Source organism: Ictidomys tridecemlineatus, chromosome 8 (assembly GCF_052094955.1).
Source record: "Ictidomys tridecemlineatus isolate mIctTri1 chromosome 8, mIctTri1.hap1, whole genome shotgun sequence".
NCBI lineage: Eukaryota > Metazoa > Chordata > Mammalia > Rodentia > Sciuridae > Ictidomys > Ictidomys tridecemlineatus.
This window is the reverse complement of record NC_135484.1, coordinates 57,208,180-57,280,268: the sequence shown is the minus strand read 5'-3', so window position 1 is coordinate 57,280,268 and position 72,089 is coordinate 57,208,180.

Genomic DNA, 72,089 nt, shown 5'->3' with positions numbered 1-72,089 from the left:
TTTGTGTTTTTTTTGGCATAAAACATATCACATTATTTTTCCTGTTAAAAAATCTTTTCTTTCTGATTATTAATTAATGCTCACTGAAAAAAAAATGCTTTAATGTTATAGGAATCAGTCACGGAACATGGAAGACCTTTCCCTTCATCTTACCTTTAGTGGTAACCTTCAAAAGCAATTTGTTTTATGTTCTCAATTTTCCCCCACAGGTTATCTATCGATCTATCTATCATCTATCTATCTATCATCTATCTATCTATCTATTATCTATCCTTTTACAAGAATAACATTTTATGTGACACATTTGCAAATTGTTTTTTCAGTACATTCAACAATACTTTTCCATGTTTATTTATAAATATACCTGTTTAGTTTTTAAGACTAAACTTCTTCAAAATTTAAGTTATGCACAGAATAAAAGCAAGTGTATAACACACATATATATATATAGTATATGGCATATATACATACATTATATACATATATGCATATGCATATAATGTGTGTGTGTATGTGTGTGTGTGTGTATATATATATATATAAAAGTACTTGCCTTCTCTCCTCCTCCTCTGGCTTTGGAAATTTTTTTAAAGCATATACAAATATATGTATATATACTTGTCTGCTTATATTTTTTAAAACCACATATACAGGAAGTGTAACTGATGTGATTCAGCAATCTGTATACGGGGTAAAAATGGGAGTTCATAACCCACTTGAATCAAACTGTGAAATATGATATATCAAGAACTATGTAATGTTTTGAACGACCAACAATAAAAAAAGAAGAAAAAAACACATATACAAATGAAATTGCCCTATATAATTTTGCACCTTAGTTTTATTATTTATTTTTATTTTTATTTTTATTGGTACTGAGGATTGAACCCAGGGGCTTTTTAACTACTGAGCTACATCCCCAGTCCTTAATTTTTTATTTTGAGGCAGAGTCTCACTAAGTTGATCAGAGTCTTGCTAAAACTTTAGCTGAGGCTTGTTTCAAGCTTGTGATCCTCCTGCTTCAACTTCCTGAGTCACTGGGATTAAGGCATATGCCACCACACCCAGCTCTACCTCAGTTTTAAAATTTAGTACTAGAACGTTCTTTCAATTAGGACCAAGAGACATTTAACCTGAAGGTACAAGAGTCCATGCCAGAAGGCATGGACTTCCCTCGGCAGACCCTGTGTGTTTTACTCACTGATATGTAAACTTTGCCAAGCACGTTGTGAATGTTCAATACATGGAAGCCTTGAGGATATTCTGCTGCAGTCAGAAAATGTCTGGGAGAAAAGTTTTATCTGTAGACATCCAGTGCTGAATAAGTCTATAGGAAACTTTCTTCAGTGGATTCAGTGTCCCTGTGAACTTCCTATTACAGGTACCAGGTTATAGAGAGGCTCATTCTTGCCTGTGAGAACCATTTGGGAGCATGCACCCAGCTGGAGAGAGACAATAATTAAAGAGATCAATAGACCTTACAAATTCTCTTTAATGTTCAGTAATGAATGAAATAGATCCAATCCTCTTTGGAACAGAAATACAACTTCAGTGTTGGGGAATAGCTCAGTGTAGAGTGCTTGCCTAGCATGCACAAGGCCCTGTGTTGGATTTCCAACATGACAACAAATAAAATAAGAAAATCCAACTTTGAGAGCAGAATGTATACTCTTCGTAATTAGTAATGGATCTTAGTATGATTCTTTGTGTAATCTTTTAAATTAAAAATTGAAATTATTTGTGTGTGTGTATAAGCTAATATAAACAAGTAACAATAAACAATGAATTTGGACTCTTATGCATTACAGTACAATTTGTCTAAAATATCTACTTTGTAATATCCCTGCCAAGCACTGTCTAACGTGATATTTAGTTCTTAATTCTTCGGTGCTGGAAAAATAAAATGACTCTGAATTTGAGCATCATTTCTGGTCACTAAAAAAAAGGAAATAACACTTCAGAAGACTTTTAACCCTAATCTTAAGGTTAATAAAAATTAAAACCAATATATGATAGCTTTGAGCATGAAAGAAAGCCTACCTATTGGAGAGACTTCAAAAGCCCACCCATCCCCAGATAGCTTCCAACTTATAACAGGAGACATTTATTATGTACTGACTTTGAGACATTAAACTGTCACCCTCAGGATTTATCCTTTTTGCAAAATGTGTACAATTTCTGTAGGGAATTTTCCTCATCCCAAAAGACAGGGATAATAGAAAGGAAGCCTTTTATTAGGGCTTACTTTTAACATGTCTTGAATGCACTGAGAAGTCAGAATGCCTGTTGTCCAGCTGGCTACAGACAGTTGGTACATAAATCAGAAAGAATGGGCCATAGTGAGCCTCTGTGGGGAAAAGCTCATACAAATTGGCAACTGATCATTCCCTCTCTTTTATATAAACTGTTTACAGAAAACTATGTGGCAGAGTGTCTGAGAAGAGTGACATTCTAATCTCTAATAATTCTTAGGAAATGTAATTGTAGGAACAGATTTCATAAAGTGCCTTCGATCTTATATAAATCTGTATAAATCACAGATCTCTTTAAATGCCATTTGGACAGCAGAGCTCTAGCTGGGACAGCAGCCTGACTTCCCTCTGCAGCTTCCTGAAGGCAACTTCTGGCTCCCTCATGGAGCCCTTGACTTCCGGAGCTGGAGAACCTTGCCAACGGCCTGCAGTTGTTTCCAGAGAACTGGGGAGAAGTCTCACCCCACGATGCCAAAACTCATCTCCCCATCTCAGTTTTAAAGGCCTCTGCCTCTTACATGAAATCTCAGTTCTCCGCTTCACAGGCACAGGGGGTTGCAGATACTTAGATGAAATAACTGCTTGCTGCCCTTGGCTGTGAGCAGGCTCTCTCTGTTCAAAAATGAAAACCTATGTGGCAGATGGCATGAGTCCTGACAAATGGTGAAAGCTTCCTCTCCACAGAAGTGCTTTCTGGATGGATGGGGGATGACAAAGGGAGCCCTGAGTTTACTTTCAACTTCCAAAGCTAATGAGGATAAGCAAAGGATCCTCTCGGAATCTGCCACCTTCTTTCAACTTGCACATCATAATAAGAGAATCATAGTTTGTATTTGTACAAAATTTGTATGATCATGAAGAAGAGTCTTAATGATACAAACCTAACACAAAGCAGGTAAAGTTTTGCTCCTGCTTTTGCCCTGCGCTGGAAGAATCAGAAGCCAGTGTAGGGATGGATGTTCTCAACTGGGTTTTTGCTGCTTAAATGGATCCATGTCATGCTCCAAAATATTTTTCCCATCTTGCACCTCTTCTCCATGTGGGCTATCACTGTATCACCCTGGGCCTCCAGGACCTCTCACTTGGATGATATCTGTAGCCCTCTAACTTGTTCCTCTGATTCTGTTCTGGCCTCCATTAATTTATCCCTCCAGAATATTTTCAAATTATGATCTAGCTGCATCTCTGATGCCATTCCCCTGTTTATAACTTTTTGAAGTTTTTTTTAATCACCCATAGAATAAAGCTATAGGGAGCTACAAACATCATCCAAGTGAGAGGTCCTGGTGCACAAGCCCTCTTCAGGTCCAACGCTCATTGCATTTACCATGTTGTAGCACTGAAAATGCTGTGGTCTGAAGGCTTTTTTTTGTGTGTGGGGGGCGGTCCTAGGGATCAAAGCCAGGGCATTGTCCATGTTAAGCAAGCATTCTGCCATTGAGCTACATCCTCTGGTCTGAATATTTATGACCCACCCAAATTTATGTGTTGAAATCTAACCCTCACCGTGATGGGATTAAGTGATAGACATTCGAGAAGTGATTAGGTCATGAGTGCCCTGACTTCATGAATGAGATTAGTGCTCATATAAAAAGGCCCAAGGTTACAATCAAAAATCAATAAATGGGATGGACTCAAACTAAAAAGTTTCTTCACAAAAGAAACAATCTGTGAGGTGAATAGAGAGCCTACATCTTGGGAGCAAGTCTTTACCCCTCACACATCAGATTGAGCATTAATTTCTAGGGTATATAAAGAACTCAAAAAGCTAATCACCAAAAATCAAATAACCCAATCAATAAATGGGCCAAGGACCTGAACAGACAATTATCAGAAGATGATGTACAATCAATCAACAAATACATGAAAAAATGTTCATCATCACTAGCATTTAGAGAAATGCAAATCAAAACCACTCTAAGATTTCATCTCACTCCAGTCAGAATGGCAACTATTATTCACACAAACAACAATAAATGTTGGTGAGGATGTAGGGGGAAAGGCACACTCATACACTGCTGGTGGGACTGCAAATTGGTGCAGCCAATATGGAAAGCAGTATGGAGATTTCTTGGGAAATTGGGAATGGAACCACCATTTGACCCAGCTATTCCTCTTCTTGGTCTATACCCAAAGGACTTAAACGTAGTATACTACAGGGACACAGCCACATCAATGTTTATACCATTCACGATAGCTAAACTGTGGAACCAACCTAGATGCTCTTCAATAGGTGAATGGATTAAAAACTATGGCATATATACACACTGGAATTTTACTTAGCATTAAAAGGAAATAAAATCATGGTATTCGCAGGTAAACGGATGGAGTTAGAGAAGATAATGCTAAGTGAAGTTAGCCAATCCCAAAAAACCAAAAGCCGAATGTTTCTTTGTTATAAGGAGGCTGATTCATAGTGGGATAGGGAGCTAGAGCATGGGAGGAATAGAAGAACTCTAGATGGGGCAGAGAAATTGGAGGGGCAGGGTGGGGGCATGGGGTTATTAATGATGGTAAAATGTAATGATCATTATTATCCAAAGTATATGTGTGAAGACATGAACTGGTGTGAATATACTATGTATACAACCAGAGATATAAAAAATTGTGCTCTATATGTGTAATAAGAATTGTAAAGCATTCTGCTATTGTATGTAAATAAATTTTTTAAAAAAGAGGCCCAAGGAAATTTATTTGTCTCTTCTTTTATGTGAGGATGTAGCAAGAAGGTGCCATTGTGAAGCTGAGAGCTGACTCTCCTTAGCCACTGAATCTGCTGGCACCTTGATTTTGGACTTTCCAACCTCCAGAACTGTGAGCAATAAATTTCTGTTGTTTACAAGTTACCCAGCCTAAGGCATTTTGTTAAAGCCACCCAATGAACTAAGAAAATAACCTCATTATATGTCTTCTAATCTGTGACATGCTTGAACACATAAACTGACTTATTCATGGTTGTGTTGTTACCCAAAATATAGCACCCTGTCTGACATATATTTGGCATCTAATAAATGTCTGATGAGTTAACAAGTGAAGATAGGCGGACAAAATGAGGCAGAAGAAAGGTTTACATTTTTATACTAGGTTTATAAGGTTTATAGTAGACTTTATATAAAGTTTATAGTAGATTTTATGTAAGTTACATAAGTCTTATAAGAAGCAGATAGTTTGTAAGCAGAATAATTAAAAAATAATTTCTAAAACTTTATTTTTATTTTTAAGTCAATTTTTATTGGTGCATTATAATTCTACATAATAGTGGGATTCACTGTGACATATTTGTACATGCACATAACATTATTTGCTAAGTTTCAGTCCTAGCACTTTCTCTTTCCCTCCACTCCTCCCTTCTCTTGTTCCACTTCCTCTATTCTGTTGGCCTCCTTCTTAATTCCATGAGATCCCTTGCCTTCCTCCCGCTTTGGTTCTTTTTGACTTCTAAATATGAGAGAAAATGTGACACTTGACTTTATGGGTGAAAGACATTTCTGAGAGCATCTAATTCAGCAATTTTCTTTCATAGGGAAGAAGAAGAATCCCAGCCAGTTACTGCCTCTCCCAGTCCATATGGTAAAGAAACAGTTTAACCTCTGAACAGATCCACAAATCTACAGTACAAATTGAGGTCTGTAAAAAAAATATGCTGTGATATTTATGTTCAAGTAAAAAGTTAATGTCATGATTCCCTAAGAGGACAATTAGCTATATGTATGTGCAAATTTAAGAGGAATAGAAAGTACCTAATATTGCAAGGTATTCCTTAGCCACCATGTGAAACTAAAGAAAATAGTAACTCCTAACTATTTCTGGAATCACCAGTTGGAACTTGAAGAGAAGCAAGGAAAAGGATGGTCAGCCCCTCAGGGAGATAATACTTGATTTTGCAATATGAAAGGGCTGGACAAGTCAATTAATTTGTCTTTTTCTGTACCGGGAGCACTCCTGTTACCTAACACTCCTCACATTTCAAAGCAGTGCTTACCTCTGATTTCAGCAGTGACACAGTCCCCAAAGCTTTGTGGCATTTGGTCACAGTTCTTTTTTTTTTTCCTGAGGACATATAGCAAGAGTAATACAACAGTGTTTTCCTGGGACCTGAACAATGTTCATTGTACGGGCAGATGTTTAGGGGTATGGGCTGTGTTGTGCCAGCACTAGGCACTCATGTGTTGGCTAACAAATGTGCATGTTTGTAATATGTGGTACCCTGTAAAGCCAAGGGCCCTGGGCAAGAACCTCTCTTGCCTCACTCTATGAGCAGTACTAAATTAAAAAGAAATTTGGGGAGTAATTTATAATATATCTAACACTTTATAATGAGGTGATGGTCAACCAGGGTCCCACTATTGGTTTCTTACATTCTTATGGTATTGCATTTGGGATCATCTAGGGTATAAAGGTCTGAGGGGAAAGGCCAAGAAACTGGGAATTTGCAGTCCTGGGTAGTTTTCTTAAATCTACTAATTACTTACTGGATAACTTTAAGAAAACACAGCCTGTTAATGGTTAGCCATTTCAGTTTCTCTACCCATAAAATAAGCCATAAATTATCTACACCCTTGCAAAAGCACTGGAAGAGTAAATGCTCAAATGAAAGGTATCATAAAAGCATAACATAGTTTTACAAAGTTGGAAAGCCATTCTGACCTCCACAAAAAAAGTTAGCATGATGTCAGTTTCAGAGAGCTCTCTGATAAAACTGGTCTTAAATGCATTAGTGTGTATTTGTGTGTGTGTGTGTGTGTGTGTGTGAGGTAATCAGAACAAAGGTGTTTTATAGATCTGATCTATTTTCTTGAGAAAATGAGTTGTTGGTGTGTAACATGAACCTATCATGTTAAAAGACTGTTGGCCAAGAGCCCCTTGTATTCCGTTTATTTCTCATCTGTCATTAGCAGGGTGCCTGTCCTCTTATGTGCTGTCAGAGGTTCCCCGCTCCTCCTTGACTTGGTTATAAACCTGACAGGTCGAGTCTTTTGCCTTCTGGTTCCACATTTCAGCTGTTTGAGAGTCTGTAGGAGCCACTGTGATTTGCATTAAGAATGCATCAAGAATCTCAAAGACCGTGAGATAAACGTGGTTAAAAGTAGACATTTTTTTAAAATTTAGAATTGGGGACCAATTTCAAAGTTTATTAAGAAGGCATTTTGAGAGAGAGCTGGCCACACCAAAAGGGTCTAATCCCTTCTTAAAGGACTCTGGTATCTTTAATCCATGGCCAGAGTCATTCTTGCTTCACAAGGAATTTTGGGCTTCATAAGGAGAGAGAATTTCTCTCTTTATTCCAATTCAGGCATGGAAACAAACAGGGCTGAGCTAGTCTCAGGGGGCTCAAAGACTCTAGAACCACAAGTTAGAGTGTGATAGAAGCATAGGCTTTGCTGACCTCTAACTTCTGAAAATTCTAGGATGAAAATGAATCACAAAAGATGGGAGTCTAGTAATGCTGCTTGGGAGGTGGATGTTCATATGTGTTTTCTATTCACACGATGGGTATTTTCCCTTCTTAAGAGCCTCCTGAGCCAAACCTTTCTTGTTCACCATTATCTCCTCAGAAACTGACTTGATCTTCAGCATAGCAGATACTCAAAAAGATTGCTGAACCAACAAATGCACAAAAACACTTCTTTATTACTCTCCCTTTGGTAATCTATTCCAACACTGATACCCTTCTTATAAGAATTTCCAGAAACTTTTCCCATCCTAAAGTTCCCCACACTCCAAATGAACAAACTATTTCCATTTTAATTTTTAAATATTAGAAGAATGCAGTGACCACAGTTTATATTTTCCCTATTCTCCTCAGGGCCTGTATTGCTCATTTAAACACAATTTGCTGCATGTTTGGGTCAGTGGCTTAAGTCTGGAGATTCTTACAGTAACTTGGCGCTGTCGAAATCCCAGAACCTTGACCAGGGTCTGGAGAAGAAGCCCAGGATTGGTGGTGGCAAGGCCCACACTAGTTAAGGACCAGCCAGTGGTCTGCCTACTTTGGGCAGCAGACCCTCAGCCTGGCCAGTTTGGTTTAGCATGGAAACAGTCAGCAATGCCTGAGAAAGCTGAGAGGCCAGGCCAGATGACGAGAAAGATTATAAACCAGAAAACTTCCGCCTTGGTATTTGAAAACCACACGGTATTTTACAACATTCCTGCCTATTAACTGCTGGGAAGGGCACTATCTTATTGCCTTTTGCATAATGGAACCAATCTTTCCCCTCAGAGGCCCCGTGTTGCTTTGATCGAGTTCAAAAGGGGGAATGATGACTAAGGACCTTGGGAACCAGACTGAAGAATCTCAGACACACTCATGGGTTGGTGGGAGGGGGGTGGGGGCTGCTGTTTGTTTTTATTTTATTTTTATTTTTTTACTGACGCATCATTTCGGTAAACAAGTCCTATAGTCTGCGCACTTATCACATTCCTCGCCCAAATATTTGCTATTTATAAAATAATCAAGGAAACAGACTTGTGTTTATTATTACTAAATCAGCAGCGGTTTGATGAATTAAAAACAGTCTTACTTTTTCCTCTGTCCTCTCCCTTCACCAGCCTCTTGTAAAAGTGCCAACGTGATACACCCAACTCTCCCTTGAAACAGTAAAAACAAAAAAATAAAAAATAAAAGTGACCTCCCTGACCTGTTGGTTGCCTCTTGCACAGGTTAGAGTTTGGGCCAACAGCCAAGCCCCCCTGGGCACCAGAGGTAGATGTTTGGAACCAACTGAGTCGGAAAGGGATACAGTAAATGTCTGTTTCCGGTTCACAGGGGCCTCAGCGTCACCACATAGTTGGGACGTCTGACCAGTTTCCTGACTTTAAGAGTCTCCTACTTTAAACATGAGGGATTGTCCCTGGAGAGGAAAGGAAAGACACACGCAGGAGTCTGCCGCTGGCTCCAACAGCAGTCACTCTCAGGATGGTTCCTCTAGATGGGATTTAAACTGTTTGCTTTCTGTGGCTGTCCTGAGGGAGGGTGATGGTGAGAGGCCCAGGGTGTGCTCAAGTGTCTGAGCTGCAGAAGACCAGTTCTGGACAATGCAGCTTCCAGGAAGCCCCATCTTCACTAGAAGTGACGTAGCTCTCCATCTCAAACCCCCCTGAAGGTTGGTTCGCCTCCTGGTTGTATTTAAGTGGTTCCATTTGTTTTACGCATGTGAAACACAAAGGCTTTGTTAGGTGGACACATTTAAACTTCCGTTTCTAAAAGAGACTTGCTAAATCACTCTGAGGAAGGAATCAAAGAATTCCAATGAATCATTTCATTTTGAAATAAGTAGCCTGAATCTGACTAAAATTCTAGGTTTGCGGTCACTTCAATTTGACACAGCGTTGCCACAAAGCTTAACATATATTTACATAGTCACGTCCTATGGAATGTCCTTAACCATGTCCTTACTTTCATGGGTATGTTACTAAATGCAGTGGTAGGTTTCACCCTCCTATTAGAGGTCTTGCACTAATTGCTATTATTCCTTTATAATATGCCCCTTAAAAGTGGATTCCTGCTCTGCCAAGGTGACTGGTAGCTGTTATCTTCTCAGGGGAACCAACAATTTTTGGCAGGACTTGTCTTAGAGGAGTCAATGCATGCACTATTCCAGTGAATAAACCAGCCGGGAATGGGGGCAGGTAGTCATAGAATATGGTGCATTTACATGTTCATGAGTAAAAAACCTCGTATTTATGAACAAAAATTTCATTTACCATTATAAAAGCAAAAATTTTATATTCATAAGAAAAATTTTCTATTAAGTCATTTTATGATACCTGGAGGAGTCCTTTGGCCGGAACCCTCTGAGCCTACACAATAAGAGCAGCCAGGGGTAGGGCAGAGGCCTTGAGCTTCAGGCATAGGCAGCCCAACAACCAGAGTCAGGGGAGAAATTGGAGAGAGAACATTTTTTTTTTCTCTTCAGGCATTATGAGACATCTAGGGAGGCTAGCCCCTTATTATTCTGAGGTCAGCCCAGCCCTTTTGCCTTGAACTGCTTTCAGGCATCAACTTAGTTTCTTCTTGCTGGAAAAACATTATTTTATTGTCTGAAAGAGGGCATGCTTCCTTCTAGGATGCTGTTGGGAAACCCTGTTCATGCCCTACCCCTCTAGACTACTAGAATCTCTCTTCCAAGGAAATGCAAAGAGACGGATATGCAACCATTGCTAACTGGCAGCCTAATAATTTTTTAGACTCAAAAAGTTACATCATTTGTCTTAAAATTTCTTCTACTATAAACTTGCCAAGAGCACAAGACCATACCTTACATCTTCACATTTCTACAATACCCAGTATTACTTATACACATAATTAGAGATGAATAATTTGTTTTTTAAATTTGCCCCTAGCACACTAAGAGACTTTTTCATAGAGAACTTTGGCCAGACAAAGGCTCAGAATATCTGTAAATGTGATAGAGAAGCGATGAGGAGAGTTCTTATCTTATTCCACAGTCTAGAATGCAAATCCAGAATGATGATTGATTGCCTTTCCTGTTTACTGTCTGTTCTGAGTGAGGAAAGAAGGAATGTAAATAATTGAAAAACAATGTACAATTCAAACAAAATTAATCTGACTTTGATTCTGATTTTGATGAAGTCTACACCTCAATAGTGCCCACAATCTTTTCTATCCATCCTTGACTCAAACTTCTTTTGGTTAGGTAGGACCCAGCTGGGAAGCAGTCCCAGGAAAAGGATCCAGACCAAATGTCAGTGTTTAGGCTGAAATGGAAAATTCAAGAGTTAAAAAATTGAAGTTCATCTCTTTCACTATATTACTTCTAATCCTGGGGGAATGCTATTTCTGTTTTCATGTGTGAAGTTTCTGACCAATCTAGATGTGTATGAATTTCCTACTGATTCTGTGATTAAAACTCATATAAATAAAAATGAATTAAACTTTACATTGTTATGGTATTATGCCAAATGTAGACAGAGCTTAATAATAATAATAATAATAAATAGCTAAAAGTGAATAAATGAAGTCAAACTTAGAGAATTAAAATCTCAAAGCAATCAAAGAGGGTAAAAAAACATGTAAACATTTACATACTTTTAATTCAAGATTTTATTATTTATTTCTTCCTATAGGTTATTTAAATGCACACTTCAAAGTTATAATAATTTTGAATAAAGCTCCCAGGTGACTTGAATCTATGAAAATTTGATCCTGGACATTTGAACTTGACACAATTCAGCAATTTTTAAAATTTGTATTCCAGTTATTCAAGTAAATGAATAGTGTCATTTGGTTATTTGATGTGATTCTTTTTTTTAAAAAAAATGGCTCTTTTAAGAAACTGCTTCTGGGTATCAATACTTAAATAAAAACACTGGCTAAAGTTATAAAAGCAGGAAAATTAATTTCAGGGCATTTTAAGCCTCTCCTGCTTCCTGGGCTCACAGGGCTTCAGAAGCTGAGAATTTCTCTCTGATGTCACTGTTCTCTGAAAGCTGATCCATTCAAATCCATATGGTGGCCATCTTTGAATCACATACTGCTTACATTTTTCAGTGCCTCAGAAAATGGAATTTCCCCCTTTTAATCCTCAAAACCAAACTCAAATGAATTGTTTTATCCACCTGCAGCTTCCTCAGAGCAACATAACTTTTTGATTCATTCAATACATAATTTCCTCATATTCCATAACCTCCAAATTATCCTATTTTATTAAATTATCCTACTTTAATTTTAAATCGAAATCATTTTTATTGTCATTGATTCTTAGTTGGGAAAATGGAGGACATTTTCTTAGGATACATCATGAAGATGTTACACAAATGCAAGGCAGGAAATTTCTTATTTCTTTAATTCTCTACTGCAGTCTACCACTTTGTTAATTCAATAAGTGTCAACATGGTGCCATAGATTTTGCAAATCTAGAAATTTTGGGGCTTCTAAAAGCCTCCATCAAGAAGAAAACTTCTGTCTGCTGAATAATAAAAACCATGCAGAGGAAACAGGGTGGACCCTACTGGTCTGTGCCTCAAATAGAGGTCCCTAGTGCTGGGGGCTAAAAGGAGAGATTGTGTGATAGAAGGCTATGGTTCAAGAAACACTGACAGCCTCCAAGAGTGGGTAATCAACCAAGGGCTGAAGGGCAGGCCTCTCCTGGCCTTTGATTCTTCCCTGACCAGCTTACAATTTGCATTTCCCTGGTTGCATCCCTCCAATTACCTTCAAGCTAAGCCTTCATCCTGTACCAACACCCTGTTGTGTTTCTCTGGAAATCTCTCTTACCTGCACACACCCGTATTTTGTATCTTTGTTTTGAGAGGACATAAACCATTGCAGTATTTTTACACTGGTAATACAGTGTGGTTCTAAAAGTACATAATGTTGCCATGTACTCATGAGCTCTTGATTCAGACCCTATTCCGTCTTTGGGGAGCCTGCTGTTTGCTTCCAGGCTAATTAATTGTTACCTATCTCTTGAGACCTGGTTGTGCCTCAGATGTTTTGTGAAGCCTCTCTATGGCCTTCATACCACCCACCACCTCTGTGCTTCCTAAGAACTCTGTTCAACCTCTATTATGCCTCCCTTTTTTAATATTTATTTTTTAGTCATAGTTAACACAATACATTTATTTTATTTATTTATTTTTATGTGGAACACAGGGCCTCACATGTGCTAGGCAAGGGCTCTACTACGGAGCCACAATCCCAGCCCTCTATCATACCTTTTAATAGACTCTTTGGATTAAATTATGTTGACCTCCATCAAATTCATATGTTGAAGTACCCATCCCAATACCTCAGAAAGTAATCATATTTGAAGGTAGGCCTTTAAAGGGGTAAGTTAAAATGAGGCCATGAAAGAGGGCCCAAATTCAGTATGCCTGGCCTCCTTATGAGGGAGATGCAAGAGAGATGCCCCCCTCAGAGAAAATGCCATGTGAGGATACAATGAGAAGTTGTCATCTACAGGCCAGAGAGAAAGGCCTCAGGAGAAAGCAAATCCCAAATTCACTTCTAGCCTCCATTACTGTGAGGAAATGAACTTCTGTTGTTTAATCCATCCACTTTGTGGTTCTTTGTTATAGCAGCCCTCTCAAACTAATACACTCTTCTACAAATCGTCACCTCAGCCATCTCTTCTTCCACATTTCAAACATTCTGAGAAGGGACTGCTTTTCATCTCTCTATTCACAAAACCTAGCAGAGTATCTGGCAAAAGTCAAATAAATGTCTGATAAATAAAAAACCAAAAGGAGAATCTTTCTAATTCTAAGGATCATCAAATCACTTGCCCCTTGTTTTCCTCCATATTTGTATCTATCCTCTACTGTCTGGCATGAATGGCTTGAACACTTGTTTTCCTCTTGCACCTAAGTCTTTGAAGTCTGCAAAGTTTATTCCTAACTTTCAGCGATACCAGTTCAGTGATTTCTGGAATCTTCCCCCACCACACACACACACAGAAGTTGGGCTCTGTGGTTTCCCATCATGGCAGCATGCCCAGCCAACTGACACCAATTTATATGAGCACACACAGCAAAACATGATACACATGCCTTTTTGCTAGAACCAGGCTGGTAACTCAACCTCAAGGAAGCTCAAAGGTTCTGAAGAAGAGTCTCTTTCAATTGCCAGTTGTCAAGTAGGTGATCAAAACAAGAGAGGAAGTGGCTCTTTTATCGATGAAGTAAATGTCAAAAGGGGTGGGAAGTCTGCTCTGCAGAGTGTTGGAAGCTGCCTCACATCCTGAAGTAATTACTCCCTAAACCCCTCTTGCATACAGATTATTACTTAAAAAAAATCATGGAATACCTACATATAACAACTCAGACAGAGACATTTATGGCAATGAGACATGATTCTACCTCAAAATATTTCCTTCTATCATCGCTCATTGCTCACATCTTCTGGATCCCAGTGAATGCTGAGCATAGTTCTGGATGGAGTATTCACACATCCATAAAAGCTATACGAGTTTTTGCACATACTTACTGTCTATCTGCCTGACTTTGCTTTTCTTGCTTAAGAAACATTATGTTGAAATGTGATGATATTTTATGGGGTGTGTCCTCCTGTATAAGGGGAGCCTTGTCCTGATGCAAGTAGACTCAGGATATCCTGGGCTCTGGACACTGTACCCAATGTTGGGAAGAATATTTTCTCCTACAACATGATTTAGAGAGAGAGAGAGAGAGAGAGAGAGAGAGAGAGAGAGAGAGAGAGAGAGAGAGAAAGTGGTTTTATTTCCAGGGCATCGAAAATAATAAGTCTAACAAATATTGATCCGTTTTCATCAATAAAGTGTTTAAGGGTATAAAATAGAGACATTTAAGGGTATAAAGTTCTTTAATATTTCAACTACACTGAAATTCTTTGCTCCCAGAGAAGTGCTATAAGGCAGAATAGACATTTAAAAAGAAAAAGTGCTCCAAGTTTTAGGCCCAGATGCCCTCAGGTGAGAATTCAAGAAGGAGGATCTTTTCTATGATTTGAGATAATGATGGGGATCCTTAGGTCAGTTCCAAGGCTCATCTCTTCCAGAGACTCCACGGAGTAAGGTCTACTTAAATGTGAACTGTGTGCAAGGCCAGATGCGAATGCTTGGAGAACTATAAAGGATGATACTCTTTAACTGTACCCTCCAGGAGCTGACAGCAGTCGAGGACAAAAACAGAATCATGATTGTTCTAGTTTGGATGTTTGTCCCTCAAAGGTTCACATCCTGGAATCTTAGATCCTACTGCAGTGATATGAGAGGTGGCAAAACCTTTAAGAAATGGATCCTGTGGAAGGTGATGTGGTCCTCAGGGATGCTGCCCTTTGAAGGCATTAGTATAATTATCATGGGACTCTAGTTAGTTCCCACAAGAGTGGGTTGTTATGAAAAGAGCAAGACTGGCCCCTCCTCAATCTCTGGCTTCCTGTCTAGCCATGAGATCTCCTCCATGTGTTCCTAGGCCATTGTAATGACATCTGCAGTGACACTTTCACCAGAGCCAAGCAGATGTCAGTGCCACGCTTGTGGAGCTCCAGAACTCTAAGATAAATCAATCTTTTTTCTTTACAGATTACCAAGCCTCAGGTATTTTGTTATAACAATGGAAAATGAATCAATACAATGAACAAATTTTCAATCAAGCTAAATAAAAACAAAACATTTAATAACAGATCTAAATGAAAAGAGATGGCAATTTTCACAGACTGTCAATGGTGAATTGTCAAATGAGTTCTACAAGCAGGAAGTGCTTAGACTTTGGAGAGGGCATGCTTGAGAGGGCATCTTTGGACAAACAGAATGTAAGCAGGTGGGGAGGAGGCAACATAATTTACCTGGTTCCTCACAAACGGTGGGTCAGGCAGGCCTGAGCTCAGTTCTACCTCAGATCAGACACTTTCCTTTTACTCTGAATTGTTTATCAGAAGAAAACAGAAATCATGAACTCAGCCCTTTGAGTTAATGTGGGGAGTAGATAGATGTCAGCTAAGATAATTTGGGGTATTGCTTATCTAAACACACATTAACATTTATGATTCCAGACATGACTTTTAGGTATTGATTTATCTTTTACTTTATTGCCTATTTCCCTAGTCAAAAGCAAATTCCTTGAGGGTATGGATTTAGCATGGCTCCACCTTTGGATTCACAGTGTCTATATTACTACCTGGCACACAGTAAGTGCCTCGTGCTTATATTTTGAATGCAAGAAAATCAATGAATAATTAATACTCAAAAAGTACAGCATCGCATATTATTGTTCAACCATGCATTTTTCTTTTTATCTCTCTCCATCATCTTCAACCTTGGGATCAACAACAAAAAAAAATGTTGCAAGCAACAGGATAAGTGCCAAATAAGTGAGATCATTTGGGGTTTTAAAGTCGTTCCTGTGAGTTATAACTATTGGAACTAGGTTTATTTGCCTTGAGAAAAGTAGGAAAGAGGGGTGGGTAGCTTGTCTTTCCCTAGCTTCCTCTTCTATCTACCCCTCCCTGTCAGCTCCTGGTCATGCCTGTGCCCTCTTGCCCACCAATATCTAAAAATAAAAAGCACAGATAAATCGTAGAGGGGGGGAAACAAATGTTTTTCCATGTAGCCTTTCTAACTGCCATAGAGAGAGTGTTGGAATGTGACTTCTCCTTTCTCTCACCCACCTCAATGCCTCAATTTTAAGCCCAGGCATGGTGAATTAGCCAAGGCATGCCCAACGAAGCATGACGGTTTAGCACTGTTGTTTTCTATGACACCAGGTCAAGGGGCCATGGATTTTTACTGTGAAATCACTTGTCTTTATGTAAAAATACCTATCACTGCCACCAGAGACAGGCTTATTTTGATCTAATTTTCTGTCTCATGACAATATTTGCAAGCTAAACTAAATTTGGTTTGTTTTAAGTAACACAGACCAGGGTTTACACCATCCCTTGGGGGTGGGGGGGGTTGGGGGGGTGTCAGTAATCAGCGTTTTATCATCTCATCTTGGTGCGTGACCAGCTAAAGAATCTCACTAAAATTGTATTGGCAGGAAATGCACTCATTTATAGCTCCCCACTGGGTGGTGTGTTTGTTACTGGTGCGTAGGGGAGGTAAAGTGAGTCACAAATGTCAGCTCTGGTTCAAGTGAGCATCCTTCCAGACTTCAGATTGCTGATACCTCATTGCACTCTCCCTGTGTGGCACAGAGCTCTGATCCATGCACACTTGAACTTCCCAGAGCAAATCCTGTCCTCAGACCAGCACAATCTCCTTCATTGCTTAAGAAAAGCCAGAATTACTGGATGTTTTCCTTTCTTCTGACTTATAATGTACGTCATCAACCACGTCAAGGAAAAGAGCAGTGTGCAAAATATTGTCTGGGGTTTCTCACCCTTTCTAAGATATTTTCATAGTGAGTGCTCAGCATCAAAAATGGTTTCATGGGAAGATTTTTGATATCCTTGTGTGAGATCATCCAGAACTCCAAGTAAATAAAATTTTTAACATCTCAGGAACATCTTATGGGGAGGTGAGTTAAAAAATTTAAGGTGTTTTGTTGGTCATGAGAAAAACACTATAGACTATGTAAGAATCTTTTTGGACTTTCTAGAAATATTTTATAATGTGTATAAATTAGTCAGGATCATGGGAAGAATAGAATCTATTCCAGAATTCCAAGACAAGTGGGCAGAGGAGTGGGCAGGTTGCAGGAATAAAAAAAGGAATATTGAGGTGCCCTGCAGCAGTGGGAAGAACTACCACACTTGCACTAAAGGACAAGTGGAGCACATAGTGCCACTTGAATCCAGCAAAACTTAAGGGAGGCTATAGTCTCTGCCAAAGACCCACCCAAAAGACAGGGACCCACAAAGAAATACCCATGAGGTATGCTCATGGACCAAACTCAATTGGAAGCCAATGACAAGGGTGTCTCAGTGGTCTACAACAGAGGGGTCAACTTCCCCTTGAGAGAGCAGGGGAGAAAAGGGCAGTGTATTAATCTGCAAGCAGTGTTGTTTTTTTTTAAATATATGTACCTTTATTTTATTTGTTTTTTTTTTTACATGGTGGTGAAGATCAAACCCAGTGCCTCATACATGTGAGACAAACGCTCTACCACTGAGCCACAACCCCAGCCTTCATTTTTCTTTCTATGCAATGATTTTACACATTTAATTTAATTTTTTTTGTATTTATGATATATTGACAGACATTTACCCAGTCTCTCTCTTTATCCTGACCTCTTTTGTGAGTCTATACTCTGTACAGGTATTCTGGGTCCTGAACAGAATTTATCTCAGTGAAATGCTAAAATCTCTTCTCTATGGGAATTAATCCTGATCTCCATATCTGCTGAGAGCCATAGCTAAGTAAGAATGACTCATGGCAGTTTCCTTGTCAGCCTACCCCATGTTGCTTAGAGGGAGGACTCTCCATTGTGGAAATGGGCTTGCCTTGGACCCAGGCCATTTGCAGTGACATTGCATGAAAGGTGACCTTGCTCAAGGACCAGGGCAAATCCGGGTTTAGGGTGGTTCCAGGTTTAAGGTGGACCCTGCTGGGAATAGGGCGTATCCTGCTGCCTGAGGCACCCGCCCGCTCCTTGAGCTCCCGTTGAGTTCTCGCAGGATTCAGAGAGTATTTTAGGATGCAGAGCCCAGTGGAAGTGTGGATTTTCCCCAGAACGTGCATGTAGAGTGCCGGTGACAGTTCGGAAATAAAGAATTGCTGTTTGAATCTACAAGGCTGTGAGTGGCTCGTGATTTTGTGCCCAGCCAGACTGTGGCACATATCAAGCAAATAAAATTAAAAATTTTGAAAACTGTGAAGGTACTCCTCACCCTTTATGAATTCACATAATCCCTTGACTTGGCACAGTTTCATTCTTACAAGGACATTAAAATATTTTACTTTCGTTATCTCATAGATCTTTACCATATCTCTGTTGGGTTGGCATCCTGGGATAGTACCTAGTACAGTGATACACGAAAATAGACGCTTAATAAATGCTTGTTGATGGAATGATCACCATCAGATGCCTCTTGTGCAGATAGGGGAGCTCATGCTGAAAAGTTAAGCAACCTAGCCAATGTCTCATGGTGTGCCAATAGAAATAAAAGCCAAGTCAGAAGGCTTACCCTGAATATGCTGCCTCCAAAGAGAGATTTTGCTAAGCAGAGCAAGAATTTGAATATGAGTTTCTTTTTTTCTTGTACTTTGACCCAATCTTGAGAAGAGTTGCGATATTCAGGTCATGGTTTTTTTCAACTGACCTGTTTCCTAGATTGTCAGAAAAATGTATGCCCCGTTATTACTTCTTAATCAGTATACATAAAATGTTATGAGCAGGATTTAAAAAGGTGAGTTGAATACTCAGAGCAACTGAACTGAACTATAATGGTTTCTCATTTCTGGGAAGGAGAAAAAGAAAAATGAAGAAGAGATTAAACCTAACACACCTGTTATAGCAACTCTTCCACAGCAATGAAAATAGAGGACAAGCTTCCATTTGTTCTCTAGTTTGTATTTCTACAAATGTTAGGAGCTGGTGTTATCTAACATACCACCACATACCACATACCACCTCCTGTGAGGGACAGTTCTGAACCTGGAGAGGGAAAACTTAGTCATGTAGGTGATGCTTGATGCATGGTTAAGGATAGGCTTAAGGAAAAAGGAGGGGAGTCACTGAGAAAGGACTCTGTTGTATTAGAATAATAGAAAAGAATAGAAGAAATTAATTAAAATTAAATCACCTAGTAGCTAATGTTCTTTCTAATAATCCATATATTCAAAGAACCAAAGTTAAACATTTTTGTAAAGAAGGTGTTATTTACTAAATGATAGATTTCTTTAAAGGCTTATTAGAATATTTCCAGAACACAACACTACTCCAAAAAGCACCTCATGGATGAGTTGAGAACAAAGTCAAATAAAATATGAGTCAGAAAGAAACACAATTGTGGAAACATAATGAATAAAAACTAACAACAAAATTTCTTGGAACCATCATGTGAGGTCTCTGCCATTTCAAATGACCCCCTTCTCAGTCAGATAAGATCATTACTATGAGGAAGAGGAATATGTGTCTTCCAGATGGAATTAAGGTCCTGCTTGCCATAAATAAGATTCCAACGAGCATGGGTGCTTAAATTTTTCTCAGGTGTTAAGAATCAATGGCTCAGCATGTTGGATAAACAAGAATCCTTATCTCTTATCTCTTTTCCAAAGATAATACTTTTATTGTCACATAAATTTGCGTTGCAAATAAATGCAAAAAGTACTTCAGGTTAAAATATGTGTAAGCACATGCTTATACAATATATATGCGTATGGAAATATAGACACAAAGAAACATATCAAAAGAGATAAAGGCAGACAGGTAGATAACTATTTATCTGAGATATCAACTGAAAATCATCTTTTAAGTGACTTGTATGTACCCAGTGTTTGCCATATTATACTAAGCATTGGGGACAAAATGACAAGACGTGGGCACACTGTGTTGACATGGGTGATGAGGTGTGGGGGATGGCTCAGAATTCTAACTGCTGTCATGAACCGACAGGATGATTGGCTGTTACATGAGGGTTTTCATCTATTTCTCACAAGAGCAGTCCATGTCGGTATTAATTCCATTTTCTAGATAAGGAAACAGAGGTTTGTAAGAACAGTCCAGCGAAAGGGCTATCCTGCTGAGGAGCTGCCAGAGGAACCATTGAAAAGGGACTTAAAACATTTTGAAATTAATCAGGAATATGATGTCTATGGACTCAGAATCATTTTATTGCATGGTTTCTTCCAGAACTGGTGCAGTGTAAATTGATAACCACTTCTGCTTAGCACATGGGTTAATCCTTCATTAGAATCTACTCATACAACAGGAAAATTTATATATATATATATATATTTTTTTAACAATTTCCTTACTGCCTCCTAAGGAAGATGGACTCTGTGTAGGACCTGGGTTCTTGTTCAACAAAATTATTATCCTCAGGGAAATGATCTTTGATAAAATTGAAGACTTTTATCATTCTTTGAGACAGAAGTTAAGACAATGTTAAGTTGCCATGCCAAGAAAAGATGAGAGACTTCAGGAGCCATGAAAGACCTGACATAGGGTTTTTGAGTCAGGAGCCTGAGCCCTGAAAGGAAAGGAAAAAAAGAGAGAGAGAGAGCGGAACTGTGGGCAAGGGATAGGTCTGAATGGGGCGTTCTCCAGAACCATGCTGTGCTGTCCATAGCACGGCTTCCTCCTCATGCTCCTCCACGCAGTCTCTGATAGAGTCTATGTGGGTCACTAATGCTTTAGCCTTGAAGGATGGAGTCATAGGACACAGGGATGGACATACCCATTTAAAACAAAGAAATGTTGAATTTTTATTATTAGAAAAATCAGCTTCTTTATACCTTCACTATGTAAAGATGAATATTTAAAGGCTGTGAAGTCTTGCTTGGGTCTTCTCTTGGGTGAGATAACTAAGTTAGGCAGGTGGCCATCAGCAGGGGAGGTCACACATAGACCCAGGTTTCTCTTACCACATACCACCTTCTGTGAGGACAGTTCTGAACCTGGAGAGGGAAAACTTAGTTTTGCATCTTGGTTCTGCCTCTCACTCAGGCTTATATTAATATACCTGAGCCTAAATTAGCCTTTCTGGATCTGCTTTCCCCAACTGTGAATTGTGAATAATCAATGACCTATGTCTGCCACAGTCTGGCTGGGCACAAAATCACGAGCCACTCACAGCCTTGTAGATTCAAACAGCATTCTTTATTCCCGAACTGTCACCGGCACTCTACATGCACGTTCTGGGGAAAATTCACACCTCCACCAGGCTCTGCATCCCAAAATACTCTCTGAATCCCATGAAAACGCAACAGGAACTCAAAGAGCGGGAGGGTGCCTAAGGCAGCAGGATACGCCCTATTCCCAGCAGGAAACACCCTAAACCTGGACCCACCCTAATCCAGCAGGATCCTCCCTAAACCCGGATCCACCCTGGTCCTTGAGCAGGGTCACCTTTCTCAAACATTCATGCAATGTCACTGCAAATGACCTGGGTCCAAGGCAAGCCCATTTCCACAATGGAGAGTCCTCCCTCTAAGCAACATTGGGTAGGCTGACAAGGAAACTGCCATGCGTCATTCCTGCTTGGCAATGGCTCTCAGCATATGTCTACCTCATAGGTCAATTTGGAGGACAATATAAAAGAATATTTTGTAGATTACACAGAATGTGAAGTGATGGGACCAGATAATCCCACAGCAATATTCAAATAATCATGAATATTTTTGCCCTGAATGAGAAGTCCCAGATTCAGCACAAACTGATGTTACCGAAGAGTATTATTTTATTAATCAAGTAATTCCATTTGATAATGCCAAAATGATCCAAATGCAAAGCAAAACAACAAACCGAACCAACCAACCAACAAACAAACAAAACAACAAATGAAACTTTCTAAGAGATAAACTGTTTTGATAGTCAGCACTGAAGTTTAGTCATGTGATTTGTTAAATCATTTAGTCTCTTTTGTGATTCAATTTGATTCCTGGGACTTGAGTGGGAAGAGTAAAAAGGGATTCAATGAAGTGTGTAGCTGGAGTGGTCCCTTTCTCCCAATAAAGCTCAGTGTTCCGGAAGTCATTTTGAACAACTTGAATGGCAAGCATTGTAGTGAATGGTTTCTTACTTGCGTTAGGCAAGAAGATTGAGTTTGGTGTCCTGACCTGGTGACAAAAGCTTCTGAGTCTTATTACTCCCATTCTGGCACCTGCAGACCCAATCTCTCTCAACCTTGATTCCCAAGGCATAATCTTTTCATTTGCATTTTAAGTTTGTCCAGGTATACAAAATATAATCCTAGCTTTTATTCCTCAAGATAGAGGGGAGCAGTTATTTCCCACTCAGGTCACTTTTTTAGACTTTTTTAAGTCCAACTACTAACCAGGCTAAAATCTCTTTTCCATGACCTATTAATAAAATAAAGGCAGTGAAGCAGTAGGAATTATGGAGAAATTTCAGGAAACATTGTAGGTTTTTAAAGTTATTTTCTTAGGGATCCTTGTCCTTAAATCCTAGGACACATTAGTGCTAGGAAAATCTACATATGATAACTTCCCTTGGCATGTATTTCTAAAATCAACAGTTTCAAATTTTGGAAAAATCGTGCTTGCCTGAATGTAGGAAAGATGAATGAATCAGCTGTGGTCCGGCTCCTGGGGATTGTGTTTGTCCTAAGAAATGATTTGCATTGCCCCATCTTCAGTTTCAACTCAGTTTATATTGGAAATTTCGACTTCCATGCCCAACATATTTTGTGACTTTTTCATTCACCTCCTAATTGAGACAAGGCTGAGCAACTGTCTATTTGGAGGGCTTTAGGGACTAGAGGATAATTGTCATCAACCTGCTTCCAAAGCAGTGCAGTGAAGACATCAGGGCAATGCCAACACAGGGCTGGGAGAGCATGCTCCAGGATAGCAAGGACAGCATCCTCCACCTCCCGCCTCTCCCACAGGGCTGATACAGTGCTGGAGAATGTGAGATGTCAATAAGGGCTGAATTGGATTGAATCAAGATTGCCAAGGGAGGTGAGATACAAGAGAAAAGTCAAGGCAACAAACAAGAAGCAGGGCTTTGCAGAAATTAGGAAGACAGAAACCAAACCACTCCAGATGCACAGAGGGAATCAGTTGGAAGTCAATCTTATCGACTTCATGTAGGCAAGTGCCTTGTCCTACTCCTGTCTCTATTTGGTTCTGTTAACTTTAAGCAACTAGTAAACTCTAACCCATCCTTTAAGCCCTACTTCAAAATCATCTCCCCTGGGAAGGTTTTCTTAATCTCTGCAGTCACAGTGCTTCCTTCCCCTTGGAGTTTGTCCCCACCTAGCACTTTGTCCTTAACTTTGATTCAAGACTTATCTCATTATCTGTTTATGGTTTGTTTACATATATGTCTCTTCCCTCCTCCTCCTCTCCAGACCCAGACTATAATTTCCTGAAATGTCTAACATTGTCTTTCTTGTTATCTTACCCACTATCTGTCTAACCAGTCCCTAACCCAGTGCCTGGCCCACAAGAAGTGCTTGATAAAATTTTATTGAGCCATGCCCAGAGTAGCTTCTGCTTGTAGGTTCCATTAGATAATATCAAAAAAAAAATTTCTTGAATGCCCATTTGAACCCCAGGAAAGCTACAGCTATTTCTCAATGGCAAGGAGAGCAGGTTTGAAGCCCTCTATCTGAGCATCATTTTTACTTATGTGTGTAAGCCACAACCCAATGCACTTAGTGGTTCAGATCCCTCTGGAACAAACAGAATCAACAGGCGTTCGTGCTAGGCAGTGACTTTCAAAAGACTCAGTGCCCTTGCTTCACATCAGGATGTGTGGGGTGATTCCTCTCTGTACTGCTTTCTCAAAGGCCTGGTTTGATCTGGCTTTAAAATATCCACCACTGAGAGTGTCCCATCAACCCCCAGGCTGTCTCCTGACTTAGACTTCTAGGGATCTCTTATATAAATAAATAGATTGTGATACTGAACTAGGGCTAGGCTTCTTTGGTATTTCTTTGTGCGTAGCTTAACTGAAACATAGCTGGACTGGGAACATGTTTATACAAACTAACTAATCCTACTAGATCATTATGACCTGCAATTACCCTGTTATTCCCAGCCTGTGTGCGCCTTGTGCCAAATGAAGCTGTAGTTTCATAATGAGAAACACTTTCCATTAAAGAGACAGGTGAGACCCCTGCTTTGTTTTTCTGTCACTCAAGTATTCCATGCCTGCCCATGTCTAGCATTCCCACTATCCACAGTAAAAGACAAATGGAAGAATACCAATGTCTAAAAGACTATTGTATTGAACATGAAAGAAAGTTTCTCTTTGTCACCAGACTTAGAAACTGAGTTGGAGGTCCACTTCACATTTTGGTGGTTGTTATAGTTTGAATATCAAATGTTCTCTAAAGGCCCATGTGTTGAAGGCTTGGTCCCTAACTGATGGCACCATTGGGAAGTAGTTGAACCTTTAACAGGTGGTGCCCAATGGAAGGAAGTTAGGTCCTTAGAGCATGCCTTTTCCCAAGGCCCCACCTCTCTTATTTTGATTCTAGGCCATGATGAGGTGAGCAGTTACCTCCACCAGGTATTTCCCACCATGATACACTGCCTCACTATAGGACCATAGACAACAAGGTCCAACAGTTATGGACTGAAATCTCTGAAACCATGAGCCAAAATAAACCTTTTCTTCTTATAAGTTGGTTTTCTCAGGTGTTTTGTCACAGTAACAAAAATTGACTAACATAAGCAGCAACCAGTTTGCTTATATAGGACCTGGTAGTCTAAGGTATTCCACTCCACTCATGATAACTCTTGTTACTAAATAATTCACTAGGTACTAATGAAGTGATAGTCCAAGAGCTTTTCAAGGTCACACTTTGAGCTCACAGAATATCCTAAAATACTCTGCATTTGGAATCTGACAGAACACCAACTATGCTTTCCTATAATTTTTAAACATCCTGAGAATTCTAGGGTGATATTAATCCATGTGTTTTTGATTCATTTACACTCAAACCATTAAAATCTTATATTATAAGAACTAGCTGATGTTCAAGAAACCAGTTAAACTTTAAAACAATCTTTCTGAAGTCTTTCTTCTTAACAACAAGAAGATATGTTTGCCAAAAGAAAATGAACTCAAACACTCAAAAATCTGGGATTGATTCAAATCTAACTTGGGAGATTTAAAAAGCTATAAATTTGGTGAGTGAAATAAGTTTCCATATACTACATACCCTATGCCATGTTGATACTTGGTGTGCACATACGTATTTCACACCTGCTGATGTGTAGTGTTAACATTTGGAAGGTCAGAGCTTGTTGGCAGGTGGGGTTGGAACAGGGTTCTGATGAGGTCAAGATTCCAGGCTGGATTTTCCTGGGTATGGTGAGCCACTTCTCTTAAATCAGCCACTTGCCATTAATGAGCTCAGTGGCCTTGGGCTGCAATCATTCGGCCAACCTAACAAGCTTATTGAGGCCTGCAAAGCACTGGAACTGGACTCACCTTCAGGCCACTATGAGCTACAACATGGTCCCTGCACTGAAGGGACTTGCAGTAGACTAAGAAGAAAGAAACAAGTAAGTTTTCAAGGATAGCAGTGTACTACTGAAAAGGGGTAGGACTGCAATCCTTGGGGGGGGAGGTCAAGGAAAAATACATTTTCCTTCATTTTTGAAATCTTAGCACAAGCATTTTTTTCTTTTGTGACTATTTCCCAAACAAATCTAGTTCTTTTTTTTTTTTTCTCTGTAAGAATAGACCTCTATTGTGGGCAATCAAGAAAATTTGTCAAATAAATGGTAGAGGTTATGTAGGATTATAGACAGGGTTTGAAGAGGAGAGAGCATACCAGAGAAAGGAATGGGGAAAAGAGAAAAGATAAAGAAGGGCCAATGGATGGAAGAAGAGCAGGGCATGAGACTTGAGAGGTAGAACAATAAGTCGTACCTCTTGAAGATTTTAAACCCCCTGAAGAAAAGACTGGATTCTATTTGGTAGTCTATGTGAGGTTATTGAGGGTTTTAAGAAGAACTAAGCTTTGGCTTTAGCAGGACCAAAAAATTGGTAGGCTGCTTGCATGGGAAACAAACGAAATCAGGAACAGTGGGACCAATTGGAAACTTCCTGCAACTCTTTAGGCAGGAGCTGAAAATGACTCGAACTCAAACAATTGTGGGCAGAATGGGGAGGACTGGGAGCATCCAAAGTATGGCGAGAAGACAGTCAGTGAGACCTGAAGAATGACTGGCTACAGGGTAGGAAGGAGTACTCTTTCTTCTTTGGAGACTAGGGATCTAAGTAGATGGTGGTGAAAGGAGACTAGGTGGATGATGGTGTCACCAGTCAGCATAGCAATAAAGGAGAAAGTCCAGTTTTGAGCAGGGGGAAATGTAAGAAGTTCAACTTCAGTTTTATATGGCTATTTGTGGGGAAAATGAGATATTGATATTAGATGAGCTAGTGCTACAGCTAGGGATGGGAAGGGAGAGGAAGATAGGGATAGGGATAGAGATGGGGACAGGGGTGGGGTGTATCCAGGTAAAGCAGAAAGAGTGAGAAGAGAATAGGAGCAAAGAAGAAAACACTCTGGGATCCCACCATTGAAGAAATGGACAGAGAAAGCTGATCGAAGAAGAGATCTGAGAAAGGCTATTTGAAGAGGCAGAAGGTAAGCCTACCAGCCAGGTTGCTTAAATAGGACCTTGTAGTCTAAGGTATTTTACCCGACTCATGGTAACTGTTGTTACTAAATGATTCACTAGATGCGAATGAAGTGACAGTCCAAGAGACTTCGAGGTCACACTTTGAGCTAATACCCCTAAAATTCTCTGCATTTGGAATCTGGCAGAACCCCAACTTATGTTTTTCCCAAACGTCTCTTGTAATTTTTTTAGATGGCCTAAGGATTCTAGGGTGATATTCTTAATCCATGGGAAGACAAAGGAAGCGGAGGGAGTGGCCAGCCATGTCAGTTACCCTGGAAAGATGAAGAAAGGAAGGGACTCAGAAGAGCCCATTGAATTTGGTGGGTCATCATTTGAGTTTGCCTTTTTTTTTTTGTCGCCGTGACCAAAATATCCCACGTGAACAATTTTGAGGCAGGAAAGTTTATTTGGGGCTCGCGGTTTCCGAGGTCTCCGTCCATAGAATACTGACTCTGTTGCTGTGGTCCTGAGGTGAGGCCACACACTCTGGAAGAAGGGCCCAGCAGAAGAAAACTGCTTGCCTCATGGCAGGGTCAGGAAGGAGAGAGAGAGAGAGAGAGAGAGAGAGAGAGAGAGAGAGAGAGAGAGAGAGAGAGAGAAGCGTGCTCAGGGAAGGGTCCACAGAGAAGATGGACTCTTCCAGGACATGCCCCCAGTGACTGGCCTCCTCCAGCCACACTCCACTAGCCCACAGTTACCACTAAGTCACTCAAGCTAGGAGGGACTGATTAGGTCACTGCTCTCATGATTTACTCCTGCCTTAACATAGGAACTTTGCGGGGAGACACCCCACATCTAAGCCATAACATGACTTTGCTGAGAGAGAGAGAGAGCAGGCATCAAAAACAAAGACCTGTGTTTAGGGCTTTGGAGAGAATAGCTGTGAGGGGGAAAGCTGGGCTGGTCATTAAGAAGCTGGAGGACAACAAAGAGGCAGTGTGAGGTGAACCCTGGCAAAGTGCAGAGGGTTTCCCCTCGTGTAGAGTGGGCAAGACTCAGAGAGGCTTACTGCTGAGGGCAAGAAGGCCCTCGAGGAGAAAAGAGTAAATACAGTGTCCCCAGAGGGAAAGAAATAGCAGCCTCAGAGAGGAGCCAGCCTAAATAGGACACCCCAGAGACATTCTCTCAGCGTTTAGAATAAGCATTTTCATGCTCTAACATTTTATGATATCATTCTTCTTAAATGTCCCCTTTTCCCACTTGAAAACCTCCCCAAGCTTTGTTTTCAGACATGAAGACCACACCTGTGGAATGATGGATAATCAGGGAGATGACTGTGATGTAGTGAAGAGTCTGGGGATTCGGGGTGGAGTCTCTCCATTCTTTGGCCTCTCTGGGTCTCATTTCTTTATTCAACCTACCCGATAGGTAGGGTTCCTGGAGGGTCAAATGAGATTAGGTGTGAGACCTGAAACAAGTGCATGACAGTGTTAACAGTTGTATCTGGGTTCCTGGCACGAAGTGGGTCCTCTGCTTTACTGCCAGGGCCCTTTGTTTTAAATGAGTTAACACATTGACATGAGGCCTTGAACGATGCTTGGCACAGTTAAGTGCAGGATGAAAGTCAACACTTGCCAAGCCTCTTCTCCACATATCCCTTTCTCCACTGTTCCTCAAAATCCACCCAGACTCTCATCATCTTGTCCATTTTATACCCTTTCTCAGTCTGCTTGGGATGAAGCACATTGGTGTGGTGTCCCATTTCCTCAGACCTGCACCTTCTTAGAAGCCATTGCAGTGAAACTCCTGTGCTCAGCTAATTCTCAATAGAGAGTTGATGAATGATAATTCAAATGATTACTTCTCCCTCAAATATTTGCAGTTTAGCAGGGCAGAATCTTTAGTCAAGGAATGAGCCCTCTAAAGTTAAGAGTACCAGGTCATATGTTAAACATCACACTGCAAACTAAATAAAATTTGAGGTTGGTATAGTTGGGATGACCCACATTTTCCATCGTAGATGGGAAATAAATTCTGAGTGTTTCTTAGGAGACTCCAATGTTAGAGTTTGCATTATTCATATTCACACTTACTGTTTGTTTATACCACAGTCCTTCTTGAAAAAGACTGAGTCAGTTTACAGTAAGATACATGTGTATAAAGAGTTTAATAAAACCAAAACATAAAACCAAGAGTATGGAAAGGAAATATAGGAAAATGTCTCAAATACAGAAACGTAAAAAGCCATCATAACATTCATATGGTATCACCAACGAATGCAAATAGCCACAGCAATCTTGAGAAAGAACAAAACAAATCGGACTTCCTGATTTCAAACTATACTTCAAAGCCATAGTATTTAAAGCAGAAAAGTAGTGTCACAAAAATAGTCACATGAGCTGATGGAATAAAATAGAAGGCCTGGAATAAATATATGATCAAACCAACTGACCTTTATCAAAGTTGCTGAGAACACACATGTGGAGAGGATAGTCTCTTCAAACAATAGTATTGGAAAAACTGTGCACCCACATGCAAGAGAAATGAAGATGGATCCATATCTTATACACAAGCATCAACTCAAAATGGACTGAAGATTTAGATATAAAACCTAAAACTATAAAACCCCTTTAAGAAAACGTAGGGAAAAAACTTTGTGATGTTTGTCTTGGCAATGATTTCTTAGATGTGACCCCAGAAGCACAAGCAACCTATGAATGACCAGATTTCCATTCAATTTGGAGGTAGGCTTCAGGCAAGACAGCCTCCAAGAGCAGAAATCTTTTTGTAAGTTTAATAGCTACTACCTCTGTGAAACTTTTCAAAGATTGGCAATTACCAGTCATCTATCATTGGTGGTGGTTTTACCAAATGTTTACCATGACATGATAAGCATTGGTTCCTTTCCAGATTTCAAAATCATTGTCTTCATTAAATTTTGCCTGACCATTAAGCCTCTGTCATCTATTTTAGAGTTTCTATTTTTATTACGGGATTCTACTTCTAGCTACTAGTTTCTGAACTGGTACAATCTAAGTTGATAGAACAAAAAAGATTCAAAACCCAAGAAGCTTCAGAATAGTAAGATCCCAAAGGTCAGCATCCAGGACTAGTAGAGAGATCCTGCCATCTATAAGGTACAGCCTTTCTAAGTGTCTACCCCAGCTCCTGCCATCACATCTGCATCTCAGCACATGTGCATTATACCTCAGGACATAACCTGTGAGTGGTACCTCTGATTTCACTCATATCTCATTAATCAGAAGTTAATCACAAGTCTAGCCTTAACTAAGAAAATATGAAACATTATCATGTTTAGAAAGAAATAAATATGGTTAAGCACCTACAAATCCCAATATAGAATTGAATTATTTCCTTCTTTTGTTTCCTGGGAAATCAGAAAGCTCAAAGGCAAATCTGTGACATTTATATTTATAGTAAAATCAATCAATAAATATATAAATAAATTATATATATATATATATATGCTATTTGGAATATATGTAGTATTGGAAATTATGCTACAGAGAACATTGGAATACAGATATATCTTTGATATTATTACTTCAATTCTTTTGGATATATACCCAGAAGTGGGACTGCTGTTCATATAGTATTCTATTTTTAGTTTTTTAGAGGAATCTCCAATACTGTTTTCCATAGTGGTCATATCAATTTTCATTCCCACTAACAGTGCATAAGATTTCCAATTTCCTCACATCCGTATATGCACCTGATGTTCCACCCGTTCATAATTTTTTTTTTTTGGTTTCAGTTCTCTGTTATGTAAATTAAATGAAAATCTGATCATTCATAGTTTGTTTGTGCTTTTGGTGTCACACTCAAGAAATCCTTGTTAAAGCCAATGTCATGAAGCTTGCCCTCTGTTTTCTTTTAGGACTTCTATAGTTTAAAGTTTTAGGTTTAAATCATCTTGAAAAATAAAGCTGATTTTTCTACCACTAAATACACTGGGAAATTAGACTGCAACCTCAAGCCTCTTCAGAACCAACTACTAAGTGTTCCCTACTTGACAAGGAGACTGCTCCCAAGGTCGATTCAGGAGCACGCCTTCTCACTGCAGCCTACCGTTTCACTGACCTCTCAGGAGTCTATAACAATATGAGAGAAAGACGGATTCTGAGCCTGATGACTAGGGAATGTAAGAACAGAATCTTCTGGCTTAAGATTTATAGGTAGATGAGATCTTTGGCAATGGTTACTGGCATCTGGACCTCACAGAAAGAAAGTAGATCAGAAGTCTATTAGGTTTGAAGGGAATTGTATTGCCAAAGAAACCACAACTCTGACCTGTAAAAACTTGTGGCTATCTGAACTCTAGAGTAATCCCCAGACTCCTAAAATTTCACCAGTAGACAAGGGTTGTGTGTACTTCTCATGTAGGCATGAAAGATAAAAGACAAGTAAAATTCCTCCAAAGGGACATGGAGGACAATACACAGAGTTTCTGCCAGCACTCAGATCTAATCAAGGGGGTCGCTGCACAACCAGGGCACAGAGTCTGCAGTTCATGCCCAGTGGGGACTGCTCTGGACGAGTGGCTGCTGTATGTTCATTTACTTTTCTGAATGGGAGTTTTTATTGTGGTTATCCACAATAAAATGGTCATAAAGCTTTGTTTATTGTGGTATTTTGGGTGTAAGGTGGGGCTGAAGATAATTTGCCTTTTAGTTTCTAGGTCACCAGATCATAGGAGTTAGGTATATAGACTTGATGGAAGGGATTGTACAATTACACAGGTTCTGAACTTTAAGCCTGATAGAGAATGTCCTATGTGTGGGAAGAAGGGGTGCACGTGGATAATTTCAGCAGAGACTCTGGTTGCTCACCAATACCTATTCCTTTAATAATCACGCTCTGGTCACAGATGTACATTCGTAGATGTGCATAGATGTCCAGGAAAGGCAAATGGAAATAACTCTTCTGGGTTCCCTTTACCTTTTGATTTAGGGCAGTTATATTAAGTCCAAAGACAGAAGCTGAGTGGACCATCTATCTATGGAATTCTACATAATATTATAATAAACTTCCATCCTGTTTAAGCCACTGTATTTTGGGAAATATTTGTTATAGCAACTTATGCTAACATACTCTTCTTATTAGAAAGGAGAAAATTAGCTTCTTAAGGAACAGTTTCTTTTATCCTGCCTCTCAACCTGCCCCACCCCAAAAAAATGTTCAAGTAGAGCCTAACATCCTGTAGACAATAGTCTTTTTTTTTTTTAAAGAGAGAGAGAGAAAATTTTTTTGATACTTATTTTTTAGTTTTCAGCGGATACAACATCTTTGTATGTGGTGCTGAGGATTGAACCTGGGCCGCACGCATGTCAGGCGAGCATGCTACCGCTTGAGCCACCTCCCCAGCCCCTGTGGACAATAGTCTTAACAGTGCTTTATAACAAATCTGAAGCAGTTTCTATATAGCCATCCTCTGTTTTCTCTCCCCCCTTTTCAGTGTTAAAATTAAACACATGACTTAGAAGAGCAGCTCAGTGAAAGCAGTTCTTTAAGAGCCGCTGTTAGAGTACTTCACACATGGAGTTCCAGGGGAAAAACAAAGTTGGATTTAAGGACCAATCTTAAAATTTCTGGAGTAATGGAATGCACAGTCTAAGCAACTAAAACCTCTCTATCAACTCCAGCCACGACATCCAGGGTCTGGAGGGTGTGTTCAAAGTCACTTTGGATGTCTGCAGAGTGGATAAGGGTGTTGATATTCTGTCAGGAAACCAGAAAAGCATGGCCAGTGCTCTTCTGTGCATTAAATCCAATCACCCTTCATTTGAAGGGGACTGAAGAGCTCACTGTTAGGGATGTCTTCGTGATGGGTTCAGGTACCAAAGCTCTTCTGCTGCAGCCTCTTTCCACCAGAGGCATCGCACCTCACCATGGCCTGCAAGCAACACAAAAAGTGGGCCCCTACTTTGTCCATCTTTTCAAAATAAATCTTAGTATCCTGAAGCAGTGATGCAGAAAACAACAACAAAAAAAAACCAGTTCACCTTTGGAGCACTGGTGCTTAGCATTTGCTACCTACATAAATTTCCAAAACTAAATTATTTTTTAAATTCTAGAATTTAGAGTGCATTTTTTTAGTTTAAAAAAGGAGATCCAGAGCTGGGGTTGTGGCTCAGAGACAGAGCACTTGCCTAGCATGAGTGAGGCACTGAGTTCGATTCTCAGCACCACATAAAAATAAAATAAAGGTATGTGTCCAACTATAATTAAAAAATAAATATTTTTTTTAAAAAAATAGATACATAAAATCAGTTTAATTTGTTCTTCTTATTGGTTCATAGAATTGTAAATCTATAAAGTGAATTATTTTAACATCAATTAAGAAAAGCTATGCCCGAGACCCTGGGTTGACCTCTGCTATGCGCACGTGTTAGCCACTAGTTCTATAGCATAGCAAGATATAACTGGCTCAGGCTGTGAATAGCGCAAAACAGATGTTACTAGAACACCTGCTTTGCTTATACAAATCTGCAATGTTTTTGTGAATGCACAGTTCCATAGCCAAGCAGTGATCTGGGTATCTGAAAATGTTGGCTTGCTGAATGGGGTTATTTGGTTTTATGCAATTTAAATGTACACGTTAACTTCCAATGACACTGATTTTCGTTTCAGCCTAGCATTGGACTAGCTTTGTTGGTTGCATATTTGATATCTTACAATTAGCTCCTTTGGCCACCCTTGCCTCATGATCTCAACCCCACTGCCAGGACAACACTCTTTACTTCCTATTTGTTGTACAGCACAAGTTCATCTAAACTCTGTCATCAGTCCATGGTAACTAGAAAAAGCTGGATGCCTAACTGCAAACATAGCATTTGTGTGTGTAAAATTTGGAGAATGGGAGTATGGATGATTTTTATTTCTTCATAATACGTACTTTTACTTTTTAAAAGAAACATACATTGTTTACATATTCAGAAAAAAAAGACTTTTAAAAATCCCTCTCTAACCTATCAGAAGTTATTTAACAGAAGAATCGGGGTGACCTTACTGAAAGCTACTGGTCTGGATAGTTTTAACAAATTTAAAACAACAACAACTGTATATTGCACATTCCTAATATGAAGCAATGCAGCACACATGTTCTTGTTTCCCTCTTGCTTAAAAACACTCCCTAAATCTGGATCCACAAAGTCTCATGATCTATTCCCCAGGTTACAGGAAATGCATGGGTTTAGGAGAGTAAGTTAAAATACAGGACACCATCCATAATGTTGGGGAATTCTATAGTATGAAGTACCTGGTTTCTTCAATAGGAGAAGAGAGAAAGGGAGAAAACAACAAAGCATGATTAAAAAAAAGGGAGGATAATGTTATAATTTGAAACAAATTATGAGTTAACAATGAAATGCAATGTGTGGATCCTATTTGGAACCTAATTCAAATGAAGCAACTTGAAAGATGTTTTTGAGGCAAGGAGAGATATCTGACTACTGAATTAGTCCAATTTAAGAAATTGATGTGAAATGTTGATGGAGACAGAAAAGGAAGTCTCAATGAAAGTAGTTGCCAATCCAGACTTGTATACTTAAACTCCAGAGGAAGGGTAAGAGAGATCTTTTCAGTCAACTGACTTACTATTTCCCCAAATCATCATGCAATTGGGGTGAGAATTAATAGCATGACAAGATTAAATAGTTTCCTTTTACATTAAATGAGTCTGTAATCTGGCAGTTTCTGTCCTGCTGTAATTCTTGCAGAGGAATTGAAATCCAAGTTTTATAGCAGCTAACACCAACTACTGATGTTAAATATATACAACGATGATGGCGAATGTCCAAAACATCAAAGGGAAATAGAATAAAGAAATACAATAAAGTGATAAATAAAAGTTGAAAACAGACTCATGTTATCTTGGACATATTTTCCTTAAGACTGAAGAAAGATGGGTTGGGGATGTAGCTCAGTGGTAGAGTGCTTACCTAGCACACATGAGCCCCTGGGTTTGATCCCCAATACAGCAAATGAAAGAAAATGTAATTTTAGTTAATATATCTGAATTCCAAGTGTTCCTCAATTAAGATTTCAGACAACAAGCTAAAGCCTGCCTTTGTGAGAACACTGACTTGGGGCTTAACTTTACCCAACCTACTGGGGCAGAGACCACTGGGAATCAGCTAGCAAGCTAGCCCTTTGATGATGAGGATCTTTGCGCTGTTTGAAGATATGTCCTAAATATATAGAGCTGAGTCTGGCACATATTAGGTACTGAACACATTCTGCTTGAATTTTAAAATATGCATGATAACTAGGATGTAGAAAAGAGAGACCATGAAAAGTTGACCTTAGGTCCGAAGCCCTCACTTAGAAGAGATCAGAGGAGGAATCACTGAGGATCCCACAGCTCAGCAGTCAGGGTTACTCTAGAGAGCCCTTCAGATGAAAAATGGGTATGAGGGATATAAAAACAAGGACTTTGTATGTCAGTTGGTTTGCCGGGTAGAGACTCTAGGCTGCCATTACATTATCACATTATTCCTTCTGGAAATGAGGTTGAATACTACAAGAGAAGGTCCTCAACTCACTCCAGTTTTACAATTTCTTTGTACAAAGGCAAGGTTCATGGTGAGCAGGTGGAGTGGTAAAATTTCTGTTTTGGTAGAAATATGGAATTTCAGAACAGCCCAAGTTGGGTAGTGAGTACTTGTGATTTTAAGTGAGTAACTCAAATAGAAGCATTTATTTCTGTTTTCTGATTTTCTAACCAAAAACCTATATCCTAGCTAGCATTGCACCTTGTTGATAAAGGAAGAATTAGCCTTGTACCTCTGGTGATAAAGGTGAGCATGTGTCTTGGTTAACATCATATATATAAAAGCCACTTATGTACTATTGAGATCTCTAGGTTTCATGAGGGAATCTGCAGATAGGGAGATATTTTTTAAAGGGTAACACAATACCCAATAAATTCATCTTGGAAAGATTGACAAAGAAACTTCTGGGGCTTAGGAGAAGATCAGATTCTGGACATGACTCCACACTCCAACAATCCCACTGTTGACTTATGTCTCCCAATTTGTAAAGTATTTAAAAAAAGATGTTGGAAAACCATCAGCACAGACTTGTTAACATAAACCCTCCCTTCTCTATTAATGAAAAGGCTTTTGTACAAACACCACCATGGCCATAACAATGGCTCTAAATGACATTAATTTTCATATGTATTTAATAGTTCAATTTATATTAATTCAAAGGGCAAAAGCGTCTTTCTAGTCTGGTACAGCCCAGCTAATCATTCTACCTCGATTCTCCCTGGCTTGTGCCAAAAAGAGATCTCATTTTAATGGGTGTGGAATGAAAAGATGAGGGAAGTGCCCTTGTGCAGTTCTTGGAATGTTTTTGTCATTAAGTTTCCATGAATGTCTTGATTATACCATCATGTTAATAGTCTGTTCTGAATTAGGAGGAAATTTTATTTCATAACACTTGTCACCAAAAGGCAAGCACATCTCATCACCCATCCATAACATGTACAAACATATGAAAAATCAAATACAGGTGCACAGTTAAACCTGAGACCTAAGACAGAACAGGTTACACTGGTAGCAGGAAAGTCTACAGGGGCTTTAATATTTCTACTTTGTAAAGTGTAAATAAGAGCCCATCACTTGAAATTCCAGTAAAGAACAGATTACATACAAGTTTGCAAATGAAGGTCAAGCAATTTTTAACAAATAAGAATAAAGTTGGGTGAGGGGAAAACACATTCTATGAGATTTCATGACATGTTATAAAGTCACAATGATTAAATGTGTAGGTGCTCAGGAACAATAATACGAATCAATTAAGTATCGAGCCCAGAAGCATACAGAAGAAACACATAGTTTGAGAGATACAGAGAAAACAAATGAGTTCCATATGTAAATTTTGGTCCCCAAAGAAGTGAATTCTCCAAAATCTAAAATCATTCAATGATGTTGTCCCCAATGATTCTTTACTGCACACTCAAGTGTTAACCAAGAATAAACTTTCTGAAAGTGTGTGCTTATTAGAAATGATCTCAGAAGCATCAATAGCCAAGAGCAGAGTTCTTGAGCCAATACAGATTCTTTTGATTAGTGACTCTGGGAGACTTAGGGCCTTCAAAGCACCTGTGGCAATGAAAATCTTAGGACTTATCATTCAAAATGTACCACTGTGGGGAAAAAAATAAAGCAGTATTAACAATCACACTGAGACAATACATATAATTCTGGACCATCTTGGGAAAATACGGACATTCCTTACACATGACCATATAATGCCAGGGACTTCATGTTAATTCTGAAGCCACTGGGAAAACTATAATTTCCAACATTGTCCTCAAGGATCCAGGCTTAGCTTAGGACAAATGTTTACTTTATATTTTGACACAGAAAGTGTGGTTATATTATTCAAGAGTCAGAAGATGAGAGAGAGGGGACAAGGAGCAAAATGAGCTTTGATAACAAATCTACTCTCACAATAATGGCATTAATTCTTTCCTGAGAGCAGATCCCTCTTGACTTCAGTCCCTCTTAAAGGGGCCCACTGTCAATGCTGTTGCATTGAAGATTATGTTTCCAGTCCCTCAATTTTGGGGAAAACATGCAAACCATAGCAAGGGTGATATGTACTCATTTTATTTTATTTTATCTTTTGGTGTACTGTGAATGAACATAGGGCTTCACACATGCTAGGCAAGTGCTCTACTACTAAGCTATACCCCAGCTCTTATATACCCCTTTTAAAGATGGAAGGTACTAAGTTTCAAAGATAATAGGTAATTTGTCTAGCATCACATGGCAAGTAAGAGCCAGTTCAAGGAATGTTTGTCCTACGCTCTTCCAATTCTTCTCTTCACTATTGGCTTTACCCTACTCAATGTTCCAAGTGATAACAACATAAAATTTTTAATGATACAACCACTGAAGGCACATCCAATGGAGAGGAAGGTACTAAACCTCTCTCCGGAAGAGAGGAGGCAGAAAACACTATCAAGTCACAAAGAAAAGAAATAAATGACTCAGAAAGCCTCATAACAATTCGTTTTATTTCCCGGACTTCATTTATATCTAGGCATTTTCTATACTGATAACAAACTTCTCCCTACCAGGGCTACAGCATATGTTCTGAGTTCTTAGAAACCATCATTTTTCCTCTTCAGTCCCTGGGTTCTCTGTCACCCTGGTAGTGTGTCCCACGCTTAAAAAGCTGATGTTCCCCCAAGTGTCAGATGTGCTACTTACATGTGAGCACACTGGCTTCTTTGATTCTCTGTTTCCTGTACATCTGGCTGAAGACTGGCCTGCTCGGAGTTGCTGGAGTGCAGTTGTGAACTCCAGCATACGGAGCTGTAGCAAGCTGGCTGACACACCAAGCTTTTCAATTGCATCCTAAGGATCACTTTGTATAAGCTCACCTGTTGGCTGTGAGGTGCCCCCAAGTCAGACAAATTAGTTCCTATGCATTTTTTCTAATAGTGCATCATCTGTGCTGGTGATAGTCCATCTCTGATTTCAGTCTATCTCACCTCTTCTCTCTCAATTAGGCTATATCTCTTATGAGGATTACTCAACTTCAAACCAATGCTTATGGTTAAAAAATCTAGAAAATGGTACTCTTAGTTCATCCAGGTTTTTGGCACAACCCCATCCCCAACAAATACTGGAAAATTAGGAAGCAAGTTGAGAAAAACTGCTTTGAAGTGTATATAGGTTTGACTTTTTGGTGTGGCCATACACAAATTTAAAAATAGGGTTAAGCATTGTGCTCAGAAATTACAATAAACAGGATACTTGACAAACAAGGATAATGGAATCATAGAATTGCATCACTGTTCATTAGAGCAAACAATGACCCTTATGATGCTGGGACCATACAGAACCACATTATCTACTCCAAGCACAAACACAAATATGGAACAGAAGGACTAATGAGTTGAGATGTCATCCGAATTTCCATGGGTGATATTTACAGCTTAGAATTGTAGCTTTATTGAATGGTGCCAAAGATTCTTACTTTATAATAGCATTAGTGACATTTCACTTGGATAATCCTATTTGTTTTCATTTATTTTAATGAGGTAGCTTAGGATGGTAACCTGCAACGGAAAACTTGGGAACAGGTGACAGCATGATTTGAAATGCCTCTTGGATTGAAAGGTAGTTAAAAGTTAAACTAAATGCTTAGATGTACTGTAGTTTTCCAGCAAAACTATATATTTTGCTCTAAAAACAGAGACTAAAGTGCCAATTTTAAGAACCTAGGACTTTATTACCTTTTAAAACTTTCCTGCATGGGTGAGTGGATAACAAGGACTAATTTGCTGCATTTTTGTGGCCTGTTCCCACATGTCTGCATTTCCCAATGGTGCTTTCTTTATGGAAAGGCTGCGCTGGGCACAACGCATTTTTTTTTCCCATGAGGTGATCAGATGTGTATGATTCATTAAATCCTTCAGTATACACACATTCAGTAGTGATGCAGATGGCTAACGGGCATGGATATTTGCCAAGCCTTTAGGTATCCCAGCTTACAAAAGGGGTTTCTAATGTTGAGAACTTCAATTATGTCACTTAAACCGATCAACCTTTCCCCTTACCTAATGCTATTAAATCGTCTGGATTTATTATTTCCATAACATCTGATGTGTGGAGTGAAAAGACTCCCTTTGACATTTAACTTTTCCTTAGAGACTTGGAATGAGAAAATAGAAGCTCTTTAAATCTTCCTTATCAATTAAAAATGAAAAGACTGCCTGTTCCATCTTACACAAAAGTTGATCTTATAAGTATCTTTCCAATATCTTGCTAAGGTCCGAGATAGTAAATCAGAACAACTCGAGTCTTTTAGGGCCAGCACATTCCTTTGGATGGGATTACCCAGGTTGGCCCCAGATCTAATCAATATCCAATTGAGTCTGCTGTGAGATCAAGGAAAATACTCCTCTTCTATCAGTTTAGGTCCAGTCAAGAGACAAGTTAGACCAACAGAGTTTAATAAAAGGAATTATTTACTAAGTACTGAAATACTGAACATGCCAAGGAAACAATAAGATACCATGGAATCAGAGTACAGTTGCTACCTATAATGCTGGGAACAAAGGAAAGATATGTGTTAGAGTCTGTAAACAGGTCAGGATGGTGCCTGGCATTTTTCCAGAGAAATGTTAGGGTCTGTAAACAAGTCTGGATGGCGCCTGGAAAAATGCCAGAGGGAGTGGTTTATGAAGTAACGCCAGCGAGCCATTAAGTATGGAGATTCCTTATTGGTTGACTGCTGTATCGAGTTTATGTTAATTAGATAAGCTGTGTGGAATGTATATATACCCCTCCTGTCCTACAATAAATGGCTCCCACTCCTGCTGTATCAATCTACACAAGTTCCTCATCACCCCCCGGTTATTTTGCCCAGCCAGCCGGGCTTCGGCAGATATGGAAATTATTAAAACCAGAAAATTGGAGAAGAGGTCCCTGTGGATCTGATATTCAGTTTTGAGGAGGGTGCACAGCTCTGATGGTGCTGGACCCTCAGACATTGAAACCTGGGTCCAGTGGAGAGTAGTCTCAGACCTCCCAAGGGAGGTGGCAGCTGCCTGATACTGAGAGGTCTAAGGCCAGTGGAGGGTTAGCCCAGACTTCTAAGAAAGGGATGCTGCCAGCCAAGACAGTGTCTCTGAGGGGTGTCATGAGAAAAATTGCTAATTGCTAGCTACTCCTATTACTGGAATGCTATCAATCTAATTTTTCACGCCAAGTTATCTTTTTCATGGAAATAAATTTTTGCCCAATGTCCTATTTCAGCAGGTTTCCTTAATGAAGCATCATTTATAACACTATTTTCCTTATATATTTCATTAAAAATGAAACTTGAGGTGTGGAATGAGACCCAATGTGCTGGAGGATGATGCTATGATTCATCATGGCAAGAGTGTAGAAAGATGGGGTTGATGCTGAGAGGCAATAGCTTAATAATGGTTCAAACCATTTATATAGTTTTAAGAAACTGGCCAGGAGAGAGAGAAAACCAAAAATTGGAAGTGGCATTCATAGGACTGATCTTATACTTGACTATTTACTCCTCTCTTCACCCCCATGTCAGCTCCTCTGCGTAAGAATATATTTGGGTAAAAATTTGGCCAATATTTTTTTTTCTAATTGTGATTGCATTATTATGTCACAACCAGTGTGGAATCAGGTAGACAAGTTCTTTTAGAGAAGGCATCTAGGTGGCTTTTACTTCAGAGTGCTGTGCACCACTCTTTAAGAAATGATTTTTAAAATTTCCTTTTTATTTAAGGAAAAAATGCAAAGTGGAAGTGATTTATCATAGAGGTCTTACTTATGAGGACAGGCCGCAGTAAAGTTGTACTGATCATGCAACTCGTGAAATAGCTGGTCAAGGGAACTTCCTGCCATACTACCTGAGTGTGGGACACAACCTGCCATGTACGTGGTCACCCTTTTATAGATTTCTAGGCTTCCCTATTGGAGTTCTTGCCACTTATGAGTTGATGATGAGAAATTTAAATAAAAAGAAAACCTTTTTTTTTCTTTTTTAAATTATGGAACCCAGCTCAGTTCTTATATAGATTTTTCTTAAGCATATGGAGATCTGCAGTTGTCTTCAAATAGGAAAGCAGAACCCAAGTTTTTGCTGTTGATATGGACTTCAGGTACTGAAATGAATATCTGTTTTATATAAAGAATGGTCAGTTGGCTGCCACTTGATTTGCTGAGTGATCAGCAAATCCCTGGAGGCTGGCTTATGTAACAGCTTCTCAGAGAAGCAACCATGAAGACATACACAGTGTTATTGTTCTCCAGTGTTTTGCTTTGAGAAATAGCTGCCTGGCAAGAGGATAGATGAGCAAGTATTCCTAGAAATGACAATCTACCTATGTACTTGTGGCCCATTCACACTGCCCTTTGTAAAGGGCAAGTAATAAGTTCTGGGTTGCAAGAGTGAGATGTTCCTCAAAGGAACATGGAAAGAATTATTCAGGTCTCATTCTACACCCTAAATATTATTTTTAAATATCTAAGAAGAAAATGAGAACAGGTGTTATAAATGATGCTTCATTCAATAAACTAACAGAATACTGAGCAAAGTTGGGGTTTTTTTTTGCGTGAGAAAGATTAACTAAAGATAGAAAATTAGACAACATCAAAAGTGTTCAAGTGACAAAAAAAAAACAAGGCAAGGCTTGTTTTAACTTGAAAGAGTTAATATAAGAGTAATTTTACTTACTTTGGGATGGAGAGATGTTAGGGATTGTTGATTTCAGTTCCCATAAAACTTGATTTCTTCCCCAAAATATTTATTCTTGCATAGGCATTGGGTGGCTCCCCAAATTTGAAGATCTCACATTATTAGTCATACCCTGACAAATAAACTGGGGACAATGCTTCATGTCACACAGTTGAAACAGGTCCTCTGCATTCTTACCCCAATCAAGAAATGCCTCAAGTCTTAGGTCACTCTTGAGAATGCCTCAAGGTCACCAAGGTTTCAAGTTCAAAGAGTCACCAAAGGATGCCTAACAGAGCCACAGGCCAGACAGAGGGGCTTTGTGAGACTCTCATGGGTGCAAGAGGTGGTTTGAGTTCTGTTAGCCTGGACCTCACCAGCCAGACCAACAGAGTCACAAGAGAAACCCCTGAAGGTCTACCTAAGACCAAGTGCATTAATAAACGAAGAGACCTGTAAGTAACCTTCCCACCAACATTAACCACACCAAAAGCGACTCAAACCCAGGCTTCTCATAACTGGTTCTTGTTCCGACACAAGAGTGAGAAGAGCTTCTTGCTGTGGCCAACCGTTACCATAGCTCTCCTCTGTAGGAAGCCACGGTCTTCGAAGAGCTTACTAAGGGTCTCCACTAAAGAACAAAAAAACACGGGTAAGACTGGTTTCCTCTCAAGTTATGACTCAACGATGGTCACCACACTTCCACTTGGGCCTATTAACATTTGGTGGCCAGAATGTCACTCTTTTGAATTGGCTGCTGCAGCAAACAACAGCCCCGCTACCTTTTAGTCATACAGAAAGCCACAAGAATATTTCCTTTTGACTCTCTTCTCTCCACATCAGACCCACAGTCAGGCTAATGCTGAGGTCTATCTTCTCACAATCTACTAGAAAGTGTCCTGCCTCAACTTGCTTACCCTGCTGAAACGAGAAGCAAGAAATAAACAGCTTACTGATAATTATAAATAGAAGGTTCTGGATATTCAACCTGCCCATGGAATAATGGAGCAAGAGAGCCCTCTACTCTATCCCTGCCGGAGTTGGGAGCCACCTCCCCTTCAAACAGGGAAGGCCACATGAATGGACCCAAGCAGGAGTCACTAGCAAGATCTTCAAGACTGCTCAAAGATGCCTAGACCCAAGGGGAACAACTAAGAGTGACATGGACTGTCTTGTATTTACATCTCCTTCATTTAATTTTTTTAAAAAGCTTTTTTTTCTTTTCTTCATCTTTCTAGGTCATCAGAAAACAATAGCACGTTCTGAAGATCTATTCTTTACAGATGATCTCCTCTGTGCTTATGTGCACACTAAGAATACCATGATTTTTACTTGACTTTGAGTAATATAATACTATTAGTGTTTTTTTGTTATTTATGATTCTATTAATATAAAAATGGTAGTTGAGATTTATTGAGCTCTTCCTTTGTGCCAAGCATTATGACAAGCTTATTAAATATTTTATCTCATTTAGTCTCATAACTATCCTATGGATCGGATACAAATATTATCAAATGGGAGACTGAGGCATGAAGAGGTAGGCTTTTGGAGGTCATACTACTAACAAATAACAGAGTCAGAGAGCAGGCCTAAGTCTGGTTATCTTCAGAGATCATTCTATCACCCACTGCAGGTCATTCGCTCCTTTCAAACACTGAACTGTTTATATGCTCAGCAAACCCAAATGCTTAGCTTTAAGAGGCAAGCAAAAATAGTTCTTACAAATTCCACTGCTGACTTTCTCAAAGCATGCATGCAGGTTATTAAATTTGAGCCCCTTCCCTTGTTCAAGTAATTACTTTGCCTGTTGGAGAGTGTCCTTCTGATTCTCTCACCCCTTTGTTCTCACCTTTTCATCCCCACACACTGTCACCCAGGCTGTCTGAAGCCTATTCAGGCTTAAAAATGCAACTTAATTTACATCTCTCCCAAGAAATCTTCTCCAACTCCTGTAGCTTCTACCTCCAGATTCCTATCAAATATGCTCATACAACTTACTTGGTGTTTACTTTTTACTGTTGTGAGAATAATTCATCTGCAAGCTGAATTTATTATGTTCCATTTTGCATGGATTATGAGATCCTTGAAAGTAAGAACCAAACTTAAAACATTTTTTTTCATATTTATACACATACACCAAGCTCAGCATCTGGGATATAAAAGGCACTCAAAAACAACCACTGAGAGCTGGGTGAGGAAGTTGGCAGAGCCTGTAGTTTGCAACAAGACTGGTTGTTGGGAAAGGAACTAGTTTGTTTTCTTAGAGCTCTATGAGTATTGTAGAACATATTTAAGAATAAAGTCCAAGGTGGGCATGATGGTGCACACCTCTAATCCCAGCAATCTGGGGAGGCTGAGATAGGAGGATTGCAGATTTGAGGCTAGCCCAGGCAACTTAACATTACAATGTTTCAAAAAAAAAAAAAAAATGAAAAGGACTGGGGGTGTATTCATCAGTAGAATACATTCCAATGCCAAAACAAAAACAAAACAAAACAGTCTAAGGATTCACTTCAGCAATAGAAAGGAGGCTTATGACCCCTCAATTACTGGTCTTCCATGTTTCAACTTCTCTCACATGGTCCACTCAAGCTCCTGAATTTCAAACTAAAGGTATGTAGGTCATCAAGCTCAGAAAAACAGCACTAACTTTTACTTACAGGTTTCACTTACCCTCACACCTGTGGTTTCAAAGGTGTCACATTTCCTCTGAAGTCTTTCTGTGCAGCTTTATCCCCCATTTTTCCACCCTGCCAGCCATCACTGTCAACAGCCACAATCTTCTGTCAAGCAGAAGTCACTCAAGCTATCAGTTTTCATTAGCCTTTTAGCTGGGATAATTCCTGCTTCCTACAATCTTTTTTTTTTCCCCCTTTCTTTCTTTCTTTCTTGCTTGCTTTTTCTTCTTCTAGGAATTGCTGGTTCCTCTTATTTGGAATTTCTGAGATTTTGTTAATTAAGGACTCTCTGCCCAGGTGCTTTCTTACTGTTTTTTTTTTTTAAATTTTATTTTATTTTTATTAGCTACACATGACATTACAATGATCTTGGCAATTCATACATTTGAATCATTAGGGCATAATTTCTCATTTTTCTAATTGTACAGATTGCAGAATCACACTGGTCATAGATTCACCTATATACATACAGAAATCATAATGTCTATTTTATTCTGCTGCCCTTCCTATCCCCCCTACTCCTCCCCTCCCCTCCCATCTTTCTTACTGTTTTTTGAAGAGCCCCTGTAGGTAAAAAATGGTTAATATAACTTCATTTCTTTATGGTTTGTATTATGAAAATTTTGGCTTATTGCCTTTGTTTTTTTTAACACGGCACCCAAGAAAGCTCAGTATGCTCTAGGAAAAGGTATTTCCTTGGGAAAAACTTTTAAACTACTTTTTGTTTTCAATACAATCTGACTCTGTACCCTTTCCATTTCCTATTAGAACCATCCTTTGGTGACCTGAGCTAAGTGAAAAAAGTTTTACCAACCACAGAATTCTATCATCTATTTTCATTTGTGTTGTTAAATTCACTGTCCTAGGAGGAAGCTATGTGTCAGTAAACACCACTGTGTAAAAGGGTCCCCATTCTTCCAGCTTCTATGAGTATTAATTTTGTGGACAATCAATTAATAAGCACCCAATGAAACCTGTCTTACCTCTGTCTGCCTATGATCATTTCTTCATTTTCAGTCTATGAACTCTTTACCCTCAATCTGACCCTTTTTAAAGAGGTTGAGTTTTAGGAAAGAACACTTAGTTCCTCATTTTCCTATGAAGTTGGGCTGTGCCCTGAAGTTACCTTATTGTCTCCCCAACACCTGCTCATATGCACCCTCCACTGCCCATCCCTGGCACCCTTTATTCTGCTATGTACTGCTCATGTACTCAGAAGTGGGTACACAAACAGAAAAAGATGAAGCGCTAGATAAGAAATGACAAGAATGAAACCTTGAAGTGACTTTGGATAATCCAGTGGAGGTCTAGAAGCAGGTTGCTCTCCTCTCTGAGATTAGATTAACTTCACTTGGCCAAAACTAATGAGAAAGAAGTAAGCACCTGGAGTAGTGTGGATCGATATATTTTTATTGACCAAATGTCAGGAGCGTCCATGGTAAGGTGCAAGAATGGCAATTCATCTTCAAGAGAACTGCTACAAATAATGTCTGCTTTTAAACTCTTCTTTCTTTCTACAAGAGTAAGCAATCACTCCTGAAGGATCAGAAGATGCACATTCAAAACCCATGGCAACAAGATACCAGCCATGCCACCCTGGGCAAGTTACTTAGCTTCCACAAATATCAGTTTCTTAAATATAAAAACACGAGGTTTTGCTCCAATTACTCCACAGGGATATGTGAGGATGGACTGAGTCAATATAAAAAATGCTTTATAAACTTTAAAATACTATATAAAGGCTATATAATATTATTATTCTATTTTAAATTTTCCTATTCGTTCTTATTTTCCTGTTGTTTCCCAAACTAATCTTAGTATATCAACGATTATTTTCTGGAATGTTGAAAAATTGTTTTTCATTGTTTGAATTCTATTTCTAATCCTTTGTAAAATAGCTGGGCGTGGTGGTGCAGCCCTGTAATCCCAGCTGCTCTGAAAGCTGAGGGAGGATGATCACAATTTCAAAGTCAGCCATAGCAACTTATTGAGGCCCTAAGCAACTCAGAGAGCCCCTGTTCCTAAATAAAATACAAAAAAGGGCTGGGGATGTGGCTCAATAGTTAAGCACATCAGGGTTCAATCTCCAGTACCAAAAAAAAAAAAAAAAATCTAATCCTTTGTGAAATAATGGATTAGAAATCCCAGGTCTTCCTTGAAGTACTGAGTATAAATATTCAGGCATTATTTTTCTTTTTTTAAAAATTTCTTTCTTTTTTATTAGTTGTTCAAAACATTTCATAGCTCTTGACATATCATATTTCATACATTTGATTCAAGTGGGTTATGAATTCCCATTTTTACCCCATGTACAGATTGCAGAATCACATCGGTTACACATCCACTGTTTTACATATTTCCATACTAGTGTCTGTTGTGTTCTGTTGCCTTTCCTATCCTCTACTATCCCCCCTCCCATCCCTTCCCCTCCCATCTTCTCTGTCTACCCCATCTACTGTAATTCATTTCTCCCCCTTGTTTTTTTCCCTTTCCCCTCACTTCCTCTTATATGTAATTTTGTATAACAATGAGGATCTCCTTCCATTTCCATGCAATTTCCCTTCCCTCTCCCTTTCCCTCCCATCTCTCGATCCTGTTTAATGTTATTCTTCTTCTCATGCTCTTCCTCCATGCTCTGTTCTTAGTTGCTCTCCTTATATCAAAGAAGACATTTGGCATTTGTTTTTTAGGGATTGGCTAGCTTCACTTAGCATAATCTGCTCTAATGCCATCCATTTCCCTGCAAATGCCATGATTTTGTCATTTTTTAGTGCTGAGTAATACTCCATTGTGTATAAATGCCACATTTTTTTAACCCATTCATCTATTGATAAAAAATAGATGGCTTCTAGGTTGGTTCCATAGTCTAGCTATTGTGAATTGTGCTGCTATGAACATCAATGTAACAGTATCCCTATAGTATGCTCTTTTAAGGTCTTTAGGGAATAGTCCGAGAAGGAGAATAGCTGGGTCAAATGGTGGTTCCATTCCCAGCTTTCCAAGGAATCTCCAAACTGCTTTCCAAATTGGCCGCACCAATTTGCAGTCCCACCAGCAATGCACAAGTGTACCCTTTTCCCCACATCCTAGCCAGCACTTGTTGTTTGACTTCATAATGGCTGCCAATCTTACTGGAGTGAGATGGTATCTTAGCGTGGTTTTGATTTGCATTTCTCTGACTGCTAGAGATGGTGAGCATTTTTTCATGTACTTGTTGATTGATTGTATGTCCTCCTCTGAGAAGTGTCTGTTCAGGTCCTTGGCCCATTTATTGATTGGGTTATTTGTTTTCTTATTGTTTAATTTTTGAGTTATTTGTACATTCTGGATATTAGGGCTCTATCTGAAGTGTGAGGAGTAAAAATTTGTTCCCAGGATGTAGGCTCCCTGTTTACCTCTCTTATTGTTTCTCTTGCTGAGAAATATTCAGGCATTTTTTTGTCTTTCAGTTTTGAAATAACTAATAAACTGGTTATCTTTTGTGAATTATAGTAAACATTATAGGCCTACAAGCAAAAGCCTGAAATATCTTGAAATCTGACTCTGAGAATCCAGGAATTCTCAGGAATAGTTCAGATCTTACCGTAATATCCATGCCTACTTTTCACCTGCAGATCTTGAGAATCACTATTAACACTGTCACCCACCTCAGCTTTTGCTTCTATATTATTATCCTCAAGTTTACAGCAGAAAAAACTTCAAGTATTTGGAAAATGTCATAAATGTGTTCAAAAACTTCAAAATAAATTGAAAAAATGATAATGCTTTGGGTAGAAAAGATAGAGGGCCTTTTAACATGAAGAAGCAAAATTGGAGGAGGCAGGACACTGTGACTGACCTTACCACTTTCACTTGGTGTCATTTGAAAAACAACTTTTGTAGTACATTTTCCTGGCTTATCAGTTTAGTATAACAGTCATCTTTATATCAGCAAGAAGAACATATTACCATCTCAAATTTATCCAAATTATCTTCCACAAATATATTTTTAAATGGTTAGACATAATAAGATTGACCTAGGTTCACAATGGATAATTTGTATAATCTAATAAAAAATTAATTAGGTAAAAAAAATCCAGACATCATAACCAAAGAAGAAACTTCTTCCTAAACTCTTCAACTGATGATTGTGCATTGTGTAGATATGATTTTGTTTAGAACCAAGATAAACCACAAATGTGCTCTAGCATTAATATCTGTTAACAAGGATGACTCATTGTTCAGTAGCTTACAGGAATGGTGACATTGTAAACCAGACCTTTGATGAACTAACAATAGAAAACATTGATGAAGTCAAAAGGTTCAGAAAATAAGATCAGTTGTTGTACAACAACAATTTAGGGTAACAGATGATGGTTCTAAAATGCCGAGTAAGATCTTTGCTTGTAAATTTAATTGCCATTTCAAATTTTAAAATGTTGAGCTATAATTAGGGATGCAAAACTATCTGAATAGATGAGCATGTTAATAACATTGTGTCATCCGGTAAGCAAATGGCCCAAGCTACAATATATAGAGTGTCAATTAACTGATTCATTTTCTTATTATTGGACTACAATGAATATTAGCTATAAGAAATTGCTGTCTCATGAATAAAGTGAGTCATTTTCATAAAATATAAATAAACAGGCAAAAAAAAACCATGTTTTCTCTTGCAAGACAAGATAGGAATTACTTGTGAACTATAGTAGGAACTGAAAACTACAACTGGGGGAAGCAATGATTCAGGGTCTGAACTTACATGCCCATTATGCAAACCAGATTTCATCTTTCTGGACTTTTACCCATCTTTAGCCAAGAAAAGATGTCAATGATCCAAATTGCTCTACCAGAAGTAAAATAAATAGATGGAGCAGAGCTCTTTTATTGAAAGCAATCCTGAAGATAACTAAATCATAGTTTATACTTTTCAATCACTTGATTACTTATCTAATTAGGAAAAATAACTTTCATGGCCAACTATTTTTTACTTACTGTTTTATTTCTTACTAAAAAAGAGACCTATGACTTCATAGTAGAGCCAAAGTAGATATTCTGAAAACATTGTGTCCTATAAATAAGAGTTACCAGCACCTTATCATAAAATGTTCTTACTGAACAACATAATTACATCTAGATACTTATTTCATAGAAGACATTTTATAAGCAATCATATTTTACCTAAGTGATCATTTAATATTTAGAGATTAAATTTTCTTTTCTTTCCATAAGCATTACTCATTAGGTAGAGTCTCATGCCTTTGAAAGGCAGGTAAGTGTTATTAGTCTGAAGACTAAAGTTAACTTCATCAATGCAACCTTCAAAAATGTAATGCTAAAAAAGTGAAAATATCAGAGGTCAACAATGATAGCAAGAAAATAACTGATGACTACTTGGTTCTCATTGTTTAAAAATGGTAAGGCAGGAAAAAAAGTGAATAGGAAGAATTCAGAAAATATAAAAGGCTAGTTTAAAAGACAGGATAATGAATCAAGTAAAGGGGAGAATTTGTAGGTTAATTTCAGTTAGGGATAAAAATTTTTAAACTCTGATGGAATTCTGAATCTTTGACTCTGAAATGCAATTTTACTCTTAGAAGAATTCAGATATTACTCCCAGTATGATTTCCTAGACATAGAGAAAAATTTTTTCTCTTCTACTTCTAGAAGTTTAAATTCCTGGACATGCAGAATTATTCATTTCAGATATTTCTTTAATTTCTTTTTCTAGAAGCTAAAGCATAATAAGGAACTGCACAGTGCCTGGGATTGCAGTGATTACCGTTCTTCTTTCCATACAACCATACCTGTGAGTGGAAAGAAGCATTCCTATGTCCCTGATCTACATAGGAGGGTGACTGAGATGATGTGGCAGCATTTAGACCAAATGGCATCTGTGCAAGAAAAAAAATGAGAGAATATAGCACTCACTCAATTCTCTCCAAGATAGTCAACTGACCAGGCTCAAAAGATGTTCCACTCTGCCTTACAAAATAGATACCAGCTTATCACTTCAAGTTAATATTGCAGGGACACTCCCAAGGCAGTGGCACCATAAGGACAAGAGAGTTGGTACATAAATGGCTATGCAACTTCCCTAACATAGGGACCACAGTGATGAGCTTTTAAAGTTTTCTTCCAGAGAAGGTGGTGAAGAGATAATGACAACTTGGATGAAATGAAGGCAAAAGAATCATTGCAGGCAGTCAGATAAGATTACCAGCCAAAGAATTTGTTCAAAGTGCAGAACTGTTCAGGGCATTAATTTATCCAATGTGAGGGTCCAAATGGCAGGTAGTTTCAAAGTGGACTGCATCAAATAAGGAGCTAAACAGAAGCCGTAAGAACAGAGTCAAGAATTCCTCATCTGTGAACCTCATGTAGCATTCACTGGTCAGATAAGATGACGGGAACAGTGTGTGCCACCATATCACCATGTTAGGTGCCTCTCTTTTTATGTGTTTCCCTTGAGGGGATTGTTTGGTCTGATGTGTTTGATGAGCTCACAAAGTTGGTTTCCTGAAATGGGTTTCATACACCTATGCATCCCTCTGCTTCTGATTTAATTCAATAAGTTCACAGGTAGTCATTTTTTATTAGCATGACTAATTTATCAATTTGTTGCCTATAATTATGCAGTATAATTAAGAATCATAGGGGTTATTCTTTTTGGTGAGTCTGTATGCCCAACACATCTGGTAGTTACGTTGGCCTGTACAAGTTACCAAGTCATTCTCCCTTCGTCCTTGCACTCAAAATGGAGTAGCTCACGGCCACTGCTGCTCTCTAAGATGGAATAACCCACAGACTCTATTCTCAGCAGCCTAGCTAGAGTTTTGTCCATTTTGCTGATATTTTCAAAGGATTAAATTTAGCTTTCATTTTTAGTTTGTTTTGCTTTTGTTTATCTTATTGTTTTACTTCTGGAGCCATTTGAACTTGTTAATCAATGTCTTGGTCTAATTTAGAAAAATAATTATGTTCTCAATATTCTGCACTCTTTTACCTTTCTTTGAGAGTGATATGGAGGCTCTGAAGATTATCCTATGAATGGCACCACCAAGAGTCTCTGGTACTTTGGACTGTTGTTGGGTTTAAAATTAGAAGATGACAGGAAAAAAAAAAGAGGCTAGGGAGTACCCTCACCCATCCACTTCTGGTTAAATATCTTAATTCTTGCTGTTGCTTCATATCGTGAAGACTAGAAGTCTGGCCAGGAGACCCCTCTTCCAAGGTCCGGTTTACATTGGACTTCCAAAATGCTCTTTCCTCTTCTTATTCTTCCGATCTGTGGTTGGTAATTGCTACATCCCCTTGCAAGTCTTTGGGCCCCATTGACATCTATTATTGCTTCCCCTAATGTCTCTTTATTAAATTTCCTTTAAAATCTCATAGAAGTACTACTCTAAGATTTGATCTCACTCCAGTCAGAATGGCAGTTATTATGCGTACAAACAACAATAAGTGTTAGTGAGGATGTGGGGGGAAAGTCACACTCATACACTGCTGGTGGAACTGCAAATTGTTGCAGCCAATATAGAAAGCAGTATGGAGATTTCTTGGAAAATTGGGAATGGAACCACCATTTGACCCAGCTATCCCTCTCCTCTGTCTATACCCAAAGGACTTAAAAACAGCATACTACAGGGACACAGCCACATCAATATTTACAGCAGCACAATTCACAATAGTTAAACTGTGGAACAAACCTACATGCCCTTCAATAGATGAATAGATTTTAAAAATGTGGCATGTATATACACAATGGAATATTACTCAGCAATAAAAGAGAGTAAAATCATGGCATTTGCAGGTAAATGGATGGAGTTAGAGAAGATAATGCTAAGTGAAGTTAGCCAATCTCCAAAAACCAAATGCCGAATGTTTTCTTTGATATAAGGAGGCTGATTCATAGTGGGATAGGGAGAGGGAGCATGGGAGGAATAGACAAACTCTAGGTAGGGCAGAGGGGTTGAAGGGGAAGGGAGGGAGCATGGGGTTATTAATGATGGTAGAAGTGATGATCATTCTTATCCAAAGTATAGTATGAAGACACGAATTGATGTGAATATACTATGTATACAATCAGAAATATGAAAAAATGTGCTCTATATGTATAATAAGAATTGTAATGCATTCTGCTGTCATATATAAATTAAGAAAATCTCATAGAAGTGTAGTTTATGTTTTCCTTGGGGTCCTGATGCAACATTTAATGCCTTGAAGTGTATGGTATACTATGTCACAAGATTTATCATTGGCCAAGAGCACCAGCCAGTACTCTCACTTGAGGAATTCTTTTTCTTGTCTTTCTGTGTGTCTGTCTGTCTCCTTCTCTCCAATATTAATAATATATTGTGACTTTTTAAAAGTATTTGAGAAAAAATAACCTCATTAAATGCCCATAATGCAGAATAATTTAAAAAGATACATGTAATTATATGATTCTACTTATGTAAGCTTAAAAACAGGTGAAACTAGTGTATGGAAGCTTGGAAGTTATAGAATGATTATTTTTTTAAAAAAGAAAAAGCGGGGAGAGAGAGAGAGAGAGAGAGAGAGAGAGAGAGAGAGAGAGAGAGAGAGAGAGAGAGAATTTTTTAATATTTATTTTTTAGTTTTCGGCGGACACAACATCTTTGTTGGTATGTGGTGCTGAGGATAGAACCCCGGGCCTCATGCTACTGCTTGAGCCACATCCCCAGCCCGAATGATTATTTTTTGATAAAAGAAATGTAATTATTGTAATGGATCTTTTGAGATACTGGTAATATTCTGTTCCTTGGTCTTAGTGGTAGTTTCAGAAGTTCTCTTTGTGTTAACTATAACTATATATTTAAGAATTTGTGATTTTCTTTATGTGTATTTTTTAATTTCAAAGGATTACAAAAATGATACAGGTATTTATTGGTATTTATTGCACAGATATTTCATTGTATTACACAGATACAATTTATGAGAAATCATTACATCTGTTTATTACAATGAAATGAAATGAGATGGCTCTTTACAAGCAATTTTGAGTCAGTTCTCATTTATAAGTGCAAAATGCTCTTTTTGTTCTCTAATTTATTTAATAGCTTGTTATGTCTTCCAACAACCTGTTTATTTTCTGGATGCCTAGCATGACATATACTTTGCGCAGTTGCAGGGAATAGCAGTAATGAAAAGAGCTACAAAAAAAGAGCTACAAAAGACTCTTTTTTTGAAGCAATCCCTAGAAAGTGGAATTCAGCAAGATTCTTCTAATAAGAAAGGCAAAGACACCATGTGTCTGTGGATCTCTGGAAGCCCCTGCTCAAATAAGTGGAGGAATTTAACTGCTGCTCTGGAGGTAGTGGTGAGAAGTGGGGAATGAGAACAAAGCCACAAAGTTCTGGAAAACCACTTCTTTTCAGAAATAAGGCACTATTTTTTGAAATAATTTCTTTTCATAAAATAGAATTACAGATGCTTTTTGACTTATGATGGTGTTATATCCTGATGAACCCATTATAATTTGAAAAATTCATAAGTCAAAAATACATTTGCTGCACCTAACTTATTGAACATCATAGCTTAATAACAGAATATATTGCAGAATATCAATTTCTCACCTGCATGGCCACAGGGCTGCCTGGGAACTGCAGCTATCTGTCACTAATCACCAGCAGGAGAGAGTATTTTACTGTATATCACTAGATTGGAAAAGCTCAAAATTCGAAATCTGAAGTAGGTTTCTGCTGAATCTGTATCACTTTCATACTATCATAAAGTAAAAAAATACAAATTGATATGTTCTAAGGCATGGACCATATACAATAAACTCTCCCAAATGAATTGATGCAAATTAATTGTTTTGCAAAAATAGTGACTTTATTATTGTATTTTGTAGAATTTCCATTGGATTCCTAAATAAATTCTAGTTCTCAGCTGAAAATCAACATCTTCATCTAGTTTGCAGCATGTGCTAAACATCAACATTTTACATTGTGTGTCTGATCACACTAATATTTGTATCTACTTTCAGTCTGTTTATGGGCTTGCTTTGCTCTTGGTTTTGGATATTTGCTTATTTTTTCTTGTGTGTCTGGTAATTTTATTAAATGCTGATTTTGTATATGAAAAATTGTGAAGTTCCGTTTCATGTTATCTTCCTCCAGAGAGGTTTTAATATGTTTTTCTGACAGGCAGATCACCTTTCTGAGGCTGAAACTTACTTATTTCTGATTTTCATGAATTCAAGCATTTTTAAGGATTCTGATAAAAGTCTGTGTTTACCAGAATTGTTTCCCTTGGGTTGAGGAAGGGAGCTTTAATACCAATTCATTTTGTCACCAGTTCTTTGAGATAACAAAATTTCTAAGTGGGCTTTTGGACTCCCTTTCCAACTGAAATCTTAGTCCCTCAAGTCCTGATTATCTTGATAGCCTTCAAAGATGTATATCTTTTCTTTTTAATTCAGAGAGTCTGCTGTAAGCTCCAGGTTGCTACTCTCAGTTTAGCATCTCTTTCTCGAGCCTCAGATTAAAGAGTCCAGAAATAGGTCTATACATACATTGTCAATGAATTTTTTGGTAAAAATCAATTCAGTGAATAAACAGCTTTTTCAACAAATAATGTTAGAAAAATTAGATTTCTATAAATAAAACATGAACTTTGATCCATACCTCATATTAGATACAATTAAAACTCAAAATGAAAAATTTTAAACTCAAAATGAAAATCAGAGACTTACAAATAAGACTTTAAACCATAAAACTTGTAGATAAAAACTGTAAATTAAAAACTTCACAACCTTTGGTTGGGCAAAGAGTTTTTAAGTATGAAACCGAAAATATATTCCAAAAAAGAAAAAAAAATAACTGATTAGAATCCTTTAAAATTAAGAATGTCTAGGCTTTGAAAGAGACTTTTAAGAGAATAAACGTATAAACCAGGGACTGGGATAAATCATACACAAATCAGACTAGCAAATACCCTGAGGAGGAAAGGACCATACAAGTTTTGGTGAGGAAGTAGAGCAACTGAATTTGTCATGCACTACTGCTAGTGGAAATGTAAAAGGGCACAACCCTTTGAAAAGTGGTTTCACAGTTTCCTAAAAATTTAAACACACACTACAATATACCCAGCCAGTGCATTCCTAAGTATTATTTATCCAACATAAATTAAAGTATGTATTCACACAGAGTTGTACACAAATCTTGATAGCAGCTTTATCTGTAACAGCACATATCAAAACCAGTTGAAAAGCCCATCAATAGGTGAATGGGTAAACAAGTTACATTATAACCATACAATGGTGCACAATTCACAAAAAGAAATTAACTCTTTTGATATATACCCAGCATGGATGGAGTTCAAGTAATTTGCTGACTGAAAGAAACTAGACAAAAAACAGTGCATGGCATATTTTCATTTATAAAAATGTTTAGAAAACACAAAACAATCTCTAGGGACAGAAAGTAGACCAGTGATTGCCTGTGGATAGAGCAAGGAAGAAGGATAGGGACAATGAAACTCTTGTGAGTGATGAAAAAGTCCTTCATCTTCATTGAGGTGGTAGTCTTACAGGTCTCATAAATATGTCAAAATCCATTAAATTTTACACTTTGAATATATGCAGTTTATTTTACAACATTAATAATCACTATAACTATCAAACCAAAAAAGACAAAACAAACACAAGTCCTGAATGTTAAAGGTAACATTTGTCAAGTTCTGTGCATTGATAAATCTATCTTTTGATGCCAATAGCATACTGTCTTGATTATTGAAGCTTAACAATGAGACTTTGGATCAGTTAAGTCTTCTAATGTTGTTCCTTTTCAAAACTGTCTTGCCAAATTAAATATTTTATACTATACTTTTAAAAAGAAACTTGATAGGATTTTGGTGAGGATTGTATTAAATCTATTGATGAATTTGAGAGGAAGTAACATCTTAACAATATTGATTTTGCTACTTCAGAAACACATTTAGCTTTTCTTCAACAGTATTTTATAGTTTTTAAGTTGTGCATGCTTTTGACAACTAATACACTTTTGTATCAGATAATATCAAAATACGAGTGGCTGAAGTTTTATTTTTTTTCTGTGCTCACATAAATACTAATCATAACATTAATCTGGTATTTCAGGATTCACTTGATGATGGATGAGACTAAAGTGTTTATATCTGGTGGCACCACTCTCACCCGAGGTTTCTGAGTCCTCAGTTGACCCAGAGGGTGGGAGAAGAGTACCCTGTAAGCACTGCTATGAGAAATCTTCAGAGCCATAGCATCATATATCACTCTGTCCACATTCTGTTGGCCAGAGGCCAGTCACATGGTACCTATCTAACAACTAGAGAGGCTATGTAGCGTACTCCAGCCCTTGTTGGCTCAGAGGATAAAGAGACAAGAACTATTTAGCACATCGCAGTCTCAGCCACAAAGATAAATAACTTAGAGAAAATCTCACACATTTGAACAAAGAGAAGTAAAAAGATATTCAATACTGCATGTCTGAAAATTCTGGAAGAACCTAAATGTCCAATAACACAAGACTGGATTAAAAACAGATGTCTTGAAAAGAACTCAAAAGCACAAAACAGGAGGCAAAACTGAGTGGGTCTGATGGTATTACATACAGCACCAAAGATGACTGATGTTGAGAATCAGACAGGAAGAAGATATTTACAGCATCCTAACTTAAGGACAAATTTGGAAATAAAAGATGGTTCTTCTTTTTATTTATTTATTTATCTATTTATTTCTTACATACATGACAATAGTGGAATGCATTTGGCAGGACAATGGACATAAGTCTGGCCCATGATCACCTTATTTAAAACAATAAGGTATTTGTCTTGGACTGTGTCCTTTTGCTATAACGAAATACCAAAGACTAGGTAATTTTATGAAGAATAAAAGTTTACTCAGCTCATCTTTCTGGAGCTTGGAGGTCTAAAGTTGAGGGGCTGCATCTGATGAGGGCCTTCTGACTGGTGAAGATTTTCTGCAGACTCCTGGGATGACAAAAGGCATCTTATGGTGAGAGGAATATAACCAAGAGAGAGAACTAAACTGGCTTTTGTAACAGATAAGATAACCTATTAATCTAGAATAAGAACACAGGTATCCTAACTTAATTCCTCCTTAAAGATCTCTTGGTGGAGATTCAAATCATAGCACTATTAATAACTAGGATGCCTTTGTACCCAATAAGAAAAGATAGGAAACCAAATAGGTAAGAACAGAAAGTTCCCAGAGGAAAACTGAGTGACTAGTGAGTATATGATAAGTTGTTCAAGTGAAATAGTAATTAGATAAATGCAAGAGAGGAAACACTTTGTACTCATCAGATTTGCAAATACTGCAAAGTCAGATAATACCAAATGTTCATCAGGATGGAGGCAAATGAGAGCCTCATGAGCTCTGGTGGGTATATGGACTAGCAATGTGTTCTGAAGAAGAATGTGGCAGAACTTTGTGAAATTAAAAGACTTTCTGGGCATACACTGTAATGAGACATATGTGAAGATATGCCACTGCAGAGAAAGAGAGAGAGAGTCAGAGGAAACCTAAGTGCTTGCTGGTGAGGGAATAGAAGAATCAATTATGATGGATGCACACTGTGGAATACTATGAAGCAACTAGAAGCAATGAGCCTTCTAAGAAAAGATCTCAAAAATCTCATGATGAATTTTAACAGCTCCAAAAATAATTAAAGAAATAAATTGCCAGCACAACACTACTTATGCAAATTAAAAACAAAACACTCTTAAAATGTGTATACACATCCAAAGATATTGGGTAAACTCAAGTGACTACCTGTAGAAGGGGAAATGAAGAGATACATTAGAATTTACAGAGGCCTGGGTTGGATGGGTGATGATGATAGGTCTTGAACTGGTGAGATGATTAGCTTAGAAACTGGTACCTAACCTTCCACCGCCCTCACACACCAAAACCCTTAATAAAAGGGAGAAGGTATGAGTCATGCAGGCAGGAGGATAGTCAGACTGGCTAAACGCAGGGAAAAGCATAAAAAAGTCCCTGAAGTTTTAGTTAACTCTCATTAAGCTGAGATGGTTTGGAAACTTCAGAACAAAACACACAGACCACTATCCTATGACACCTTTGGTTTTTGCAGAGTGTGAGAAGCTTTGTGGGGTTTTGGGGTGAGCTTTCCTTTTATTGAGAAACACATGAAGTGGTTTGAAAAGCTACGCATGGTTTGCCACACTGCCCTATATTATAATTAAACCACTGGTTTAGAGAACTGTTTGTCCTATTTCATGTGCTTTGTGAAAAAAAAAAAAAAAAGGTGTTTGTTTTCTGCTGTGGCTCCATCTTTCCGACAAGTGATAGAGAAGGGGGAGGTCTCCGAGTATTTCCTGCAGGACACTCACGCCATCATTGTGTGCACTGTCAGTGAAAAAGCGTGTCCCTGTCATGACTATTTGACTCTGGTTACAAGTGTTGGCAGGAGATTATCAAAGAGACAAGTGGAATTTAGGATCTGTGGTCCTTTGAGATCCAAAACTATAAAGCAGCTGCAGAAATGAGTCAGCCTCTGAAGTTGGGCCATGACAGTGGCAAGTCGAAGAGCTTGGCTTCCTTAGTCAAGAGGCACACAGGACACTCAAGTGCACCCTTCCTTCCCTCCGTGTCTCCACAGCAGGAACTGTGTTTTTTCCATAGGAGGGGAGGGGAGGGGGGATAGTAGGGGACAGGAAAGGCAGCAGAATACAACAGTCACTAATATGGCATTATGTAAAAATGTGAATGTGTAACTGATGTGATTCTGCAATTTGTATTTGGGGTAAAAATGGGAGTTCATAACTCACTTGAATCAAATGTATGAAAGATGATATGTCATGAGCTTTGTAATGTTTTGAACAACCAATAAAAAAAAAAAAGAAGAGGTTCCTAAGTGGATTTTGTTGATTAACTGCCGAACACACATTCACACGCACACACAGTCCACGAAGCTGAATATCAAATCCACAAAGACTAGAACAATTTTGGAGTTAAAAAGAATTGTTGGGAAGAGTTAGTTAAATATTTCCTTGGGTACTAACACTAGACAAGCACTTTGACACTCACTACTGTCAAGTGATGGATGACAGTGTGAAACCCCAAGGAACTAATTTTAAAGAACCCGATTAAGTTGTAATCGGTCACCAAAAGAAAAAGCAACCTTGTGAGTGGCCAAAGAAAATCCAGAGGGCTGGGGATGTGGCTCAAGCAGTAACGCGCTCGCCTGGCATGCGTGCGGCCCGGGTTCGATCCTCAGCACCACATACCAACAAAGATGTTGTGTCCACCGAAAACTAAAAAATATATATTAAAAAAAATTTCTCTTTCTCTCTCTCTCTTAAAAAAGGAAAATTCAGAGTTGTCTGTAAATATAGAATGAGGTGATTTAAAATATAATGGTAAGAATTAATGGTAAGTAAAATGTACCCATTTAACCAACAAGAAGTTTGACTTAACACCTGTGTTTTAAAATGATCATCTGACTCCATCTGCACCTCTACCTATGACATTATTTCTCTGCTCTCCCTTATAGTAACAATTCCAAAGAATTGTCTATACTCATTTCCCATTCTTCCTTGAAAGCACTCAGATCAAACTTTTGTTCTGGGCACGGGGCGGAACTGCTCTTAGCCAGATCATTAATGTTCCCTGTCGCCAGGTTACATACCCAAGTCCTCTTTGGAACTGACTTCTTAGCAGCATGTTTGCTGCTCTTCTTAAAACTGCTTTTAACTCTCTTTTAAATGTCTACTTTGAAATACTTTTAGACTCACACAGAACTTACAAAAAATAGATCAGAGTGTTCCTGTGCAACGTCCACCAGCTTCCTCTAATAATAGCATCTTTCATAACCATGGTGCACTTTTAAACTTTTAAAACCTGCTCCAATCTTCTTAAAACTCTTTCCTCCCTTAGCTTCTCCAGTACCACTCTCCTTGTTTTCTTCCTCTCCTATCTCTCATGCAGAACTCTCCTCCTCTTCCCTGTGTCTTAATGTTGGCATATCTCAGGGCGCGATCCCTGGACTTCTTTTTTATCTAAATTCACATCTCACATGACCTCATCTAGCCCCATAGCTTTAGACAGTGTGCTTATGAAGAAATTCTGCTTATCTCCAGCCTTGAACCTTCCATTGAACTCGTGGCCTGTTTATCAAGCTGCCTACCCAAACTCTCCACCTCCATACCTAGTAGGTATCTTACTATAATGTCACAATCGGACTCAGTCAAGCCCTGTGGTCCAACCCCTTCTTCCATCTTCCTTTTATCAGTAAATGGCTCCATGATTCAACCACACACTTAGGCTGAAAACTGAAATAGAATTGGGCTATTTTCTTTCTCACATCTAATAACCTTCAATCTAATAGAATGTCCTGTTGATTTGAACCTTCAAAATATAACCTATATCTCTAGACTAAATCATCTTCATCTCTTCCCCAGATTATTGCAATAACTTCTTGCCTGTCCCTGGGTCCCACCCAGGCCTTCTAAAGCCTATTCTCCACATAATCATGATAAATTCTTTTAAAGTGAAATGTATGTCATATCACTCTTCTACTTGGAACCTCTCAGTGCTTTCCCATAGATTTCTGTCCATTATCTCCATAGAATAAAACCGCTGGCTCTTGTCATGATCCATAAGATCTAGTGTGATCTATACCATCTCTACCTCTCCAACTGCATTTTCTTCCTCGGTTTTGACAGCCTGAATACCTACTGTGTTCCCATGTGTAGACATTTGTACTTAGGGATCCCTCTGCCGGTAACACGTTTTCTCAACTATTCCCATTTATAATTCTACTTATTCCCTCAGAGAAACCATCTCTCACTACCTTGTCTGAGGCAATACCCTCTCTCCCATGGTTCTATCCCTAACCAGGCTTGTTCTCGATAAGGAACTGATTTTGGATGGATGGATGAATGGATGGATGATTTGTTAGTTGCTTGTTTTCCTATTTGTGTATCTCTCACACTAGACCCTACACTCTATGAGAATCATGACTTTGTCTCATTTTGGCTCACTGATAATCTTCTGTAAGACATATAGTAGATATTCAATATATACTTGTTGAACAAATAAATGAATATAGGAGCAGTTAAGGACTATATACAGAAATGCTCTCAGAGAATTTAAAATACATAGTTGGGTAATGATAACATTTAAAATCCAGCTTAAAAATATAAAACTTTAACAAAGACTAGCTGAAATTTCTGTCACTTATGATGAAATTGCATATGTATTGGGAAGCATCAGTCTTACTGCACAGCAAGACCAATAGCTATAAATAGCCTGAATTATCCATGGGCAATTATAAACGCATCAATATTGAATATTTCAAATGTAAGACCATTTTCATTAGTTTACCTCAAACAATTTACAGATAAATTGAAATGATATCTGAGGTCTACTAATTCCTCATTATGTGAACTAAAGACATGTGGCACATGGTTTAATCTCTGTCTGTAAAGCCTCCCTTTTGGGTCACTCCTCCAACCATAAATAAACTCACTTGAGCAATAAATGCGTGAGGGTTTTAAATTATATTTTTGGTTAGCTTAATGATGCTATAAATATTTTCTTCTTTTATTGAATTGCAAGGATAGACTACAAATGGAATCTATTATTTGTATTTCACATTCTCCTTGAGGCAGTGTTCAATCTTTAATCCTCAAAGATAAAAACCAATGACAGATATATCCCAAACTAAAATATTATAATAATGAACATGTAGATGTTTTCATTTTCACTTTATAAATTGTTATGTTATGTTACAACCTCTGAGAAATTAACTACATTATGATGGCATCTGGGGGCTAATACCTGAGCTTATATGGCTCTTCTTCTTAGGGGTGTTCTTTTAAAAGAAAGAAACTCCTGAGACATGAGTTTTACTTTTAGCCCCTTGAGAAGGTTGGTAGAGTTCTTCCAAAGGACCAAGTGGGAAGAGGTCAAAATTCAGAGCTGGGATTCTCTATGTCCTGATGCCTTCTCAAACTCTGTCTCCCACCTCAACTTCTTCTTCCTTGGGTCTGAGCTAGTTCTGTTTGCTCCTTCATTTGACCTCACTTCAAGTAATGCACATCTCTTCCTTTTCATTCCAATCAGTTTAAGAGAGTCCCTTTTTTTAAAAAAAATTAAATTAAATTACTGCAACAAAGTCCAGAATCTACAGAAGAAACATATACTAAGAAACTAAGAGTAAAACAAAAACAGATTCAGACAATGGTGGTTTTGCCTAGTGATTACTCTCCTGGAGATTTCCAGAAACAACACTGAGTGGCCCATCAACAAATCATGGAAGACTTTCCTGAGACCCTGGGTATTAACCAGACCCCCATTCAGATCTGCATCTGGAGCCTCACTGTAAATCAGTGCCAGATAGCCCTTCCCAGGGGAGTCTTCAGGCTCTTGGTTCAAGGTATTGAAGGCAATGAAAAAAATAAGGCTCAAGGTAGAGTCACCAGGTGTAAGCACAGCAAGGTCTTCGGCTGTGGTTGGATAGGAGTATCAACATTTCTCTTCTCCCCCAGGCAATCATCTAAAAATGGTAAGAAAATGGGGAAGGCCAAGCCCTATGGCAATTTCATTTTAACCAAAATTGGGAAACAGATGTAATCTAGGAGGAATGAAAAAATGCAAAGAATGATGGGATGACCGAGCAGAGCCTCTCAGAAACATCCAATGTGGATTGCAAAAGAATAAGCTCTGGTGTTCTATTGCACAGTAGGGTGATTATAGTTATTAATAATGTGCTGTATATTTTAAAATAGCTAAAAATGAGGACGTTTAAAGTTCTCTGCACAAAGTAATGACAAATGTTTGGCATGCTAGAAATGCTATTTGCTCTGATTTAATCATTATAAAATGTATATATGTACTAAAACATCACATTATGCCCCATAAATGTGTAAAATTATCATTTTTCAATTAAAAATAAAATAACACTTAAGAAGTGATCCAATATTTCTCTGAGCAATCACCTCTGTAAGGAGAATCACAAAACAAAAATGTAAAAATGTACACTGGTGAGACAATAGGAAATAATCCTTGAACTGGGAGGAAATCAGGAATGAAAATTCAGAAAAATTGCAGGTATAAAAGTAAAACCAGGAAGAGTGCAAAGTTAAATCAACCTTGTGGAAAATACAGTGATATACATATAGCATAGACATTGGAAAAGTCAGCACATTAAAATAAGAGATTTAGAAGGGCATCCAACCTACGCAAAATTAGAGTCCTCCAAGAAGGAAAACAATAGAACAAGAAGCTGAAGATATAAATGAAAAACTTTTTGGGTCATAAAAGCATATGTCAGGAATAACTGACCCAGAAGGATCTTATCATGACATATTGTGATGAAGTTATTGGACTTCAAATAAAGAGGAAATCTCTGCACAGCTAGGCAGAAAAAAACTCACAAGGAAGAAAAGTAGGGTGAGTTTAGGATTCTGTGCCAAAGACAGCAGATGCTCAAGGAAAGAAAATGTGGTCCTAAGGCCTGACATTCAGCAAGAATAAAGGGAGCAGACAAATAGCTTTCAGGAGGCAAGAGCTCACCTGTTTGGGAGAAACTAATAGGTTGACTTCTTTTTTCTTCAGCACTTAAAAGCTGTTGCTCTGCCATATTCTGACTTGTATTGTTTCTTACAAGAAAGTGGCTTGTCTTTTTCTCTGTGGCTCAGTGGTGCAGCGCTTACTTAGCATGTGAGGGGCACCGGGTTTGATCCTCAGCCCCACATAAAAATAAATACATAAAATAAAGGTGCTCTGTCCATCCACAACTAAAAAGAAAAAAAAAAGAAATTCAATTGTGATGTTTCTTGTAGCTGTATTTGTGTTTCTTGCGTGTGGGAATTCTTGGATCTGTGGGTTCATAACTTCATTAAAGCTTATAGTTTATTCCAATGCTTTTTCTACACTCTTCCTCATTTTTTCCTGAAATTCTAATTCTATATATATTTGGCTGATCCTCTGTTTCTTGTTCTTCTTCTTCTTTTTTTCTTTTTTAGAGCTTTTTTGAGTTTCATTTTGGATAATTTTTATTGTTTTGTCTTCAAGTTCACTTAACCTTTTCTTTCTGCGGTACCTACTCTGATAATAAACCCCATCTAGTACAATATTTCACTTCAGAATAATGTTTTCTCTACATTTTTTAGAATATTGATCTGAGTTTCCCTATGTTCTCAATCTTTCCTCTAGCTTCTTGAACAAAAAGAGTGCATTTATAATGGTTGTTTTAATGTCCTTGCTTACTAGTTTTATTATCTTTATCACGCCAGGGTTGGTTTCAATTGGTTTATTTTTCTCCTCATTATGGGTCATATTTTCCTGTTTCTTTATATGCTCGGTGATTATTGATTCTGTGTTATACATTGTTTTGGTAAGCTGAACTTTCTTTTTTATTCTTATAAATATTCTTAAGCTTTCTTCTGCTGCATAATTAAGTTGTCTAGAAGCAGTTTGGATATTTTGAAATCTTGTTTTTTAAGCTTTGTTATTCAGGGCCAGAGCAGCATTTATTTTAGGGCAATTTTTTTTTTCTCTAATACTAAGGCAATGGCTTTCTGAGAACTCTACCTGAGGTCCCTTGAGGTTTTCCACGCTAGGTAATGGGAACAGAGGCTACTCCTGGTCTTGTGTAAACTCCAAGGAATGTTCCCTCCAATCCTCCTGGGTGGTTCTTTCTCCGGCCTTGAATAGTTTCCTCCCTTGCATGTGATGATCATCATCCAGGTGAGGACTTAGAGGAACCCTCTCAGATCCCCAGTGAGCTCTCTCTTCATACACCACAGTAGCTACAGACAAAACTAATGGATCAGGCCATGGTAGTAGTGTCTCTCTGGGCTCCTGCCCTGGCTTCCCAGAAATGTTGACCTTCGCCTTCAGCCCCACAAGTCAGTGCTTCCTTGTCCCTGATTTCAACTTGAAATCAGTGGATTCTTTCAAATCAGTATCATCTCTATTTTAATTTCTGCAAGAAACTGATGCTTTTTTTTTTTTTCCTGGTTTCTTGATTAGTTTCCTTGGAATTTGGGGCTTACAAAACACATAAATTTTCTAAGAAATGCCAGAATGGAATTCCTGCTAGATTTCATAGTCTCTCTTGCAATTAAACTTGGTCACATGATCAAGTATATAATGGGAATAAATGGTACAATTTTATGTATAAAGATGAAGCCACTTTCTCTGTTTTTTTCTTTGTCCCTGTCTTGCAGGTATGAGGCTGGTGAGCCAGCAGAGATCATGCTGGTAAGAACAAATATTCAGGCCATGAGGTAGCCAGAGTCAGAGTACCTTCATGGCCTTGTGAAGTGGTTCCCCTGTAATCCTGGAATGCTCATTTCTGGACAGTTTTATAAGGAAGAGGAATTTATTTTAGCCACTGCATTTTGGAGTTTCTTTTTATTTATTTGTTTGTTTGTTTGGTCCTGGAGATTTAACCTCATGGTGCTTTATCACTGAGCCACATCCCCAGCCCTTTTTTGAGAGAGGTGGGTATTGGGGATTTAACTCAGGGACACTCAATCACTGAGTCACATCCCCATCCCTATTTTGAATTTTATTTACAGTCAGGGTCTCACTGAGTTGCTTAGCACCTCGCTGTTGCTGAGGCTGGCTTTGAACTTATGATCTTCCTGTCTCAGCCTCCCAAGCCGCTGGAATCCCTAGCCCTTTTTATGTTTTGAGACAAGGTCTTGCTAAGTTGCATAGGGCCTAGCTAAATTGGCGAGGCTGGCTTTCAACTTGTGATCCTCCTGCCTTGGCCTCCCGAGTCACTGGGATTACAGGTGTGTACCATCATACCTGGTTTGTTTTGGTATTTCTTTGATAGAGCAGCTTAGACTCTAGCTAATATAATAGGTGTACTAAGTCCATTTACATTTATTATTGTCATCTTAGTTTTGGTATATTATTTTATATTTTTATTTTTTATAATTAAATTTTTAACTATATAGCTTATTTGCTTTGCTTTATGTATGTATGTACAGTTTTCTAGGAAGCTTTATATATTTCTTTTTTTGCTCATTATAACAATTTTCCCTCTCACAATATTTTTTAAAAATTTTTTTAGTTATAGATGGACACAATACGTTTATTTTCTTTCTTTATTTTTATGTGGTGCTGAGGCTTGAATCCAGTGCCTTGAATGTGCAAGGCAAGCACTCCACTGCTGAGCCACAACCTCAGCCCCATCACGATATTTTTTTATAGTTGTATAATTTCTATTTTGTCAAAAACATTTACAGTCTATTTTGTCCTAATTACCTATGTTAAGTGTTTACTTTCTCCTCAATTGTCATAGTTTTTCTAATCTAGAATTCTAAACCCAGTAAAAAAATTTTAAAACCAAATGTGGAAAAGATCTTCTTCAGATCTTCAAAAGCAGAATTAACTACCAGCAGACATACTATAAGAAATCTTAAAAGAAAGCCATTCAGGCAAAGGGAAAATGATAAAAGATCAAAATCTAACTCTGCTCAAAAGAATTGTGAGTATTGGGATGGTAACCATGTAGCTAAATTTAAAAAAATTCATTCACTACTTAAATCTCTTTGAAAAATAATTTTTATAGCAAAACAATACCAATGTATTGCTCAGTTTATGAAATAGCACATTTCATGAACTGAGCAATAATGTTTTTGCATCTAAAAACAGAGGTTAAAATACATGAAGCAAAAACTGATAGGACTAAGAAACAAGACAAATAAGAAATGGACAAATCTATTACTACAGAGTGACAGAAAAATCAGTAACTCTATGGAAGACTCGATCAGTATTAGCAATCAAATGATCTGATTGACATTTGTAGAAACTCTGCCCAACAACAGCAGGATACACATCTTTTTTCCCCACTTAAATGCAAGCAGAGTACTTATTAAGATAGACCATCTACGGGGTCATAAAGCAAGTCTTACTAAATTGAAAATATTCCAGTTATACAAAGTATGTTCTCGGAACACTACTAAATTAGAAATCAATAAATGAAAGATGATATCTGAAATATTAGCAAATATTTAAAATTTAAATAATACATTCATGCAAGCATCCAACCTGTTACAAGTTAAATATAACAAAAATTTATAGCAACAAAGACAATTAGCTTGCACAGCTGACAGACATTAAAATGATTCAGAGATGTCTTCCAAATATTCTGTTTTATTTGAAATATATGTGTGTATATATTTATGATGAATTCATACATATATGTATAAATATGTTTTTGCCAAAATAGAAATATATAACTGCAAAAGAATTGTGAGAGAAAGGAAAAGGAAGAGAGAAAATCATTATAAATCATTAATCAGAAAAAAGAAAAATATAAATATACATAAATTTTTTTTTCTCAAGAATACCACTTTAAAGAATGATAGTTATTTTTATATAGAAATTTGGTTACTTTATTAGAAAATCAGGCTTACACCTATATAGCCATACATCACCAAAAAAAAAAAATCCTCAAAAATTATCAGAAAGGCCAAATGAATACTCTGGCAACAGGCTTGACACTAGAGCTGATAATATTTTTGCAAATAAACTGCTATGCTTATAACAATTAACTGGGAAGGAAAATAAATTGTTCCATTATATTTTGCTTTTGTTAAGTGTTCAAGCATTCAACAAAGGCTGATCAAGCACTCAGTGTATGCAAGTAACTGACACAGCAGGTTGCAAAACCCAAGTCCTTGCCCTCATGGAAGTTACATTCTGGTGGGGAGAGCTAGAGGGATATACCAACAGACATCAGCATTATGTCAGGTAAGAAATGACATTAAAAAGAAAAGAAAAGAAAGCCGTCCAGGGAGCTAGAGCTATGGACAGAAAGATCAGATGGAGGAAGAATGACACAAGGACATATTTGATTAAAAAGAATTAAACTTAAGGTTAACTTTAGTTGCTTTCAAATAAAGTCATCCTTATTAGCAAACTTTCCAGACTTTTTCATATGGAAGCAAAAATGAGTAACAGTCCTCCAAAAGCAAAAGCTCAAGCATTTTTAATTGCAATTGCCAAAATAGAGTCCCTAGAAAACAGTCCAGTGAAGCTGAGAATTGGCTTCAAAACCAGCAAACGGCCCACACCTTGGTCTCTGAGGCTGCTCTTGTCATGAGGAAGCTCATAACAAAAAAGAAAATAACAAAACATGCCATTTCTCAAATAGTTGTCAAACATTACTAACATTGTTTGGAAGTCTCCTCAAATAAGCCCCTCTGAAATCAGTTCTGCAATCAAGTTTCCTTCTCTTGATCTGAAACTGTGAAAATAAGGTAGTGGAATGAGGATGAGCACTTTGCCTATCAGAGTATGGCACTATATCTTATTCAATACCATCAGTGCAGTTCACTCTACTGATTGAGCAGGATCTACACATCCATATCTCCAGGTAATCTTAATTAACCCAGTAAAGTGCTGCAGATTAGTACTGGAGAATTACTGACCTGGTCTACCATAGCCACCGGTAGGCTGAGGCTTAAAGCACTGGAAAGAGACCAGGTATATGCTGCACACATGGTTTAATGTAGCATTATTTGAAAGGAAAGTCACTTTGGAGTCAGATTTAATGGAAAGTTGACATAGCATATGTGGGGTTTTTACTTTTATAATTACTTGAAAAAAATTTACCAATGATGAAAAATCCTAATTATCTGTTATTGTTTCTTTTTACTTGATGCAGTATAGTTTTTCTCTCTCACTTGCCTTCAGCACTTTTGAAAAATTGCCATCTTGTCTTGTACTTATCAGTCCAGGCTATCAAATGCTGCATCTTGCAAATACTAGAAGGGAGGGGTGGCTAGGAGTATGTATGTGTGTGTACATGTTTAAACCTAGGGTTTTCATTTATAACAAACTGTACCACCACCATCTTCTGCACTTCCATCTCATGACTCCCACTCCCTCCCACTCATTCTAGGGTCTCTAGGTTAAAGATAAAGCCTGGTTGGGGCTGCCTAACTGAGCTTGAAGATATCCTCCCCAGGCCATTCACACCCCAGTGATTCCATAATGTCAAAGTCTAGGTCAGTGTGACAAGAACACCCCACAACCTTTTTTTCTGATGGATTGCACATGTACTGGCCAGTTTTCACCTGGTCGTCTGCAGCTATGTGAGATTTAGGTGGAATAGGTAACAATGAAAGAAAATTGACCCTAGTGGATTTAACCTTGGATATTAGATACTTCTCCTAATCCATTTTTCTTAATGAAAAGATGTGCTGAAACAATCATTTCTAAAAATTTTATTAAAAATTTGAGGCCCTTAAAATTAACCACAAATGATCAATAAATATCCTTCCTGGGAAAATTGAGCTTTCTGTTATCTTCGTGGAAGAAATCCAAAAGCCTTTATATCATGAGATAAATTGCAATATTCAGAAAGGTGAGAATCACTGGGCTAAGCCATAGAGTCCTCTAAATGGACTAGGTTAGATTTCTTTTCTGGATTCATTATCACTAAAATGTCACATTGTTCCCAACACAAGAATAAAAAGCCATAATTTGCCACTAGAGTTGATTACCATGGCTTTCCTCTGAGGTACTGGTGGGTCTAGACATGGGGCTGAGTTTGTATACCAAGGAGAAATATAGAATGTGTGCAACCAAAAAAGAGGCTCCATCCGTCACCAGGGCATTGTTGACCAGCTCAGTGCTGCATTCCTCTGCCCCATGCATTGCTTTATTTTAACTCTGGCAAGAATAACATATTTCATAAAGGGGACAAAATTGCAAGGAAGGACCAGCTTGGAATCTGGGAGTTTCCTGTACCACATGAATACACAATGCCAACATGCCACAGGTGTGTACCACAGTCAGACAAAGGAAAATGTGGCATTGCAGAGGGCGTGGGAGGAAAGAACCAAGGAGAGACCTAGTGGTTACGTGTAGGGGGAACAAACCCATTTTTTTTTTCCTTGAAAGATGACTCTGATTTATCTCAAGCCTAAGACCTGTTGTAGCTGTGAAATTTTTCACCGACAGTATCTTGCTGAAAATCATGGATGTGGACCACTGAAAAATAGAAGCTGGTCCTCTAATGTTCTTTAAACTTCTGGGCACCTTATCCTGAACGAATGAGTGGCAGATACGCCATCTGATTTTAACCACAGAAACCTCTGTCACAGTAACATAAAAGAGCAAGGAAAAAGGTTATGAAACCAAAGTGGCCTCATGACTTTCATGTGGGCAGGTTGCCTGGTGCCTATGAGTACCAACTTTATGATATGTTTTACCACCTGTGGCCCTGTCAGCGGCCACAGATCCTTACCTGTCCAGGTGGATTCACTTGCAGGTGGAAGATATTCAAGGTCCGGCTGAAAATATATATATCAAATTCATATATGCTGTCTGAACCCCACCCCCAAACCACCTCAAAATGAATACTTCAAGGAGAAGTTTGAATGACTGTATTTCACCCAGCCTAGTACATTCAATTTGAGGATACATCTTCGTGATTTTTTTTCCATGCATAATAGAACTCTTTGCCTGTAAGCATGAGCCCAGTAAGGCAATTGATTGGTAATGCCCCAGCATGGCTATCTGACGTCATCAGATGAAGCTACTATAGCACTTTATAGCTATTATAGCACACAAACAAAAAAAAATCATAAAGCAATTATTCAGTCACCTAAACTAGAAGGCAGAGAAAATTCAATGTGTTGACATCACAATTGAACCCAAAATCTATAATTGAAGTGAAGCTTATTAATATCACAGTTTTGACCATCTATTGTAGTAATATTTTTTCTGAGATAGTAAAATAAACTGATTTATTTTTATTCTATAGGTTTCTCATGGATATTTAGATAGAGTATGCTTATTGAAGACTCTACCTCTCTAAGCAGTATGAGCAAAGAAGCAAGGAAAGATGGTTAGAGCTCAAAGGCAGGGGAATCCTGGGCCCCCACTAGGAGGCATGACTTGGGTTACTTAGATGGAAATGGCTAGGTGAACCTGGATGCAGAGGCACCTCTCACTGCCTAAAGTTCTCCCTGCACTTCTATAATTAAACAGCCTTCTTTACATATGTACTGTCAGTATCTACTGCTTAGTATAAATGAAAACCTTTAAAAAAAAATCACATCTCCAGAGTTCCACATCGAAACACAAACTCTAAATAAGGTTTTTGGCCTAAGAATTTTGACTCTATTTATGAATAAAATTGGGCCAAATTACAGGAATTAAATTACTTTTAGTTATATATTTCACAATTCTTCTCTACTGCAAAGGATAAACTGTTTTTAAAAAAGGCCTTGCTAAAAGCAGTGTGGGATTT